Raw genomic sequence first — 72,089 nt, 5'->3', positions numbered from 1 at the left:
TTAAAATGAATCCTAGGGGAATGCATAAAGGTTGGCATTTCACCCTTAATAGGGACAGTATGAGTTTTGACAGTATGATTTGGAAAGGGTTAAGGTAACAACAACCTTTAAGAATCAGTGGAGAAATTTTTCAGAAGTATATAGACAATGGTTTTAGTATTAGTAAATGGTATTTTGATATGCCCTGTATCTAGAGAATACAGGAGGAACGATTGAAGGATAACCTTAGAGGTTTTACAAGGAGAAAGGTAATATTCAAAAATTCTCAAGAATAGAAATGTTGATAAAGGGAATATGACGTAATTATAATGATGCCAAGTGGGGCACGTGTTAAACCACGAGAAAGTATGGATCGAACCAGTAAAGGTCAAAACTGTTCAGGGCAATTAGAGCCTAAGATAAAAGATGTTCTAAGTATAATTGAGAGTCAGTCGTGACAGTGATTAACCTCTAAAGACTGAGGCAATAACTTATGGAAAAATGGTGATATTTTTTTTTACTCATCAGATTTTAAGGAAAACATCTTCACATAAGCTGTCTGAAATGAGGTATAAAATTTATTTGGAGGTGGTTAAAATGACATTGACTGTAAGGAAATTTTACTATCAGGAAAGGCCAAAGAGGTGGCCGACACTTTAAAGGTAAGAGGATAATTATAGGCGCTTGTGCCAAAGGAATACAGTGATGATGGTTAAAGCTATGAAGGTTGTATTATGGTTTGGAAGATTGACATTCCTTCTGATGACTGTGCAATACCCAACCGTAATAGTAGTTTGGTAAAGGTTTAATTTGTGTAATCGCCATGAGCGGGCTATCTATCTCAGAAGGTACTATCTTGAGAATAATCCAGGACCATGTTTCAAAAAGGACTAAATGAACCTTTGAGTTAAGTCTTCTATTGAAGGAATATGATTAAAAATGGTATTAACCTGCTATCGTTGCTTTGATTGAAACTCTTCTGCAATTTTATCTGCTTCATGTCATGAAAGTACGTCAGGATCTGGAGTGTTCTTCATGAATTATGAATGGGGGTTATGTTAACTCCTTAGAAGTATTCTATACGACATGTATGGACTCCGTATGGTTAGATATTAAGATTTCATGGAAAGTGAATGACGACAGTAGGTCAGTGGTGGACCATAGTAATGCAGCAATGATTCTGCGAGTAATGAGCTGGTTACAACCATGAGAGTTGTATTGGAATGGATGTTGAGATTAAGTACCACTAATCGAGTCATGGTGATGTATAAGTTATCATTGAATAGACTAATTAAGTAGATTATTTACCTATTGAATATTTGTTCCTCCTTATCAATAGAGGGTCGTATGACTATATGAGGAAGGTTGCGGTGAAAGCATAGAATTCTAGTAACGATGATGTCTAGAATGAGATCCCATGTTCGATTTACAATATCGAGGGAGTTTCAAAGGTGATTGTGTATAAGCTCGAGGAAGAGCATGGGTCCATAGAAGGATGGACGGAATAGCGAAAATATTTAGGCATGAGAAATACGATGCTATAATACTTGATGTTGATATAAATACATATATGTTTTGTTCTCCTATGACAGACCTCTATAGTTCAGAGGTAGATTCCAAGCCAGATATTTTATGGCAATAAAATTTTTTACGTATATACAATTCTCTTCAGTTCGTTCTTTTCTCTTCTTTTCATTTCATATAAACTGAGAAGAACAACCCTTCCAGAAGGGGAGATATTTCCGAATGACTATCTATCTGGGTGATAGAAGCCTAGTAAGATACCATCTATTGTTTAATTGCTTGTCAAGTACTAAAGGCTGGCCACCTTCTGTACTAACTATGCGATATAACAAGTGTTCATGATCATAGCGATCTCTCAACAAATTCCTTTACTTCTATATGATTGATCAAACTTTGGGAAATAGAAACAGCTGAAAAAGGAGTAGTAAAGTTATGGTGGTATTCGGAATGGAGACACATTCGTGATATTAAGGTTGACGCGTGTATTAAAAGGTTATAAAATGCTAAAGAGCAAAGGTGTAACCAGTATAATATTAGGAACGGAAGATAATAGCGATTACGAACTGGAAAAGAGTGGGTATTGAGAAGCAAAAGCTATAATTCTAGAAGCTACGATGAGGGTCTGTACAATAGACTTGAAAGAAATTGGAGCGATCACTTAACACGATTTGATTTTTCTTACGATAATAGATCATATGTCAGTATTGAGATATCGCCTTATGAGATCCTTGAGGGGAGACAATGTCGATCTCCCTTATGATAGGATGATGTTGCAGAGCGCAAGATGCTCAGACCAGTAGTGGTCCAAAAGACCAAGGATATAATAGATCTAATCAGAGGACGGCTGGTAGTAGCCAAAGATAGACATAAAAAGTATGTTGATTTGACACGAAAGGACGAAGAATAGGAAATAGGGGACCTAGTAATGTTAAAGGTACCCCTTGGAAAGGATTGATGAGGTTCAAAAAGAAAGGAAAGCTAAGCCGACGAATTATTGGACCCTTTGAGGTATTAAGACGTATTGGGAAGTTAGCATATGAGCTAGCCCTACCCCCGAACATGTAACAAGTTCATAACGTGTTTCACGTATCAATGTTAAGGAAGTGTAATTCGGATGCCAGATAAATAGGGGCATATGAGCGCATAGACATAAAACCAGACGTAACCTATATGGAGCAACCAGGAAGGGTTATAGAGTGAAAAGGAACAAGTGCTTAGGAGAAGGGTTATCAAACTAGGTGGAGTTTGGTGGTAGGACCACAATGTGGGAAAATTTACTTGAGAGTTAGAAAGTGTAATGCTAAGAGAGTATCCCTATTCATTTTCTATCTGATTCCGGGACGGAATCCTTTTAAGGAGGGGAGACTGTAATAACCCCAATATTTGGAAAATTTTTGAAACCCTTATGAATAGTGTTTTTGATGAATGGGAAAACTTTTCATGCCACACTATGTAGGGGTTCTGTTATTGATCTTCTGGGATATTATTAGTACTCTATGTGGTATATAAGTGTATGTAAAGATCGTCAGAATCCAATTCCGAACACTTTGATTTTTCCCGGAAATCCACTAGATACGGAAAGAATTAAGTATAAGGTAACAGGATAAAAAGGATTTAAATTAAAGGATTATAAGAGAGGATCATAAAAGGATTATAATGTATTGAGAAAGGTTAAGGAAACCCAAGTAATAAGATCCCGGGTATGATCCCTCAAACGATAAACGAAAACGAAAGTTAAGCGAACCGTATAATAGATCAGCGGTCATTAGGCAAACAATTAGGAAGTTAATCAAAGAGATTAGAGGGGATGATGTCATCCAACCAATGAGAAGAGGACAAAGAGGGGAGGATGACATCACATGATGACATAAGCATGACATAGGGAGGAAGGAGATGTGGTTGGTTTATAACCACACAAAGTCAAGGTTAGAAAGGTAATTACCCAAAAACAAATCAAAAACAACCAACCAAAGAATCAAATCAAAGCAAAAACACAAAAATCTCTCTTTCTTCCAAGCTTGCTCTCGGCTTTTCTTCTTTTTCAAAGAAGAAATTTCCAAAAATCAAGTTCCAAGCATTGTTAAATCACAAGGTAATTATCTAAGGTTCCTTGTACATAGATATGGATATCCTATAAGTTTAAGCTCCTAATTCCTTCACAATCTCTTCCAATAAATCAAGGAAGAAGATGGTGAATAGTAACCTTCAAGAAATAACTTTAGTTTTCTTGAATTTTTATGAAAGTTTAAGGTTATACAAGCAAGGATCAAGGTTCTTTAGGCATTCAAAGCTCTTGTGTTGTGTTAAGAAGCTTCAAGGAAGGTATAATCTCTTAACCAAGCTTTGTTATTGAATGTTAAGAGCATAATATGAGTATTCTAGTTCATGAGAGGCTTGATGGTTGTGTATGTAGAGATTAGTTGGTTTTGGGATGTTTTTGGAGTTGTAAATCTTGGTTGTTGATTAATGAACTTAAGTGTAGTTTAAATTCATGATAAAGAATAGTATAAATTGTTAATGTTGAGTTGTTGGGGCTGTTATGATAAAGTATGGATGGAGTTTTGATTGGGTTGTGATTGTGGGTTGATTGTGAGATGATTTGGAGTGGTTTAAAATTGGGTAATCGCGTAAACATAGCCGTCGTAATGCCCGATTTACCGTAGACTGTTTTTGTTCTTAAGATCAGAACCCTTGAACTCACTGCTAGATTTTGACCATTGCCATGTTTAGAAAGTTCATGTTACGAGCTTCGTTTTGATATGTAGTTCGTTTGATTCCGATGTACGGTTTAGGAGAAACGACCGTTTTAAGTAACGGCGTTTCGCAACCGAACCCTTACCCCTCGCCTTACTTTGAAACCTTGGTTAAAGACCTTAAAGGACTAATTGGAGTATGAAACAATTATGTTAAGTGGATTAGGCAGTTGGTAAGGCACTCGCGAAAGAATCGCTTTAAAACTCGTAATGGGTAATTTATTAAAAATGGTGGAGCCGAGGGTACTCGAGCGACTTAAGTAAATCGTTAAGCACGAAAGCGAACGTTAGGACTCTAAATGGTTAAAGTCTAGTTTCTTAAGCGACCGGGGTTTAATTCCGACTTATGTTGTTGTTCATAGGTTATCAGACCCACTCTAATCTTAAGTCTATCCGGGAGCACTCAGGCAAGTTTTCTACCCGTTATAACTGTTGTTGTGATGTATATGTGTATATGCATGATCTTGCGATAAATGCATATTTGTTATTAGCAAATTCTTGCGATATATTGTAGCATGTGATATGGTACATATGCATGCCTGTTTCGTATTCTTGCCATATATATCTGTTGGTTCAGTTGATAATACATATGCTAGAGAATAACGGTAATTTGCATATACCCTTAGTATAGGGACCCAAAGGTGAAAACATTTTCTAAAACCGGGAGTCGAGGATCCCGAGTAGATTTTATATATATATATATTTATATATATGGTTATAGTTTTCACAAATATTAATCGAATAAGGGTTATTCGATAACTTTATTTTATTTAATGAATATTATTTCGAATATTCATTCGAGGACTTATGACTCCTTTTATTTTATTATTTGAATATTATTTGAATATTCATTCGAGGGCTTATGACTCCTTTATATTATGTATTGAATATTATTTCGAATATTTATTCGAGGGCTTATGACTCCTTTTATTTTATTAATTAAATATTATTTGAATATTCATTTGAGGATGTATGACTCCTTTATTTTATTTAATGAATATTATTTATAATATTCATTCGAGGTATTATGACTCCGCTTGTTACTGAAATATATTCTTTATTTTATTAAAGAATAAGGTGTCAATAATCAAACTTATTTTCGATTATTGAAATAAAGATAGTACTTTCATATAAGTATATCTTTGGTTATTTAATATCCATTTCAAGTATAAGTTTTAAAACTTCTACTTCGATTATTTTTATAAGGATTATCTTTATGAGAATATTATTTAAATAATAATATTCAGATATTTTCTAATATATCGAGACTGATTTATTTTAATAAATCAGCAGTACTCCAAACATTCTTAAAAATGTTTTCGAGTCTTCAAAATGATTTTTAAAGTTAGAGTGGACCCCAAAACTCATTTTTTTATATTTAAGATCTTCCTTTCAAAGGGGATTTAAATACTCGCTCAAAACCTGGGGGATCCAGCTCTGTGGTGCATTTTACATTCGCAACGTGGTTGCTGTTTTGAGAAAACAAATGAATTGATTACTTACCCAACGTTCGGGAAGTAAGCCCATCTAATTGAGTCGGCATAAGCGACAGGCCGGGGTACGGTCTATCAAAGTGTAAGTGGTTGGGTGGCAGTCCATCAACGCGTAAGAGGCCGGGTGGCGGTCCAGCACAAGGTCCTTATGTGGCCAGGGTGATGACCGGTGGGGGATTCATCCATCTACTAGTAGAAAAGGTTACTTATTGGTATCTTTGCCTGATCAGCAAGATATCGGGTTTATGCCAAAATTCTTTTTCTTTCCAAATTTATTGGATATTGCAATTCTGTTCATACTTTATATGACAGAGGTTTTCAGAAAACGTATGTATATATATAGGTGTATATATATATCGGGACTTAATGAAGTATATCATAACTTCATTTCCTTCAAAATATTTCAAAGATTGAATCTATTCAAGTCTTATAGTCTCATCTGGGTGATGAACTTTGAAACTGATTATAACTTGAACGGTGGTAGTTCAAGTAGTATTCGGATATAAGTATATTGGAGTATATTGCAACTTCATCTTTTAAACTTATATCTAGTAAATGATTATCTTATGCATGACAAAGATTCTCAGAAAAACGTTGAGACAAGGTTAGATATATGAGATCACCTTGCAACGATATTTTTATACAGTTATAAACTGGAACTCTGTGTATATTATGCATGGAAGAGGACTTCCAAGATTTTGAAAAGTATATATACATATATACTGAATATTTTGCGACTTGGTCGCGTTAAGATATCAACTTGGTTCACTTCTTCTTGACCAAGACTTTCATGAGTACTATGAGAATGCTCATATATTGTAAATCACTATACATATTATTTTGGTGGGCTTGTTGCTCACCCTTGCTTTCTTCTTTCATCACACAACATCAGATAGACAAGATGAACAGGACCAAACTCCCAATTCGCGAGCGGATAGGAAACGTTCCGCAGTTTCCTATAGGCGTTGATGTCGCTGTAGCTGAGGTAGGAACTACCAATAGGCTAGGCTTTCAACTTTTGATGTACCAGATTATGTATATTTATGAATTGTAATAATGGCAAAGAAATGTAAATTTATTCAGAAACCTTTTTAAGGTGTATTGGCATATAATTGTGGAATAAAATGACTTGTGATTATTTTTGGATATTCATCTCTGAGACTATAACTTGTGGTGTGTGTGTTTATTGTGGGGTCACAGTGCAGAGTAGTTGATTGTTTATTAAGATTGGGTGTTATTAAGGAAAATGGAACTCGTGACAACCCAGATCCTCGACCCCGGATTTGGGGGTGTTACAATATATATATAAAAATCCTGACCGAATTCGATCAGAATTTAATCTAGATTTCTGGTCGAATCTGTATAGTCGAAAATCCCCACGACCAGGGCTAATGGGCTTTTAATTCGGTCAAGATTATGGTCAACAAAAAAAAGAAAAAAAGTAAAGAAAAAATCATGACCGAAATTCGGCCAGGAATTCTAGTCGAAATATTCTCCTCGAAATATGCTTCGACCAGGGCTAGGAGAGATCTTAATTCGGTCAAAAACAAAAATCCTGACTGAATTCGGTCAGGTTTCTCGTCGACAACTCCTGCTCGAATGCTGCTTCGACCAGAAAGAAATGGAGGATATTTTGACCAGGATCCTGGTCGAGAGGGATTCCTGGTCGAATTATATTTAAAAAAAAAAGAGAAAAAAAAGAGGTGGGGAAAATCATGAATAATTTCTGGAAAATTGAGAACAATTTCTGGAAAAATAGAAATTCCTTGGAAAAATCCAGAAATTATGAATAATTTCTAGGAAATCCTGTAAATTACTTGAAAATCCCTATAAATTTAAGGGAAAACCCCAGAATTAAGAGAAAATTCTTGAAAATTAAAGGAAAAATCAAGAAATTAAGGGAAAATTCCTGAAAATTAAGGAAGAAGTCCCAGAGTTAAGGAAAAATTCCTAAAATTATAGGTGTGTTCTGAAAATAAAAGAAAAATTCCTGTAAAATCCAAAAATTAAGGGGAAAATACCAGATAATTCCTAAATAATAGGAATAAAGGAAAAGAAAGGTGATAGGGAGATTCCAAAATATCCCTGAAGCTGTGTACAAGGAAAATTGTTGTAAATGTGTAGGTCGCTCCACACTTTACAGAAAAACGATACCCTGTAAGGGAATGAATAAACTTAACTTCTGCAGAATCTTTTACGATTCCCCAGAAGTTGGTGGGCAAATGATAAGGAATAAAATAAACCCTGATTGCGTAATTAATATCACATTAATTGTAATAGAACTGGGCTGGCTGTTAAGCCCATTAGAAAGGGCCCAAAACCCTGAATATTAATAATTTCGTAATTAATTAGATAAGGGAGAAATTAGCTGTTAAGATGAGTCCTAGTGAGGATATAAATCCTTGTAGATTAGCCTCCAAGGGACCTAATAGGATAAGTAATCAGTTTCCTACTTTTTAGGACTTCAAAGTCCATTCTAATTATTAGACTTGCCCACCAAGTCTCCTAGATCTAGTCTAATTCAAGGACATACAACATCTATGTTGAGAATATGTTGTGAACTTGATGATAAATGATACAAAACACCTTAGTAGATTTAACTTAGTGAATTTTGTAGCACTCGATGGATGATCAAATATAGTCCCGATGGATGAATCAATATAGTCCCAACGGATTAATCAATATAGTCCCGACGGATGATGATTTAACATCCATCGAGTGAGTAGCTAATATAATAATAAGTATTGTAGCACATTTCTGCAAACAACTTTGTGTAGATTCTGTAGGAGCTTATGAGTCATGTTGACTACTAGTAGATATGCAGAATAGGTTGATTAATTGTAAATATGAGATGTCTTATAATTCTGCATAAGTGAAATGGTGTTAAGTGTCAAATAGCTACCTGACGGATGATCAACAAAGCTACCCGACGGATGATAAATTCAAATATCTGTTGACGGTGACAACACAGTCACATGCGTTGGGTGTTTGCAAAAGGAATGTGGCAGCCTGTTTAGCAGGAAATTGAGAACAAAGAAGCATTACCACTTCCATGCAAATTATGAAGATTTTCAAAGATGCTGGAATAAAGTAATGAAGCCGCATGGAGTTAGACTTGATAGGTTTTATTTTATTATCCTGTCTTATTACCATGTAAACTTGGTGATATATAAACCAAGTATAGCTAGTAGAAAAAACTTAACTAAGAAAACACATTTTAGGAGAGAAATAGAAAATGCTGTATTTGTCAAAAATTTCTCTGTAGTTTGTTTGTTCAACTTGTAAAGCAGCTGTGAGCCAATTTGAGCTTCACAGAGTTCTCAAATCGATATATATATATATATATATATATATATATATATATATATATATATATATATATATGGTGGATACATTCAAATCCACCAGAAAGTTTTAAAGACTTGTGTTTTTATTACTTTGTGTTTGATTTATTTAATCCTTTCATTCCGTACTTTGTAAATCAAAACACACATATATCTGTCTAGTTAGAACTGTTTTAAATTCTTGAAAAAGAAGTCAGAATTACATTCAACCCCCCTTCTGTAATTCTTGTTGTATTGTTAGGGAATAAAAATTGGTATCAGAGTAAGCTCTTGAAGTACAAAGAGTGTAAAGATCACAACAAACAGCAAGATGAACAAGAAGGATGTTGGAGTTAAAATTCTTTTTCAGGATAAAGACAATTATCACCACTGGAAGGTGAAAATGCATCTACATCTTCTTTCTCAAGATGAGGCCTATGTGGATTGCATAGAGAGAGGTCCTCATGTACCAATGAGAGCTGCAACAGGCAATGAACCATGTGTTCCCAAGCCTAGGCATGAATGGTCAAATCCTGATATTGAGCAAGTCAGGAAAGACAAGAAGGTCATGAATATATTGTTTAATGGAGTTGATATTTGTGATGGTACTGAGCAAGTAAGGGAGAATAAGATGCAGCTGCTAATTCAGCAATATGAGCACTTCCATTGTGAAGATAGTGAATCTCTCACTAATATTTTTAGTAGGTTTCAAAAGCTACTAAATGCTCTGAAGTTGCATGGAAGAGTGTATCAGATAAAAGATTCTAACATCAAGTTCCTTAGATCTCTTCCAAAGGAGTGGAAACCAATGACAGTCTCATTGAGAAATTCTCAGGATTACAAGGAGTTCACCTTGGAGAGACTGTATGGCATCCTGAAAACTTATGAACTTAAAATAGAGGAAGATGAGAGGATGAAGAAAGGAAGGAAGAAAGGAGGGTCCATAGCACTGGTTGCTGAGTTAGAGAAAGAGAAAGAGTTGAAGGTAGAAGGTGTTGAGTCTACATCAAAGGTCTGTGAAAGCAAGGGCAAATGGCTGGCAGCTAAAAATGAAGATCATTTGGGCCAAGATAACATGGATGATATTGATGAGCATTTAGAATTTCTTTCCAGAAGATTTGCCAAGCTCAAGTTTAAAAAGAACTGTGGAGCAGCCAAGCCAAGTAAAAATATGGTGGATAAATCCAAATTCAAATGTTTTAAATGTGGCTTGGCAGGCATTTTGCCAGTGAGTGTAGAAAGTCAGATTCCAGCAAAAAGAAGTTTGAGCCTATTGATTACAAACAGAAATATTTTGAGTTACTCAAACAAAAGGAAAGGGCTTTCATTATACAGGAAAATGACTAGGAAGCTGATGGATTGGATGAAGATGAAGATGTAAACTATGTCAATCTAGCCCTGATGGCCAAGTCTGATGAAACAGAAACAAGTTTTTCAAGTAATCAGGGAAACAGAAAGAATCTTTGGTACCTGGATAGTGGTTGTTCAAGGCACATGACTGGAGATTCTACCCTGCTCATAGAGTTCAAGGAAAGAGCTGACCTAAGTATCACTTTTGGAGATGACAACAAAGGTTATACTGTGGGATATGGCTTGATTTCAAAAGACAATGTCATCATTGAAGAGGTTGCCCTAGTGGATGGTCTCAAGCACAATTTATTGAGTATCAACCAGCTTTGTGACAAGGGCAATTCAGTAACCTTCAATTCAGAAGCCTGTGTTGTGACAAACAAAAGAAGCAACAAAATGGTTCTCACTGGAGTGAGAAAAGGAAATGTGTATCTAGCTGACTTCAACTCTTCTAATGCAGAATCTGTCACTTATCTTCACAATAAAGCAAGTCAAGATGAAAGTTGGCTATGGCACAAGAAGTTGTCCCATCTAAACTTCAAGACCATGAATGAGCTTGTCAAGAAAGAACTGGTTAGAGGCATTCCTCAAGTGGAGTTTTCTAAGGATGGATTGTGTGATTCCTGCCAAAGAGAAAAGCAGATCAAAGCATCATTCAGAAAGAAGCTTGATTCAATAATTGAAGAACCTTTGCAATTGCTACACATAGATTTATTTGGACCAGTCAATTTATTGTCCATCTCAAGGAAAAGATTTTTCCTAGTAATTTTGGATGATTTCTCAAAGTTCTCTTGGACATATTTCCTAAAGTCTAAAGATGAGGCTAGTGAAATCATCATCAATCACATAAGGCAAGTCAACAATCATCCTGATTTTAAAGTTAGGAGAATCAGGAGTGACAATGGAACCGATTTCAAGAATTCTGTGATGAGATCATTTTGTGAAGAGAATGGGATAATGCATGTGTTTTCTGCAGCAAGAACTCCACAACAAAATGGAGTAGTGGAAAGAAAGAACAGATCTCTTATTGAAGCTGCAAGGACAATGCTTGAAGAATCAAAGTTACCAACATATTTTTGGGCTGAAGCTGTGAATACTGCCTGCTTCATTCAGAATATTTCTTTGATTAATCAAGCAAAGTGTATGACACCCTACCAATTGTTCAAGAACAAGAAACCAACTCTAAATTTTCTTCATGTCTTTGGCTGCAAATGTTTTATCTTGAGGAATCAAACTGATCAACATGGGAAGTTTGATGCTAAAGAAGATGAAGGAATTTTTGGAGGATATGCTGTGGGAAAGGCATATAGGGTCTACAATCTAAAAACCAACATTGTTATGGAATCAACACATGTTGTGTTTGATGAAAAAAAGATTGAAGGACTGCAAGATGGAGATTTCCATGAAAGCCTCAAGTTTGATAATGTGGAGGTGGTTAGTGATGACAGTGATAATGAAAGTGATCAAGACAACAATGAGGCCTCTTCATCTAGAGCTTATCTACCTCATCAAAGAAAATGGACTAAAGATCACCCTTTTGAGCTCATCATTGGTGATGCATCCTCTAGAGTTCAAACAAGGAGAGCAACTCAAGAAGAATGTCTATACAGTAGCTTCCTATCTAAGGAAAAAACCAAAGAAGGTAGAAGAAGCTTTGTTGGACCCTGATTGAATTTTAGCTATGCAGGAAGAGCTAAACCAGTTTGAAAGGAACAAGGTATGGAAGCCGGTACCCAAGCCTAAAGGAAAGAATCCAATTGACACCAAATGGGTATTCAGAAACAAGATGGATGAAATTGGCATAGTAGTCAGGAATAAATCTAGATTGGTTGCTAAGGGCTATTGTCAACAAGAAGGAATAGATTTTGATGAAACTTTTGCTCTTGTTGCAAGACTTGAAGCCATCATAATTTTCTTAGCCTATGCAGCTCATGCCAATTTCAAAGTCTATCAAATGGATGTTAAAAGTGCTTTCCTAAATGGAGATTTGGAGGAGGAAATCTATGTGAGTCAGCCTCCTGGTTTTGAAGATTCAAATTTCTCAAATCATGTCTACTATCTTTTGAAAGCACTTTATGGACTAAAGCAAGCACCTAGAGCCTGTTATGACACTTATCAAAGTTTCTTTTGGATAATCATTTCACAAGAGGTACTGTTGATAAACTTTATTCTCTAGAAATGTTAATGGCTCTAGTATACTTGTTCAAATTTATGTAGATGATATTATATTTGGCTCTACAGATGAAAAAATTTGCAAAAAGTTTGCCAAATTGATGCAAAGTAAGTATGAAATGAGCATGATGGGAGAACTAACTTACTTTCTTGGTTTGCAAGTTAAGCAAGTTAGTCATGGAATATTCATTAGTCAAACTAAATACATTCATGATCTTTTAAACAAGTTTGATCTAATGGATTGCACATCTGCAAAATCTCCCATGTCCACTGTAATTAAGCTTGAATTAAACACTACTGAAAAGTCTGTGGATATTTTAAGCTATAGGGGCATGGTTGGCTCACTTCTATACTTAACAGCTAGTAGGCCGGATATAATATTTGCTATTTGTCTTTGTGCTAGATTTTAGGCTGATCTTAGAGAATCTCACCTAGTAGCTATTAAGAGAATTTTCAGATATCTCAAGGGAACACCAAAACTTGGCAATTGGTACCCTAGAGATTCTGATTTTGATCTAACTGGTTATTCAGATGCAGATTATGCAGGTTATAAAATAGATAGAAAAAGTACAACATAACCTGTCAATTTCTAGGGAACAAGCTTGTGTCCTGGTTCCGTAAAAGGCAAAATTCAGTTTCTACTTATACAACCGAAGCTGAATATATTGTTGCTGGTAGTTGTCATGCACAGATTTTGTGGATGAAAAAACAATTGTTGGACTGTGGTCTATAAGGGATAGAATTGCCATTTTCTGTGATAACACAAGTGCCATTGCCATCACTGAAAATCCAATGCAGGATTCAAGAACAAAGCACATAGACATCAAGTACCACTTCATAAGGGAACATGTGATGAATGGTACTGTGGAACTGTATTTTGTTCCAAGCGAAAAACAACTTGCAGATATCTTTACCAAGCCACTTGATGAATCCATCTTTTTAAGGTTGGTAAGTGAGTTAGGTATGCTTAATTATTCCTGAATAATTTCAGATATTTTTGCAAGTTTTAATGCAGCCAGGAATTTAATTGATTTTTCTGTTTTAGATGAAATTTTGGCTAAGTCAAAAATTACATCCCGATGGATGCTCATTATCCATCGAGTTTGATCATCCGTTAGAATATTTACTGCTAATAAAAATCAATTATTTTTCTGGAGTTTTTATAATTCGACGGATAACTAATTTATCCTCATCCATCGAATTGTCTCAGTCCTAGCCTTTAAAACTCTGAACATCATCCATGGAGTATACTTACAGTTTGTAAGCATGACACGACGGATAAGTGACAGAATTTATACAGTTTATTTTTTTAAACGGTTATTTTAGGCAATTCTTATTGGTCACTTTATTTTACTCTATTATTTTTGACAGTTTATTTCTGAGATAGTATAAAAACTAAATTTATTTTTATTCTTCTCTTTTATCATTCTCAAGATTCAATTGCTCCAACTTCTTTCTTCTCAAAAGCAAATACTTTCTCTGCAAATTTCCCAATCTCTAACAATGGCACCAGTCATCAAAATCATGTCTCAAACTGGATATATCTGCGAAAAGAACAACTTCACAGCTCTAGTGAACAAGGAGATTCAACAGTCTGGAGACTACCACAAAATGATGGATTTTATGAAAGGCTGTAAACTCAACTATGCTATGCTGGAATCTCTCACTATCTACTTTGAAGTTGTAGAAGAGATATGGACAACTGCAGTGTACAACTCAACTGACAAGACCATTACATTCACTCTAAAAGGTAAGCAGTTTTGCATAAATAGTGACATTGTTAAAGCATGCTTTAGAATTCCTGATAATGCTGCTACTGCTCCACACACAAACACTAACATAGTTAACATGCTAAATTCCATGGGCTATGCACTTACTACCTCTAAGTTAAGTGAAATTAGGAGGTTAGGTCTTAGAAAGGAATGGAGCTTTATGAGTGATGTGGTAACTAAGGTATTCTCTGGTAAAATTAGTAACTTTGATTATGTTAACATTTATATGCTTAACATGCTTTACATGCTAGTTACTAATAATTACTTTAATTTCAGTGACTTGGTTTTATTTGAGTTAGGCTTTAAGTTAGGAAAACTCAATAAGAGAGGTAAAAGTGTCTATTATGCTAGATTCTTTATGATGCTTGCTAACCATCTCATTGAGAACATTGTGATTAAGAACCTAACCAACAAGCTGAATTGTTAAGTTCAAAAAAGATGGATTATTGCATATCTTACCAGGACAAACCACCACAAAGAGGTGCCTCTCTTTTATTTTCCAATCATGGAGGGACCTCAGGTAAGTGAGGTAATTTCTACTGTCTCCACTCTTCCAACCTCACACGCTTCTTTGCCTTCAAATGTAGCGATGGCATCTGTGTCAATGACCCAACAGATGCCTACCCAAGCTACTAAATCACAAATTTTAAAATCCAAGTCTAAGAAAGCCCCCTCTGGTTTCCTCTGGTTTCTTTCGAAAGAAACCAGTTGCAAAATCCACTAAAACCAAAAAGGGGAGTGTGAAGGAGGGTAAGCAAGGTGAGGGACAGGGTGAAAATTAAAGAAACCCTAAGGATAAGGCTGGTGAGAAGAGTGTACCCAAACCTAGCCACACCACAGTTTCCCAACAAACTGTGGTTGTTAATAAGGAAATAAGCTCATTTCTAGTTTCATCCTCCCAAAAGGTTGTTACTATTGAAACAAGCTCCCAACCAGGAGCACATGCCAAGAGGGGTAGGGACACTAGCTCACCACAAACTTATGCTAGAAAGAAAAGATCAAAAACCCTTTGGGATGCACATGGCACACACATTGCAAACTGGTGCTAAAGACCCAGTCACTGCACCATCTCAAAGTCAGATTGATATGGCTCCAATAAATATGGAGTCACAGCCAAAATCTCTAATAATTGAAGCACCTAATACACCAAATTCTCCCACACACTCAATGGATGTTGACATGATAAATACATCACTTCCAAATTCTCCATCTTTAACTCTTATGGAGAAGCCAAAATCCAAGCAAGTGAGCATCATCTTTTAGATGATTTGTTAGCTCATTTGCCATTTCATTCTGAGTCTGTTGAGACATCTGTGCCAAAATTTTCATCAATCTGCACAGAGTCTACAATAGTCTCTACTTCAAACTCATTTATTTCTTCTATCTCGATGGATATTCATCATCCGTCGAGTAGTGATTGTATCCCGATGGATAAGCCTAACAGCAGTCATCCGTCTGATAGCCAAACTATTATCCTGATGGATATTCCTCATCCGTAGGGTGTCTCTGCACAACTTAAAATTTCTTCAATTCTCACAAGTTCAGAAGACTTAGTAGTAGTACAATCACTCTTAGGGCTGAGGGAAGGGAGTGAATTGAGTGAGAGGCTGAATTGCTCCCAGGCAAAAGAGAGAGTGAATCCATGCAATCCATTTCTCCAGGACTGGAAAAGTGAGTGAGAGGAGTCCCACCTTAGATGGTGAAGGTGAGTGTGAGGGTGGTAAGCCAAGGGGAGCCCTTGATGCAAAAAGAGAGAGATCATGAGAGAAAAGCAGGTACAGGAGTGATAAGGATGGAATCCATTGCAAGTGAGTCAATGAGTGTCAATAATGCAGAAAGGAAAAGGCTATTTCAACAAGAATATCAAGTTGTCATAGATTAGATTTCCCTGGATGCTGATACATTTACTCATCCAGTTACAGCTTACCACACTCAAGTTGTGCAGGGCAATGAGGAGGCTGAAAGGATTCTAAATTTGGTGCACACTACACAATCTCTTCAAAGAGCAAAGGATACAATCACTGCTATGTCTTCCAACACTGGCAGTATTTTTGAACTGGCTGAAGATTCATTTGGGGATGTTGGTGGGGATGCTGAGGAAGACAGCATGAGCATAGGGGGGATGCAGATGTTCCTGCCTGGATGCTAACAAAAGAATGTTCCTACTCACATCTCCAATCAACACTATTCAAGCTGATCCATGACACACAAATAGCCATTCAAGCATCTACCAATGCCAGCACAAAGAAGCTACTCACAGCTCACCTTGAAGCACTCCAACTGCACAAAATTCAAGCTCTCCAACACAGTCAGAGTGTGGAAGAAATCAAGCAAGAAATTTCTGAAGTAAAACAGGATTATATAGCAACTAAAATTCCTAGAACCACCATGACTGAGATAGCTCACAAGCTAAGGAAGGGGGCTGATCTCAATAGAAAAGTTGAGGCCATGGACTCAAGATTATCTGATGTAGAGAAGTCAATGGCCAAGATACTCACTAATCAAAAAACTTAGACTACTCTACTCCAACAATTGGTGGCTGCTCAACTCCCTCCCACTCAACAACTTGATGCTAACAAAAAGGGGGAGAAAGGCTCAAGTGAGGGGGAGAAACATCTCAACATACAAGTCAGCAAAGTGATTGTGCCAGCAATTGCTTTTCCAAATCCACTAGTCATTGACAACATTGACATCATAAATCTGGTAGCAGCAAAACTAAACATAGATGACAAACTGCTAAAGATTGATGTAGCAGCAGCTGAGAAGGAGTTGAAAGAAAAATGGAGAAAGATAGATGTAGAAATTCAACAAAAGTTTGGGCCAATTCAGAAGCCAGAAAAAACATTCATTCATCACTCTCAAGTCAAGAACATTTATGTAAGTGAAATGAGTATGAATTATCTGGAAAAAGGCCAAACATCTTGCATCAAATGTCCAAAAGCAGATTTCATCATGAAGCCTAAAAGAAACTACTCAAAGTTTTCAGACAAGAATCCTATGGATATTGTGTAATAACCCCAATTTTTGGGAAATTTTTGAAACCCTTATGAATAGTGTTTTTGCTGAATGAGAAAACTTTTCATGCCACACTATGTAGGGGTTCTGATATGGATATTCTGAGATTTTATTAGTACTTTATATGGGATATAAGTGTATGTAAAGATCGTCAGAATCCAAATCCGAACACTTTGATTTTTCCCGGAAATACACTAGATACGGAAAGATTTGAGAAAAAGGTAACAGGATAAAAATGATTTAAATTAAAGGATTATAGGAGAGGATCATAAAAAGGAATATAATATATTGAGAAAGGTTAAGGGAACCTAAGTAATAAGATCCCGGGTATGATCCCTCAAACGATAAACGAAAACGAAAGTTAAGCGAACCGTATAACAGATCAGCGGTCATTAGGCAAACGATTAGGAAGTTAATCAAGGGGATTAGTGGGGATGATGTCATCCAGCCAATAGAAAGAGGACAAGGAGGGGAGGATGACATCATGAGGATGACACAAGCATGACAAAAAAGGAAGGAGATGTGGTGACTTTTTAACCACACAAAATCAAGGGCAACTAGGTAATTTACTAAAACAAACACAAAAATCAAACCAACCAAGCCAAGCAAATCATTTTTCATCAAAATCAAAAAGAAACCAAGGCATTGTTCTTCATGCTCTCGGCCAAAACAGAACCAGAACACTAAAACTGCTGTATCTCCTTCATTTCTCACTCAAATATTATGTTCTATAGCTCATTCGAAAGGTATTGAGATGGCCTACAACTCTTGTTCACAAGTCTCGTCCAAATAATCATGGTAAGACCCTCATTTTTACAGTTCTTTAAATCGGACTTTTAGAAACTTCAAAGCCTAACTTTGTGTTCTTGATTTCTTTGGAAAGATCAAGCTTGTAGGAGGCTCCCTAAGGCTTCCTAGCAACTTAACACCTCCCAAGGAAGGTATAAACTTCAAACCCTAGCCTTTACTTTATTTGTTAGTAAGTTTAATGGTTGGTGTTGTGAAATGAGAAGCATGGATTGTGATTATTAGTAGTTTGGTTTGATTTGGAAGTGTTTTGGTAATTGAAGCTTGATTATAGTTCATAGGTCTTGATTGTGGTTGTTTGAGTTGAAAACCTTGGAGATTATGGACTGATGTGGTATGGTTTAGGTGAAGTTTTGTTGTATTGATGGTTATGAGTTGGTTGGTGGTTAATTGGAGTAGTTTAAACATTGGTAATCGCGTAAACATAGCCGTCGTAACGTCCGATTTTCTTTAGACTGTTTTTGTGCATAACATTGGACCCGAGAACCCCCTGCTAGATTATGACCACTGCCATGTTTAGATAGCTCATGTTACGAGCTTCGTTTTTATATGTAGTTCGTTCGATTCCGATGCACGGTTTAGGAGAAACGACCGTTTCAAGTAACGGCGTTTCGCGAACGAAACTTTTCCCCTCGCCTTACTTTGAAACATAGGTTAAAGACCAAAAAGGGTTAATTAATGCATGAAACATTTATGGTAAGTGTGTTAGGCAGTTGGTAAGACACTCGCGAAGGAATCGCCTTAAAACTCGTAAAGGTTAAATTATTAAAAATGGTGGAGCCGAGGGTACTCGAGTGACTTAAGAGAATCAGTAAGCGCAAAACGAGCGTTAGAGTCTGAGTTGGTTAGAGTATAGATTTACAAGTGACTTTGGTTTAATTCCAACTTACTTGTTGTTTATAGGTTACCAGACTCGTCCCGAGCCATTCGTAACCCCCAGTCGCTCAGGCAAGTTTTCTACCCGATATACTGTTGTTGTGATGTAAATATATGTATATGCATTATCTTGTGATAGTGCATGATTGTTATTAGCAAATTTTGCGATATATTGGAGCATGCTGATATGGTATATATGCATGCCTGTTTCGCATTCTTTCCATATATATATCTGTTGATTCAGTTGATAATACCTATGCTAGAGGATAGCGGTAATTTGCATATACCCTTAGTACAGGGACCCAAAGGTGAAAATATTTCTAAAACCGGGAGTCGAGGATCCCGAGTAGATTTTGTATATATGGATATAAATATATATATATATATATATATTTATACTTATATATATATATGGTCATAGTTTTCAAAACTATTAATCGAATAAGGTTTATTCGATAACTTTAACTTTATTTTATTATTGAATATTATTTTGAATATTCATCCGAGGACTTATGACTCCTTTATTTTATTATTGAATATTATTTCGAATATTCATTCGAGGACTTATGACTCCTTTTATTTTATATTAAATGAATATTATTTTGAATATTCATTCGAGGGCTTATGACTCAGTTTATATTGTTTAATGAATATTTTTGAATATTCATTTGAGGATCTATGACTCCGATTATTTGCTGAGATTTGTTCTTTATTTTATTAAAGAATAAGGTGTAAATAATCAAACTTATTTTCGATTATTCAAATAAAGATATTACTTTCGTATAAGTATATCTTTGATTATTTGCTATTCATTTCAAGTATAAGTTTTAATACTTCTACTTCAATTATTTTATAAAGATTATTCTTTATGGGAATATTATTTAAATAATAATATTCAGACATTTTCTAAATATTCTGGGGACTGATTTACTTCATTAAATCAGCTTCACTCCAAACATTCTTAAAAATGTTTTGCGAGTCTTCAAAATGATTTTTTTAAAAAGTTAGAGCGGATCCCAAAACTCATTTTTTTAAGATCCTCCTTTCGAAGGGGATTTAAATACTCGCTCAAAACCTGAGGGATCCGGCTCTGTGGTGTGTTTTATATTCGCAACAAGGTTGCTGTTTTGATAAATGAATTGATTACTTACCCAACACTCGGGAAGTAAAATTCTTGGAACAAGTTAATCCATTAACAGGCATCGCCTGGGAAATATCGGTGAGTTCTCCTTTCCAAATAGATGCGACTTCTTGGTGGAGCCGTATCAACAAGTTTCTACTTGGGGAAAGTGGGGACAAGCTTTACGTTTCAGAGTCATGGATTTCATCTGAACTAGGAGTGGCGTAAGTGGCCGAGTAGCGCCGGCCCAGCCTTATTATATTGGCCCAAATGGCCTGAAAGTTCCGCTAAGGCGGTCCATTCCTTAGGAGTTCAGTGTTCGGTTGACAAGTAAATCCGACAGGTTCTCCTCTACATGTAGAAAATGGTGGGGTTGTACTACTACGACTGATCATCGTAAGTGGTCTTCCTGGCGCGGCAAACTCCCGTAATGAGTTCATCATCCAATTGGATAATTTCTGCAACACTACCCAGAGCACTTCGATAGAAAGGCTACGGTTGGGCGATTGTTGAGTGTTGGCAGGGTCAAGTTTTCAAAATGATGTTTACATCAAATGAAGTATCTCGTAACTTCATTTTATTTTGATAATATTTTAAAGATTTAATCTATTCAAATCTTGCCTTATAGTCTCATCTATGTGATGAACTTTTGAAGCTAATTATAACTTGAACGGTGGTAGTTCAAGTAGTATTTGGGAAAGATATAAGTATATTGGGGTATCTTGTAACTTCATCTTTTAAACTTATATCTAATTAATAATTGTCTTATGAATGACAAAGATTTTCAGAAAAACGTTGAGACAAGGTTAGATATATGAGATCACCTTGCAACGATATTTCTTTTTTATACAGTTATACACTGGGACTTTGTGTATATTGTGCATGGAAGAGGACTTCCAATATTTTGAAAAGTATATATGTATATATATATATACTGAATATTTTGCGACTTCATCGCATTAAGATATCAACTTGGTTCATTTCTTTTGACCAAGACTTTCATGAGTACTATGAGAAGGCTCATATATTGTTAATCATTATACATATTATTTTGGTGGGCTTGCTGCTCACCCTTGCTTTCTTCTTTCATCACACAACATCAGATAGACAAGATGAACCGGACCAAGCTCCCGATTCACAAGAGGTTAGGAGACGTTCCGCAGTTTTCTAGAAGCACTAATGCCGCCATAGCTGAGGTAGGAACTACCAATAGGCTAGGCTTTCAACTTTTGATGTATCAGATTATGTATATTTATGAATTGTAATAATGGCAAAGAAATGTAAATTTATTCAGAAACCTGTTTAAGGTGTATTGGCATATAATTGTGGAATAAAACGACTTGTGATTATTTTTGGATATTCATCTCTGAGACTATAACTTGTGGTGTGTGTGTTTATTGTGGGGTCACAGTACAGAGTAGTTGATTATTTATTAAGATTGGGTGTTGTTAAGGGAAATGGAACTCGTGACAACCCGGATCCCCGACCCCAGATTTGGGGGTGTTACAGAAATGGTATCAGAGCTAAGCGTTATAAACCTCAGAGATGATGGGACGTTAAGATAATAAGTTCACTAAGATAATAAGAACTCTTGCCAAGTTCATAGTCGGGCTACCTAACGTAGTACTGACAGTTAAAACCCTTATGGGAACCCTTATAAATATCGTGATAGGAGCGTAGTTCGTTATCGTATATGGTAGCGGGACTCCGAACCCTGAGGTTGAGGAGCAACATCGCGATGATATTTTATTACTAATTGGAGATCGGATTGTGGATCCGATAGAGTGTCCTAATGCAGGACCGGATGATGTTGATATTGAGGATTTAGCGGTTGAGGATGTTGTCCTAGAAGGGATAGTTGTTGAGGAGGATCCCATGGAGGATCCTGACAGGATTGGATAAAGGACCACTGATGAATTGATGACCATGGTTTGGTCGACTACCAGAGGTAGGATTGGCCGGTCAATACCGGAGGTTCGTTCAAGTTGTAAAGATAATAGCCCCTTTAACGCGGCTTACTCGTAAGACTGAGAAGTTCGAATGGACAGAGAAATGCGAGAACAGCTTTCAAGAACTGAAGCAGAGGTTGGTGATGGCCCTTATGCTGGCGTTGCCGGATGGAAAAAGAGATTTTGTGAAGTATAGTGACGCTTCGCACAAGGGTTTAGGGTGCGTGCTTATGCAGCATGGTAAGGTAATCGCGTACATGTCAAGACAATTAAGGTAATATGAAATTCGATATCCCCGCTCATGAGCTTAGGCTCGTGGCAATAGTTTTACCCTAAGGATTGGAGGCACTACTTGTATGGAGAGAAGTGCGAGAATTACCTAAGCCATAAGTGCTCTAGTACATTTTCACGTAGAAAGAGCTCAACATATGCCAGAGGAGGCAGTTAGAGCTAATCAAGAATAATGATTGGGAGATTCTTTATCATTCGGGGAAAGCCAATATGGTGGCTGATGCCCTTAGTAAAAAGGAGAGACTCAAGATGATAATGTCTTTTGGAGAGTTTATAAGAGATTTTGAGAAAATGGAAATAGAAGTGAAGGTAACCGGAGCCGGTACCGAAAAGCTGTTTGAGATTGCAATACAGCCCGAATTATTGGAAAAGATCATATTGTGCCAGAAAAAGTTATGAATGAAGGCAGGGAGCCAACAATTAGATAAAAGATTAATATCGAGAAAGATGATAAGGGAATAATGAGGTATTCCTATAGAATTTGGGTTCCGAAAGTTCAAGAGCGTAAGGTTGAGAACTTAGATGAGAGCCATAGTTTGAGGAATAAGATTTAGAGCAAACCCTGAACGTGATAGTCAGGGAGGTCGCCATCAAGATAGAAGGAACCCATGACATAATGGAGTGGAAAATGAGGATTTTAAATTAAAAGATGACCCCAATTATGGGGAGTAGGATGAAACATTTCATACTAAGGAAACAGAAAGTCGAGTAAGGAAAGGAGACCCGAGACGGTACTCCTATACGGCAATTCATGGACCTGTCTAAAAAGAACTTAGACTATTATCCCTAACCACCACCCTGAGGAGACAGTGCGGTGAGAAATTTTTTCAGGACCTTTAAATCGCTAAGCTCTCAGAGTTCCAAGGAACAAGCTGACCCAGTCGAGGCAAGAGCCTGGCTAAAGGAAATATAGGAATCATTTGAGATTCTAAATGATTGACGAATCACAAAAGACTGTTTTTATCACTTACCCTCCTAAGAGAGAGACCACCCGCCGGTAAAAGGCCAAGGAAGGCACGGAGCAAGAGATTATAATAAACTGATTTAAGTTCAGTCAATTGTTTTCGGGAAAGTAATTCCCAAAGATAAGGAGATAGTGTAAAAGCTTTAGAGCCAGAACAAAGGCAGACGAGTATGATAAATTATGAATCTAAGTTGTAAAAGTTATCAAGATTCGTTCTGAGGACACGAATCCAGAATGACGGGATGTTTGAAATCAATGCTTATGTTGTGTTGGTTCATGAAATAATGATAAGAGAATGGAAAATAAAAAGAAATTGAAGTGGAAAGGAATATAACGGCAATAGAGTTTGAGGTATGATAAGGGAGTTGGGTATGAGGAAACCCTAACGACTCGTAGCAATAGAAATAGAAAAGTATGCATTCGTCAGGATGAGGGTGATTCACCATAAGTTAAAATTGATGGTTGAGGGCATAAGAGATACATATAGTTTATCCCCTGTAAGTTGGGAGGATTCGAGGAAACCTTGAGATAATTCGAAGGATAAATAATGAGACGCGGATAGACTAAGGGGATAAGGAAGTAAGAAATTAGGAAAAATTGGATGAAAGAAGTGACCTTCAAGAAGGAAATGTAAGACCGGTGGCTTGATACCCAGAAAGGGAGACGCCAGGTATGAAAGATATCCCAACATTGAGGTGACGGTTGAGATAAACAACAGAAATAAATAAGGAATTATTAAGAAGAGGTTCACGTTGAACATGACCAATATCTTCCAGAACATCCATGTTATCATTACCAAATCAGGAAAGAAAAGCGGATGACCATTGTTATCTTTTGGAGGCCATATGGATTGACCTCAATTTGAATAAGGATGCTATTATGAAGTTAGGTATAGACTATCGAGGTGGGAATGATGAATAAGATAATCTATCAAGGATATATGACTTGATTTATCCATGGAAGGATGCATGTACCTTTTAAAGGTGGAATTAAGAATAGAACATCGGTAACTTAAAATGAATCCTAGGGGAATGCATAAAGGTTGGCATTTCACCCTTAATAGGGACAGTATGAGTTTTGACAGGGTGAATTGGAAAGGATTAAGGTAATAACAACCTTTAAGAATCAGTGGAGAATTTTTTTCAGAAGTATATAGACAATGGTTCTGGTAGTAGTAAATGGTATTTTGATATGCCCTGTATCTAAGGAATACAGGAGGAACGATTCAAGGATAACCCTAGAGGTTTTACAAGGAGAAAGGTAATATTCAAAATTTTCAAGAATAGAAATGTTGATAAAGGAAATATGACGTAATTATATTGATGCCAAGTGAGGCACGTGTTAAACCACGAGAAGGTATGGATCGAACCAGTAATGGTCGAAATTGTTCAGGGCAATTAGGACTTAAGATAGAAGATGCTCTAAGTATAATTGAGAGTCAGTCATGACAGTGATTAACCTCTAAAGACTGAGGCAATAACTTATGGAAAAATGGTGATTTTTTTTTACTCATCAGATTTTAAGGAAAACATCTTCACATAAGCTGTGATTGAAATGAGGTAGAAAATTATTTGGAGGTGGTTAAAATGACATTGACTATAAGGAAATTGTACTATCAGGAAAGGCCAAAGAGGTGGCCGACACTTTAAAGGTAAGTGGATAATTATAGGCGCGTGTGCCAAAAGAATACAGTGATGATGGTTAAAAATGTGAAGGTTGAATTATGGTTTGGAAGATTGACATTCCTTCTGATGACTGTGCAATACCCAACCGTAATAGTAGTTGGTAAAGGTTTAATTTGTGTAATCGCATTGAACGGGCTATCTATCTTAGAAGGTCCTATCTTGAGATAAGCCAGGACCATGTTTCAAAAAGGACCAAACAAACCTTTGAGTTAAGTCTTCTATTGAAGGCATATGATTAAGAATGGTATTAACCTGCTATCGGTGCTTTGATTGAAACTCTTCTGCAATTTTATATGCTTCATGTCATGTATGTATGTCAGGATCAGGAGTGTACTCCATGAATCATGAATGGTGATTATGTTACCTCCTTAGAAGGATTTGATACGACATGTATGGACTCCGTATGGTTAGCTATTAAGATTTCATGGAAAGTGAATGATGACAGTGGGTCAGTGGTGGACCATAGTAAGGCAGCAATGATTCTGCGAGTAACGAGCTGATTACAACCGTGAGAGTTGTATTGGAATGGATGTTGAGATTGAGTACCACTAAACGGGTCGTGGTAGTGTATAAGTTATCATTGATAGACTAATTAAGTAGAGTATCTACCTATTGAATATTTATTCCCTCTTATGAAAAGAGAGTCGTATTACTATATGAGGAAGGTTGCGGTGCAAGCATAGAACTCTAGTAACGGTGATGTCTAAAATGAGATCCCAGGTTCGATTTTCGAAATCGAGGGAGTTTCAAAGGTGATTGTGTATAAGCTCGAGGAAGAGCATGGGTCCATAGAATGATGGACGGAATAGAAATATTTAGGCATGGGAAATACGATGCTATAATACTTGATGCTGATATAAATACGTATATGTTTTGTTCTCCTATGACAAACCTCTATAGTTCAGAGGTAGGTTCCAAGCCAGATATTTTGTGGCAGTATATTTTTTTTATATATACAATTCTCTTCAGTTCGTTCTTTTCTCTTCTTTTCATTTCATGTAAATTGAGAAGAACAACCCTTCCAGAAGGGGAGGTATTGCTGAATGACTGTCTATCTGTGTGATAGAAGCCTAGTAGGATACCAACTATTGTTTAATTGCTTGTCAAGTACTAAAGGCTGGCCACCTTCTGTACTAACTATGCGAGATAACAAGTGTTCATGATCATAGTGATCTCTCAATAAATTCTTTTACTTCTATATGAAGGATTAAGCTTTCGAAAATAGAAACAGCTGAAAAAGGAGTAGTAAAGTTATGGTGGTATTCAGAATGGGAACACATTCGTAATACTAAGGTTGACATGGTTATTAAAAGGTTATAGAACGCTAACGAGCAAAAGTATAACCAGTATAATATTAGGAACGGAAGGTAGTAGCGATTACGAACTGGAAAAGAATGGGTATTGAGAAGCAAAAGCTCTAATGCTAAAAGCTATAATGAGAGTCTGTGCAATAGACTTGAAAGAAATTGGAATGATCACTTAACGCGGATTAAGTTATCTTACGATAATAGATCATATGCCAGTATTGAGGTATCGCCTTATGAGATCCTTGAGGGAAGACAATGTCGATCTCCCTTACGTTAGGATGAAGTTGTAGAGTGCAAGATGCTCGGACCCGCAGTAGTCCAAAGGACCAAGGATATAATAGATCTAATCAGAGGATGACTGGTAGTAGCCAGGAAGGACATAAGAAGTATGTCGATTTGACCCGAAAGGACAAAGAATAGGAAGGAGGCTTGTTAAAAGTATTCCCTTGAAAAGAATTAATGAGATTCGGAAAGAAAGGAAAGCTAAGTCCACCAATTGTTGGACCCTTGGATATATTAAGGAGTATTGGGAAGTTAGCATATGAGCTAGCCTTACCCCAGAACATGTAGCGAGTCATAACGCGTTTCACGTATCAATGTTAAGAAAGGGTAATTCGGATGCCAGATAAATAGGGGCATAGGAGCGCATAGACATGCAACCCGACGTAACCTATATGGAGCAACCGGGAAGGGTTATAGAGTGAAAAGGAACAAGTGCTTAGGGGAAGGATTATCAAACTAGGCAGAGTTTGGTGGTAGAACCACAATGTGGGAAAATTTACTCGAGAGTTAGAAAGTGCAATGCTAAGAGAGTATCCCTATTCACTTTCTATCTGATTCCGGGACGGAATCCTTTTAAGGAGGGGAGACTGTAATAACCCCAATTTTTGGGAAATTTTTGAAACCCTTATGAATAGTGTTTTTGCTGAATGAGAAAACTTTTCATGCCACACTATGTAGGGGTTCTGATATGGATATTCTGAGATTTTATTAGTACTTTATATGGGATATAAGTGTATGTAAAGATCGTCAGAATCCAAATCCGAACACTTTGATTTTTCCCGGAAATACACTAGATACGGAAAGATTTGAGAAAAAGGTAACAGGATAAAAATGATTTAAATTAAAGGATTATAGGAGAGGATCATAAAAAGGAATATAATATATTGAGAAAGGTTAAGGGAACCTAAGTAATAAGATCCCGGGTATGATCCCTCAAACGATAAACGAAAACGAAAGTTAAGCGAACCGTATAACAGATCAGCGGTCATTAGGCAAACGATTAGGAAGTTAATCAAGGGGATTAGTGGGGATGATGTCATCCAGCCAATAGAAAGAGGACAAGGAGGGGAGGATGACATCATGAGGATGACACAAGCATGACAAAAAAGGAAGGAGATGTGGTGACTTTTTAACCACACAAAATCAAGGGCAACTAGGTAATTTACTAAAACAAACACAAAAATCAAACCAACCAAGCCAAGCAAATCATTTTTCATCAAAATCAAAAAGAAACCAAGGCATTGTTCTTCATGCTCTCGGCCAAAACAGAACCAGAACACTAAAACTGCTGTATCTCCTTCATTTCTCACTCAAATATTATGTTCTATAGCTCATTCGAAAGGTATTGAGATGGCCTACAACTCTTGTTCACAAGTCTCGTCCAAATAATCATGGTAAGACCCTCATTTTTACAGTTCTTTAAATCGGACTTTTAGAAACTTCAAAGCCTAACTTTGTGTTCTTGATTTCTTTGGAAAGATCAAGCTTGTAGGAGGCTCCCTAAGGCTTCCTAGCAACTTAACACCTCCCAAGGAAGGTATAAACTTCAAACCCTAGCCTTTACTTTATTTGTTAGTAAGTTTAATGGTTGGTGTTGTGAAATGAGAAGCATGGATTGTGATTATTAGTAGTTTGGTTTGATTTGGAAGTGTTTTGGTAATTGAAGCTTGATTATAGTTCATAGGTCTTGATTGTGGTTGTTTGAGTTGAAAACCTTGGAGATTATGGACTGATGTGGTATGGTTTAGGTGAAGTTTTGTTGTATTGATGGTTATGAGTTGGTTGGTGGTTAATTGGAGTAGTTTAAACATTGGTAATCGCGTAAACATAGCCGTCGTAACGTCCGATTTTCTTTAGACTGTTTTTGTGCATAACATTGGACCCGAGAACCCCCTGCTAGATTATGACCACTGCCATGTTTAGATATCTCATGTTACGAGCTTCGTTTTTATATGTAGTTCGTTCGATTCCGATGCACGGTTTAGGAGAAACGACCGTTTCAAGTAACGGCGTTTCGCGAACGAAACTTTTCCCCTCGCCTTACTTTGAAACATAGGTTAAAGACCAAAAAGGGTTAATTAATGCATGAAACATTTATGGTAAGTGTGTTAGGCAGTTGGTAAGACACTCGCGAAGGAATCGCCTTAAAACTCGTAAAGGTTAAATTATTAAAAATGGTGGAGCCGAGGGTACTCGAGTGACTTAAGAGAATCAGTAAGCGCAAAACGAGCGTTAGAGTCTGAGTTGGTTAGAGTATAGATTTACAAGTGACTTTGGTTTAATTCCAACTTACTTGTTGTTTATAGGTTACCAGACTCGTCCCGAGCCATTCGTAACCCCCAGTCGCTCAGGCAAGTTTTCTACCCGATATACTGTTGTTGTGATGTAAATATATGTATATGCATTATCTTGTGATAGTGCATGATTGTTATTAGCAAATTTTGCGATATATTGGAGCATGCTGATATGGTATATATGCATGCCTGTTTCGCATTCTTTCCATATATATATCTGTTGATTCAGTTGATAATACCTATGCTAGAGGATAGCGGTAATTTGCATATACCCTTAGTACAGGGACCCAAAGGTGAAAATATTTCTAAAACCGGGAGTCGAGGATCCCGAGTAGATTTTGTATATATGGATATAAATATATATATATATATATATATATATTTATACTTATATATATATATGGTCATAGTTTTCAAAACTATTAATCGAATAAGGTTTATTCGATAACTTTAACTTTATTTTATTATTGAATATTATTTTGAATATTCATCCGAGGACTTATGACTCCTTTATTTTATTATTGAATATTATTTCGAATATTCATTCGAGGACTTATGACTCCTTTTATTTTATATTAAATGAATATTATTTTGAATATTCATTCGAGGGCTTATGACTCAGTTTATATTGTTTAATGAATATTTTTGAATATTCATTTGAGGATCTATGACTCCGATTATTTGCTGAGATTTGTTCTTTATTTTATTAAAGAATAAGGTGTAAATAATCAAACTTATTTTCGATTATTCAAATAAAGATATTACTTTCGTATAAGTATATCTTTGATTATTTGCTATTCATTTCAAGTATAAGTTTTAATACTTCTACTTCAATTATTTTATAAAGATTATTCTTTATGGGAATATTATTTAAATAATAATATTCAGACATTTTCTAAATATTCTGGGGACTGATTTACTTCATTAAATCAGCTTCACTCCAAACATTCTTAAAAATGTTTTGCGAGTCTTCAAAATGATTTTTTTAAAAAGTTAGAGCGGATCCCAAAACTCATTTTTTTAAGATCCTCCTTTCGAAGGGGATTTAAATACTCGCTCAAAACCTGAGGGATCCGGCTCTGTGGTGTGTTTTATATTCGCAACAAGGTTGCTGTTTTGATAAATGAATTGATTACTTACCCAACACTCGGGAAGTAAAATTCTTGGAACAAGTTAATCCATTAACAGGCATCGCCTGGGAAATATCGGTGAGTTCTCCTTTCCAAATAGATGCGACTTCTTGGTGGAGCCGTATCAACAAGTTTCTACTTGGGGAAAGTGGGGACAAGCTTTACGTTTCAGAGTCATGGATTTCATCTGAACTAGGAGTGGCGTAAGTGGCCGAGTAGCGCCGGCCCAGCCTTATTATATTGGCCCAAATGGCCTGAAAGTTCCGCTAAGGCGGTCCATTCCTTAGGAGTTCAGTGTTCGGTTGACAAGTAAATCCGACAGGTTCTCCTCTACATGTAGAAAATGGTGGGGTTGTACTACTACGACTGATCATCGTAAGTGGTCTTCCTGGCGCGGCAAACTCCCGTAATGAGTTCATCATCCAATTGGATAATTTCTGCAACACTACCCAGAGCACTTCGATAGAAAGGCTACGGTTGGGCGATTGTTGAGTGTTGGCAGGGTCAAGTTTTCAAAATGATGTTTACATCAAATGAAGTATCTCGTAACTTCATTTTATTTTGATAATATTTTAAAGATTTAATCTATTCAAATCTTGCCTTATAGTCTCATCTATGTGATGAACTTTTGAAGCTAATTATAACTTGAACGGTGGTAGTTCAAGTAGTATTTGGGAAAGATATAAGTATATTGGGGTATCTTGTAACTTCATCTTTTAAACTTATATCTAATTAATAATTGTCTTATGAATGACAAAGATTTTCAGAAAAACGTTGAGACAAGGTTAGATATATGAGATCACCTTGCAACGATATTTCTTTTTTATACAGTTATACACTGGGACTTTGTGTATATTGTGCATGGAAGAGGACTTCCAATATTTTGAAAAGTATATATGTATATATATATATACTGAATATTTTGCGACTTCATCGCATTAAGATATCAACTTGGTTCATTTCTTTTGACCAAGACTTTCATGAGTACTATGAGAAGGCTCATATATTGTTAATCATTATACATATTATTTTGGTGGGCTTGCTGCTCACCCTTGCTTTCTTCTTTCATCACACAACATCAGATAGACAAGATGAACCGGACCAAGCTCCCGATTCACAAGAGGTTAGGAGACGTTCCGCAGTTTTCTAGAAGCACTAATGCCGCCATAGCTGAGGTAGGAACTACCAATAGGCTAGGCTTTCAACTTTTGATGTATCAGATTATGTATATTTATGAATTGTAATAATGGCAAAGAAATGTAAATTTATTCAGAAACCTGTTTAAGGTGTATTGGCATATAATTGTGGAATAAAACGACTTGTGATTATTTTTGGATATTCATCTCTGAGACTATAACTTGTGGTGTGTGTGTTTATTGTGGGGTCACAGTACAGAGTAGTTGATTATTTATTAAGATTGGGTGTTGTTAAGGGAAATGGAACTCGTGACAACCCGGATCCCCGACCCCAGATTTGGGGGTGTTACATATTGTGTATGAGACACCTAGGCCAGATGAGAAGAAGTTGTTGGCTAGGTCAATTGCCTTTTACAAAGATCCAGGTGATTCAGCACTCAAAAGAAGATTAGCCAAGATTTACAGAAATGGTAAAGAAATTTGTGTGGTTGTTGGATACCCCATGTTTGTGGAAGCTAAAAAGGAAGAGAAAGAAAGAATCAGGCAAGAAAAGAAGCAAGTTGCTCTGGATGCTAAAAAGCTTAAATAAAAGAAGAAGCAAGCTGCTATCTTGGCCAAGTTTCAAGCTATAAAATCATAACAGAAATTCCTGCACAACCAACTGTAATTACTGAACCTAAGGATCAGAAAGTGCAAGAAGAACCACAGCAGAAAAGAAGATTCAGATACAAGCTCCATTCCAAGATAAAATTGGACTTTAGTGATGAGGAAAAGGAAGACCACATTCCCAAAAAGTCTACAACTTCAACTCGGACATCAAAACCCTCAGTGGTATTTGAAGAATTCAAGGTGGTGGATCCAACTAGGAACATTCATGGTGAATCCATTATTCCTAAAGATGAGCCAGTAGACTGGGATAGTTTGCCAATTCCTGAGCTAAACTTTCCTATCTTCAAGACAAGGAAGACAAAGACAAGAGCTGGCAAGAAAGTGAAACCAGTGACTCTCAAATCCAAGACCCTAGTCAAATCTCAATCCACAGTCAACAAAAGAGATATGTTGTATATTTGTGGCATCAAAGAGTTTTCTGACATTAACTTCTACTTAGATGAATTGGAAGAAGTTAGAGGAATTGATGCTCACAAACATCTTCCTGAAAGACTGGTATTCAAATATAAGGGAGGAAAAGAGATCATATGGCCACTTCACAGGATTCTTCTAGAAAGCCAATATGTGCTAATAAAGATCTACTCATCTTTCAAAGAGAACTTTGGGTACCATGTGACTGCTAGAAGATTAGTTCTAAAGAAGATTGAGTAGCTGAGGAGTAATAGAGCCAAAGATGCACTTCCAAAAACTCTATCAATTCCCTTCATAAGAAAGAGAGTGCATTTGAGGCCTTATTGGTTGATGGAATTCAGGGATAAAAAGGGAGTTGGAAGATTTTTCAGATTGGAGGACCAGTTGAGTATCTCTAGCAATGAGACTCTATTAGAAATGCAAGGAATGCTAGATTTCTCAGAAGCTAATGAACTTGGATTCCACGGACAACTCCAAAACCAGATAGAAGAGGACAACAGGAGGCTTGGGAAGAAACCTAGACAATCAAGGAAATAGACTTACCTGCTCAGACTAGAGGAGCACCTTGATAATAATTATGAGCAATTTCTTTGTATACTTTACATTGTTTAATTTTCTGTAAATTTTACAGCACTTATCAGTTTCATCTACTATTTTCAATCTATATTCTTAGAGTGTTTTTTATCATCAAGTTTCTCTTAATTTATGGCTACAATTCTAGTAGACATAAATTGGGGGAGATTGTTAGGAATATGTTGTGAATTTGATGATAAATGATACAAAACACCTTAGTAGATTTAACTTAGTGAATTTTGTAGCACTCGACGGATGATCAAATATAATCCCGACGGATGATTCAATATAGTGCCGACGGATGGTGATTTGACATCCATCGAGTGAGTAGCTAATGTAATAATAAGTATTGTAGCACATTTCTGTAAACAACTTTGTGTAGATTCTGTAGGAGCTTATGAGTCATGTTGACTACTAGTAGATATGTAAAATAGGTTGATTAATTGTAAATATGAGATGTCTTGTAATTCTGCATAAGTGAAATGGAGTTAAGTGTCAAATAGCTACCCGACGGATGATCAACAAAGCTACCTGACGGATGATAAATTCAAATATCTGTTGACAATGACAACACAGTCACATACGTTGGGTGTTTGTAAAAGGAATGTGGCAGCCTGTTTAGCAGGAAATTGAGAATAAAGAAGCATTACCACTTCCATGCAAGTTATGAAGATTTTCAAAGCAGCTTGAATAGAGTAATGAAGCAGCATGGAGTTAGACTTGATAGGTTTTGTTTTATTATCCTGTCTTATTACCATGTAAACTTGGTGATATATATACCAAGTGTAGCTAGTTGAAAAAACTTAACTAAGCAAACACATTTTATGAGGGAAATAGAAAAAGTTGTATTTGTCAAGAATTTCTCTGTAGTTTGTTTGTTCAACTTGTAAAGCGGCTGTGAGCCAATTTGAGCTTCATAGAATTCTCAAATCGATATATATATATATATATATGGTGGATACATTCAAATCCACCAGAAAGTTTTAAAAACTTGTGTTTTTATTACTTTGTATTTGATTTATTTAATCCTTTCATTCCGCACTTTGCAAATCAAAACACATATATATTTGTCGAGTTAGAATTGTTTTGAAATCTTGAAAAAGAAGCCAGAATTACATTTAACCCCCCTTCTGTAATTCTTGTTGTATTGTTACGGAATAACAATCTATATAAGGGATCTCACCCCATCAAACAGAACTACGTTTTTTGACTTGATCCTTGGCAATCAGCAAGGTACATAGGCATCTTGTTAAGGCAGATCGAGTCACGAGACACAAGAGCAGTCAAATCGAGTCTCGAAGCTGTGACACCCTCAATCTCGGGGTTAGGAAAATGAGGACCCACACACCTTTAATCTATTAATTAAATAAGAATAAACCTCGATTAGCTACTAACAGGATCAAACAGGATAAAGTATGAGACAAGATTACAAATACCAACCATAGAATATAACTTACAACCCAAAATAAAACCAAATATACATAGTCGATCTTGGCTTGGAACCGACAGATAACCCACTGTATCTTTACAATTCTCTGGCTAAGCGCTTGCTCACTCAAAAACTGTAGTACCTGCTCTGGAAACCGGAAGCCCTCAACACGATAGGGACCACAAGATACGCTCTTACGAGCAGTGCGCCTAAGCCTGGCCATCTTCTTGCTTAACTGCCATGGTTAGATTAGAACAAAACATATGAGTATAAAACTCAGCAAGTAACCAAAAAGCAATTCTATGATACAAAATCCACAATATACGTTATTGATCTCAGGGCATTCTACTTTATCAATTCTAGGTGGCAGATTTATGTCTTTTAGGCTATGAAAGGGGTTATGAAGTAAATTTTGGGCTTTCAAGGAACAAGGCTCAAGACAGGGTGAAAGCCGACATTCATCATATATCATTAACAGGATCACAAATGATCTTTCAAATGGAAAGCGGCAATCTTTTAATTATAAGGAATCAGTTATATGATCAACAGAGTCAAAATCAGGGTGCACAAGCTGTAAGCTTCATAATATCACAATCAACTCTTTTTCAAAGCAATATAAACCTTTTTCATTTTCAAAGAATCAATTACTAAGTATGAAATTTCAATTCTTTTTTAAATAATTATGGAACCCTTGATTGCACCACTTTATCTTTCATTTCATAATAATAATACGGATGATCAGCTCGTACCGACCTCCATCCGGTCTTTAAGGTACCAATGGCATAATTTCAGCCTTAAACTGGACTAGCCCCGCTAGCCTCTTACTATGATTGGACTAGTCCCACTAGCCTCTTACGTCCTAATCCAATCCATCAGGAATTCGTTTGGAAAACCTTGAGTTAGAAAAAGGTAGGTTTACTAAATTCATTTTATCATTACCAAGAATATGAAATCATTCAGACTCTTTCAAGTCGAAACTCATTCTTATGTTCAATTTCAAGAATTCAAAGTTAAGGAAATGAATCAAGGACAAGCAAAGTTCAATTCTAGGGATCTTGATCAATGATAACATAGTACTCGAGTTAGGGAAATCAAATCCATTTCAAGGATTAATAGAGTATAAGGTAAACAAGGAATGAAGCATCATTACAAGGGGTTCGTAAAGGTATTTACAGGGTTTATAACAGTTCATGGTATAAAGGTAATCAGAATAGGAAAAAGAGTTACCAAAGGGTTGGATCAATAAGCATATCAACAACAAGTTCACAAGATCAATGACAGGGTATCTCAAAATCAATAACAGGGGTACATTACTTTAACAGTTCAATACTCTACATGGCATGAACAATATCCTCTTTTTAACCATTTTCACAAGTAAGTAGATTTACTTGCCTGAATTCGCTTTCCTGAAGGTTGAACTACTGCCACCTAGTCTACCTTTCCCTTTCCTAGCCTGAATGCCCTCACGTTCCGAATCTACAATCCAAACCAAAACCTTATTTAGTTTCTCAACTCACGTTCCCTCATTACGATAACTCGATTATACTCTTGACTCGAACTATACGAGTATAGCTTATACACACATGCACATAGCACATAACACATTCTTTTTCTTATAGCCTTTATATCTTTATATACTCAATAATCAACTTATACTCGCTTTAATCTTGACTATTCTTCAAATCAAACTATTATAACTCATACGAGTACATGGTTCATTCACACTAAATCTTTACGACCATAATTATTACTTATAGCTCTTTAAAATCAAACAATTGAGTTCCATTTTCTTTTATCCCCTAATTCGAACCACATACCACAACCAAACAAACAAATCCATAGATATTCACATATACATACCCAATCATCCTTTTGATTATCAAAAACCAAGTTTTGACTTTTAATTCCTATGGCATATTCGGCCTTATCTAAGCACAAAATCAATCAAATACTCACTTTAGCTCATATAACACATAGCTCAATCAAAACCTTTAAAAGAATCACTTTCCTTTCTTTTAATCATCAAAATTCAAACCATAACCCTATTTATACAATCAAATTTCTCAAAAATTATACCATGCAACTTTAGTTCTAGCATAATCCAACATTTAAACTAACACCTTTTTCTTTATCAACAAAATTCGAACCAAATCATACATATATGCTTACATGCAATTCAAATTCATCTCTTAGTTAAATCAAACACTCATTTTAAATCATAATTTCGAATTACACATCAAAACATCACTCAGTGACTCAAACCCTAGTCGAATTTTCCAATTAAACATACATGCATTCACTTAGCATCAAACCAATCCCTTTTATACCCATTTTTCATTCAGCTATAACCACAATCACAATTCAAGAACCAAACAATGACATGCATCACTAATTCCTCTTTTAAAACAACATGCAATCTCATTTCTTACTAATTAAACTTAGTTTACACCAAGATTAAGTCACAAAATCCAATTCCCTTTTATTAGTACAAAAAAACCGAACCAAAACCTTAACATGCAACCAAAAATTTTGACTTCTCAAGCACCCAATCAACCACACAAGTCCAAATACTTTTAAAACAATCATCAAAATCCTTTTATCAATCAACACACTTAAATTTTCGAAAGAAATACAAAACCCTTTTGAACTTTTCAAGAAATCAAGACATGCAAAGGCTACATACAAGTTTTAAAGTGCATAGAACTCAAAAACCACATCATTTTAACTAGCACATCATTTTCCTAAAATCCCACCGGCTCTCCTTGGATCATGACCGGTGGTGGTCGAACTTAAGAGTGCCCATAACGGGTCTCCTCTTGAGTTTTAAACCACAGAATCACTTTAAATCTCTCTTATGATCATATATCAAGAAATCACATTTCCTTGAACACAACCATGGAGATGGAACTATGAAACTTACATAAACACTTACATGCAAGTGGTGTTTGAGTAGAATATCGAAAATGAAGACTATGGATGATAAAATCTTTGAATTTGGATGGGTTTTTGTTGTTGCATGTAAGAGAGATGGAGAGAGAGATGAGAGTGATCGAGAGAGAGAGAGAGAGAGAAGAGTGCCACGGGAAAGAAAAAGAAAGAAGGGGGAGAAAATGAGCTAATATATATAATAGAGGGTAGGGGTAGTTTAGTAAATTACTAATCCCCTTTTTGTTTGATTTCTTTTCTCTTTTTTACTCCAATAAAATAAAAATTGAATATTAAATATATCTCTCTCAGACAGTTGAAAAATATTGCGAATGACAATTTTAAGACGTAGATCTCGAAATTAGCTTTCCAACCATTACTCGTAATAAACCTTTGAACGTACGGTTGGTTTTATATGATTTTTACAGGTTTATGCTAAAAATAGAATTTTAATACATAAAATCATTTTAAAATGCAACGATCATGGAATAAATCCGTTTATCCTTTTTAGAAAGTCCCTAGGACTATTTCGAAGATAATAAAATAAATTTCACGCCATGACCTTACTCGAATATTTTTTATAAAAATGTGCAAAGGTTAAATAAACCTTATTTAAATCAAATAATTTCCTTAAATTCATAAAAATATTAACAGATCACGTATTCATGCATACAAACAAGCAAGCACATATATTCACATATCACAACTCATATCTGATCATAAAATTTCCCCTTTTTATCATTATTCCTCTTTACGCGTACCGGGTCACATTCTACCTGACAGCCCGACGCTCAGCGTTTCAATTACGCTTCACAATTACCTCTACCAACCGACACGTTACTAGATTGCAATACTTTACTTAAACATTTCATTTTACATAATAACACATATTCCACATTTTAGACACTTTAACCCCTTTTTAGGACGGGTTCCGTTCTACCTGACGGCCCGACAACACAGCTTAACTCCTAAGCTGACTCTTTAAATTGGAACGCATCTAACTACGCTCCCAGATACTAATATACAATAAAGACAATTAATCATCACTTAATCACATAATTTATAATCACGGCACATAAATCACACTTTATTCACTTAATTACGTCGTAAAATTCTCAGTCGTCACAGAAGCTCATGAACCCTAGTATTGAATACAATGATTAATATACCCTATTTTTCAATCCATAACACAACCGTTAATTCCTAGGCGAAAATTTTTAGTTCAATATTTTTTTAGATGAGTTAGTTCTGTGTTTTTGGATACATACGATGGAGTTGGTTTATTCTAAATTTTCTCTCGAAAACATCTATTTATCTACTCAAATATTTTGTTATTCATGTATATATGCGTATTTGTTACTTTTGTGTAACATATCATTGTTACACAATAATAACAAATAATTTTAAAGATGTCGCATCTAATTTTTTTTTAAATTAAAATAATAAATGTAGTTAGATGTTCTTTATTGATTTGTTCTTACAAACAGGAAACACTTCCAGAAATGCATAAATGGTCTTTTAAACATATATTATATGATGGTTAAAATTTGTTGTCTCATATTCAGCAAATCTGTGACAAATGAGTAATAATAATTTGTTTTAGTTGTATATTCTCTTTTGTGAATTTAGAACGCATGCGAGAGAACATGCAAACTTGAATCATATTCCTAAAGGTGATTTGCAATGATAAATATGAGCAACGGAGCTAGCTTTTTTCGAATAAATTGAACATATTATATCTTAAGCCATCTAATATCTTAAGAAATATTTGGGCTGAAATTGCCTAGTGATGTTGGAGACTGAGCAGTACACTACTGGACCTCAGGAGTTCTGGGCTTTTGACAATAATCTACAATACATCCAATATATATGCCGCTTAATGACAGATTTGAAACGATCACATTTAGAGCATGTCCTACCCATTTTACTATTTTGATATAATTTTCATTTTAAAATAAATGTCCTACCCATTTTACTATTTTGATATAATTTTTATTTTAAAATAATTTAAAAATTAGATTATTCTCATACTCAATTCTAACTCATCAATACCAAATTTTACATAATTTTTATAATATATAAATTATTTTATTATTAAAGTACAAAAATAAAGTTAAAACTAATAAAATATTGTGATACAAAAGGAACAAATTTATTTTATTAAGAGTACAAGTATAATATGGGAATATATATACAGTTTAAAAAGTAAATCTCATGTGAATAATATCATGGGTTAAGGTTTGTTTTGACGTTTTTCAATTTAAGTGATCAAATTTTTGTGTTTGTTTGAAGTTTGTATTGATTCTTGCATATATGTTAAATTATTAGTTTCACATTTTACATTTTTAGATACACACAAGTCGGAGATCTTTCGAGAAACAGGCTCTTCATTTTTAGGAATGAGGGGAAGGCTGCGTATATCATACCCTCCCCAAATCCTGTATTAAACGGGATATACCATATTTGATTTTGTTTGGTTTTATATACAATTTAAAAAAGTTAGTATAAATCAAATTGATGTAAGTTTTAAAGTGGGTTGAAAAACAATTTTACACCATAATAATTTAAAACATGAATATTTGGAGTTAAGGTCGAAGACGGTCCTAAAGCATATACACCAATGCAATAATAAAGTTACTTAGTTGTAGGGATCCACAAATATTGGTCCATAATGTAATTGAATTTCAACGTTTATAAACAGCTTTAGATTTAATTAAATTAACCTTCTTTGAATAATTAACATTAGTACAATTTCTATGTTTTGACATCTATATCAAATTTTGCACAGTTATAATACTATGAAAAGCAAGCGAACTGAATCGAAAATAATCTTTGCTAGTGGATAGTTCATTTGAGAGCTGATACTAATCAAGGGAGTTGGAGTCAGGGATGATCTTGATAAGAAGTCCAGGGAAAACATCATCAGGGTCATGAATATGTGGATTCCTCTCAACTATATAAGAATCCCTGCACTTGTTGCTTATTGTTTCAAGTGTTTCTCCTTCTTCCACCACATATATTTCGTCGCAAACACGTCGTTTATGGTGTTGTCGACAATCTTCTTGATCCCCGATCAATGCTTTAGAAGAGTCATCACCATTACTACTATAATCAAGTTGTCTAACGAAGGCCAACAAGAATAAGGCCACTAGAACAATAGCACAGTACAATGAAGCTTCATCTGCAACAGCTATTAACAATCTTTTCTTGGGCTTATAATTGAATAATGGGACTAATGTTCTCATTCTCTGTTAATTAACTCAACTAACAGAAGATAATGTTTACCATATGTGAGTGTGCCTATATATACACATAATAGTATATATATTAATATACCATGTGTGTACTTGTGCTTTTAGGTAAGCAGCTGGGAAGTTACTCAGACCCTAAAATACTGGATTTGAACTTGTCACTCCAAATGCATTTCGATCACCACATTTTTAGTGTGACTTAAGTTAACCATAATATTAGACCCGATTGATTTCAACATTGTACGTGTGAACTTTGAACCATAATTTTGATTCAAAGACGGCAAGTTTAATATGTGAGCTGAATACCTAATTAATGTTCCCTAGGGAATTGTCTGAGTAACCTATACAGTTACACCAACTTTTTTTTGATAAACACTGTTTAGGCGACTAATAAAAGTTACTAAAAAAGTTGCTCTGTTTAATAGTATTAACATAATAATACTCCCTCCGTCCCGATATACATTTTCTATATTGACTTCGGATATTATTCATGCTAAGCAATTGACTGTTAATTTACGTCTAATCTATAAGATCAAATATAATCACGAGTGATCTCGTTGGATTCGTATTTAAGAGTATTTTAATATAATGAAATTTTTATATTTAATACTATTACGAAATTAAAGATATTAACAATTAAAAATGTGTATTGGCAAACGTGTATAACACAAATATAAAATATTTTTAGGGAGGGAGGGAGTCCCTCGTAAGAGATTACAGTAACAGTTAATGACATCTGTTTTGTTCAAGCTTTGTTTGTCAAAGGTTTTATATTCCCAGTCCCCGCATGTGTTTCTTGAAAATATTCATAGACTCACCCTCCTGCTGAGAACATTCTCCAACCCAACACTAAATATATTTTTAGAGTTTTTATATATTCACATCCATGTTTCCGGTCCTTGTCCTCTTTTAATAAATTAAATTTATGAGATTTTCTAAGATGTGCCCAAGTGCACACAATAGGCACTAACTCTAGTGAGTATGATGCATTTTGATTTATGTTCTAATCAAAAATATTGATGGACCCCTGTATTTATAACAACTCCATCAATAAAAATGCACAAAACTCATGGAAATTAATGTTTATTATGTGCCTTGGGCACACATTAAAAAGACAGTAAATTTAAATTTATTTCATTTATATCCCACTACTTTATTAATTTTAATTTTAAATTAGGGTTTATCGATCTTCTCTAAAACACATAAAAAGAGACACGACTTCATATTTTCATATTCCATAATCAACCCAGATAAATCCAAATATTTTTCATTCAATTCCCAGTCCAAGAAAGCACTTAGAAGAAAATTGTGAGAATTCTAAATCCGAAACAGAGGTAAGATTGTTTTGTAGAATTAACGAGTAGAAGAGTGTTTGGATATCGAGTATTGAGAGTGACAATGTTAGTAGGAATTTATGTGAGAATGTCCATTAGGAGAATGGATAGGAGTGGGTTGGTTAAGTTTTCGTTAGTTGGGAGTGTCGTGGAAGAGGCGATGAATATTATATTGGGTGATGGAGAAGAGAGTGGAGTTAGGTGCAGTGGGGAGGCTTGTGGAGTTGGTGCTGTGTAGATAGAGTTGAGGAGTATAGTTCTGAAGTTTGCGGAGAGGAGGGATATGGCTTAGATTGCCGCTGCTTTGGGATTTTTGGAGGACAAGCCGACTGATATTAAAGCAGGTTGAAGCTGTGTAATTTAGCTAATCAGAGTGTTCAAATAACTTTACCCTTGGAATCATTTACGGTATTCCTATTCATTTGCCGGAAGTACACTAATTTTTTTATATTAAGCCATTAAAGTGCTGGATTTTAAACATTGGCCAACAAAACGCAAGGACCGCTATTTTTCAATTTACTCAAATTAATATACAAAATCATCCTCTGCGCCAATTTACAGTATCTAGTATCTACGTAATTACAATTTGTGTTATACTCCCTCGGTCTGTTACCGTTTTGGAATAGTACCTTACACACATTTTAAAATAAATAGAACGTATAGTTTTATAAAAAAAATTAATTTTTTTTCCTGAATAAAAATAAAATATTTAAATTTTTATTAAAAAAACATTATACTTTCTCTTTATCTTAAAATCCATGTCCAACACTCTACCAGTAACTAGAGGGAGGGAGTACTTGATTTGATGGGTGCAAATCTTAACCGACCTTTCATTTGTTTTGCAAATAACCGATCTATATTCTCCAGCCACATTGCATCTTTTGAATTTTAATTTCTTCTAATGTAAATTAGATATATTGATTATTCCTACAGATTTTAGATAGGGACAAGAGAAAATTTTAGTGATTATTATTTATTATTTTCATGATTACTTGTTCCAATAATGTTATTCATATTTTATATATATGGTAAATTGATCTTCTAGCATTTCTCATAAATTAATGACAAAAAAGAGTAGTTTAAATTAATTAAGAGGAGTCTTGGAAATTAAATATACAGTTTAGGAAATTATTCATTTAATTAGGAAAAATGCTAGAGGTACAAAATGAGTTACTAAAATAATTACAAATGTCACATGTCACATATTTGTTGGTTAAATATAAATGGATCCTCTGCAGTTACATTAATAACATCATTTGAATTATTTTATTATGCCACATCACCCAGGCCATGTTATTTTGTGACAATTTTTTGTAACATTTTTTTGCTTTTAGCATTATTCTTTAATTAATTTGATTGAATAAAAGGTGTATTTCGATGAATGGAAAACAAAAACAAGGAAGAAGTGATTTTTCACATAAATGTGTGTATTTTATCAAGTGCTCGAATATCCCTATATTTTTTAATTATTAAACATCATATTTGAATTACATTAAATATAGTAACACTTATGTATAAGTGATTCAAAGTAAGATAAAATGGGCATAGAATAAATTTTTTAGTATTTGTTTTATTAAAATATATAAATATCAAAAATGTTAGTCCACTAAAGAAGAACATTATTATTATTATTATTATTATTATTATTATTATTATTATTATTATTTATAAAATAAAAGGAAATGCTCATTAAAAAAACAAGACTGCTGTTCATAGGTACAAAGTGACCAAGAGAAACCCTACGTCCAATTCTAGTCTCCCCTGTCAGTCAACAGTTTTGAATTATCAAACCTTCAATTTTAGGTGGCGCAACAGTAATAAATTAATGTAATGACCGATGTAAACGGAACAAGTTTAACCAAGTAAATGTGGAAAATGAGTTTACTGCCGACTCCATTCCTTCATTACAAGCCCACGAATTATGAAAAAATGTGAATCTGAAAAGAGGAAAAATATTTAAATATTATGCTTTCACATCACAGGCATTCAGGCAAGTTAAGGCAAGTTTTGTATAAAAAAATAAGGGTTTGCCTAATGTATCCATATACACTGCTAAACACTAAAATACATAAATTTGAAATATTTTGATTGGTATAATTATCGTAAATGTCACACACAGAAAAACTGAAAAAGAAATTGTACGAGATACACACGTACGTGTGACGACCCATGAATAGCTGGAGGCTAGAGTTGCTAGATTTTCGAGGTTAATTAGTGAGTGTTGGTAGAAGTTTTATATATAACCGATATGTATCATAAAATTATCAGACGTAATCACCTTGAGTTCTAATAATAAGTAGTTTTATGGCAGTCCGTCTATCACTTTATCGTGAAAAAACAATTGACCCGTTCTGTCATAAGTACACTTTCTTCCTATTTTTTTATGAATAATATCCGACGATCAAGACAATTTTGTTAAACTCTTTGATTTTGTATTTTAGGGTTATTTGTTAAATCTGAATCATTTTTTCTGAATGATTAAAATTTTGAACGATTGATAATCTGAATGCTGGACTGTTAATCCTGTTTGGTAAATAAATATCAAAATTTTTGAACGATAATATTTGTTGATCATATCCTTACGTATATGTAAAAATTAATTTGTATTTTAATCTTAATAATCAAATAACAATTTACACGTATTTTGAAAATTTAATAATAAAATCATACATATATTTTAAATAAATATTATCCATTTAAAGAGTAAACAATATTTTCAGTCGTAAACATGAAAAATATATAATTGTAAGTTTAATTTTAAAATTATTAAACAAATTTTAGACAAATGTATTCATAATAAAATCCACATAATTATTTGAATATAAACATATTTAAAAACTAAAAATATAAGTATAAATGTTAAATAAAATTAATATATGGCATAGAATTTTAATTTTATACTTTTTTTAAGAAAATCACGTATGTATTATAAATAAATATATTATATTTTTGCATTATGGTCTAGTGGCTTGATATCACTTGATAAAACTTACTATATTCTGAGGTTATATGAACCATGAACCATCCAGCTATATTTCCAGCTGAATTCTTGGCTCATCCACCTAACAAAAAAATTTATCAAACAATCTGAACCGGTGATTCAAGCCTTATCCAATACTTTTGGTATGGTACAAGGGTTAACAAATGACCCCTTAATACACGTATTTAATTTATTCGAATCTATTAGAACGGGATCCACTTTTTGGGGAATATGAGAGAAGCCCGACAAACAAAAATAAAATGTGTACAAGCGAGATATCTAATAAAATGTGTACAAAAATAAAAGGATTGAATAGAGGAATTCCCCGACATTTAGTAAAAAAGGGTAAACGAGTTAAGAGGATCTCTAAGGAAGTAGCTATTTTTATTAGATAAAACAATGTAATATATATATATATATATATATATTATCTAAAATTTGTTGAATCTTTTAAAAAAATTGCTTTAATGTTATGAGCTATAATGGTTAGTCATATTTGAAAAATAATATTGATTGTTAATTTGTTATTTTTAAATTTTAATGATTTTATTCATATTTTATATCTATCTTTTGAAAAAAAGAGAGAATTTAAATGAATTATTAATAAATATATTTTTTAATTTTTTAATATAATACAAGTAAAAATAAAATATATAATTAATAAAAACTTTTTTTTGATACAATTATAACAATCTAAACATCTGAAAGCCTGGTTAACAAACATTACCTATATATTATAAAATATTTATTAATTTAATTATTATCGCTTATAAGTAATTTTTATTAATACATAATTTAAATTAAAATAGTTATAAAAGTAAATAATAAATTTAGTTAACAATGATTTTTTTTTAAAACAGACAATGAAATTTTTATAATTTTATAATAAAATAATTTTACACTTAATATTAAATAAAATTAAAATATAATATTTAAAAGTAATACATATATATAATAAATATTAGATTATGAATATGTATATGTGCACACATAACTAGGGATAGAGCAGTAGGAATAGAGCGGGAGCGGGAGAATATATTTATTTTGGAGATCTGATATAGATGACGGTTCTTATTCGATATATATAGCATGCTAGATTTTCGTTATTTAAAAATTTTGCTAACAAGTGTTTCTTTAAAGAGGTGTCTTTTTGACATATTAGATATATTTTCAAATTTTTGATTGCCAGCTAGATTTTATAGCATCGCGTTTGGAAATGCACTAAGTACACCAAAACTTTTAGTTCAATCACCAACCAAGAAAAAATTCTAATCACATCACAGCACATCAAATTTTAACAGTTATCCAAAAGGAAGACTAACACTCCTTAAACACATGCAAACATGCTCTTACTAGTAAGGCTGTATTTGGATGGGGTTGAGAGGGAGTGGGTGAGGCTGGATTGGGACGGATTCAAAATAATCATGTTTGGGAAAATTTGTCAAATAGGAATTGGGTTTTGTGAGGATTCATCAAGATTAAGGGTTGTAGAGGTTAATTTGCAATACAAAAATTAAATTTTTTCAATATCCCAATTTGAGGTGATGGTAGCTTACTTTTTTTTATTCATCCTCTCTCTCTCTTTTTCTTTCTCTCTATTAAAGTTTTTTCATTTTTTTCTTTTAGAATTTTTTTTTAATTTTTAAAAAATATTTTAAAATTTAGTTAAAATTTGTAGATAAATTTAAAAACATCCACTATTTTTTCAACATATAATTTATATATAATAAAAACCAACCTTATTTCAACCCGAAACCAAACATGTCAAGAATTCAACCCCTACCCCTGCTCAATCCGCACCTATATCCAAATGAAATAAGTGTTCAACCTAGCCTAACCTAGCCCAACCCCTCCCTCCTCAACCCCCAATCCAAACAAGGCCTAAAGGCTGACATGTGGCCAAGCTCTGTATGTTTAGTCCATGGCTCGTTTATCTGATTCTGAACTGACATCTCTTGCCCATTTCTTTGAAACAAAAATTAAATTTTAATTTTAAATGTTCCAGCGAGCTACATATCATTACCTTTATGTTGTCTACAAGATTGCTCTAAACCTAGAAACTGAAGACCAATATACGAAATCCAACCAACTCCATTTCAGTTTAATGCATGAAGTTGAAACGACAAGGACGGATTCAACACAGCCATGGTTCAGAAGAAACTAAAAACAAGATTGGTATATAACTCATTAGGGTCCATGTATAATAGAGAACTTACGACCGGGCTCTGTGGTAGTAAAGGCATAAACACACCTCTTCCTGGAATCAAATCATATGCAAAAGGAACACCTTTATATGATACACAATACAATGATGATAATGGGGGTCCCGTCTTGGAAGTCAAAACCTTCTTTCACTAATCTTACACTCTTAAGATACAATGATGATAATGGTGTCACAACTTAAAAAGTCAAAACCTGCATCCACTCATCTCACGGGTCATCCCAGAACTCGCACTTATAAATGAAAGGATACTTATTTAAAATATGACGATAAGAGATGCATTATGACGACTACATACAGTATCACCAATCAAGGAGCTGCTGCTGGTTCAGCCAACCACTTCCATACTCTCACTTCACCGGTTCCATCACCGGTAAAAAACAAACCGGATGGACCTATTTGCATGGATCGAACTTCCTCCTTTGAATATAATTTCCCCCTCTCCGAAAAACTGAACCATCAAGAGAAGTATTTAAATAAACATACTAAATAGAAAGTATATAAAGATGAATTCTGCTGTTGGAAATTCAAACTTACGACGGCAGATCGTAGACACGGATGGTATTGTCATTGCATGAGCATAACAAGACTGGCTCGGCTTCTGCATCGTGCATTCCACAGAGGGTAAGTACACCCTACAGCAAATACGTTAAAATTAAACCATGTCCTTCTATCAAGTTAAGTTGTGAGATACATACATGCAAAAACGAGGTACATTGCTGGTAAACGAATTAAACCCACAAAAAGAAAACAATAGACACTACTAAGGCAACTAGATGTAAAAATATGTAATATTGCTATTACTATTTCTTTATTTTTGCTTAGTTGTAATATTGCTATATCTACTACTATATAGTAGTATTATTGCTAAGTTGTAATATATGTGCATCAGTGTAGATGATAGCTTAAATGATTAATCATTCAAATTTCAAGCATCTCACAGGCAGGGATACTAAACTGCAAGCGTATGATAAACCAAATGGAAATCTTCCGAGCTAGCAGCCTTGCAGATATATGAGTTTCTCCTTTAAAATATTGATAGGTAATTTTGTATGCTTCCAAACTGGTGGTACGCAGGTTCATGGGTCGAGCCGTAAATTCTGGAACGCAACGCTCATCACGGATCATGGGACAACATCGATCAAATGTGCTCCGAAGCTTCATTTTTTATTTAATCAAGATGTGAGTCTCTTTCCAGCTCTGCAACAACCCCTTCATCTCATCTTACATTGGTCATCACTCATCTCTATCTTGTCCACCCTCTCTTATAATATCATCGAACTCTTAATATAAACCAAAAAGAACCAGTGTCTCCTGCTCTTGATATATTACACCCAAAATCCAAAATGTCAAGAATATTTTACCTTTTCGCACAAGCAAAATAAGCCAGAATCAATCCTCATAAACTATTTCACTGTAGAAGAGTTACGTTTACTTCACCAGATCAGATCCAATTCTTTTGCCACTTGGTTCAATATTGATCTGATATTGACGCACGTCATTAAAATACTGTGTTTTCAGCATTTTTGGCAGATCAAATTGGTAGCTTCACACTTGACTTCAGATTAATCAGTTGATCAATTGGCCAAGGACGCAACTTTTACAATACAGGTTGAAAACAAAAAATGAAGATATCTTAAAATAAGAAAATAGAAGTATCTCAAGAATTTGAACATTTTAAACCCTCCCCTGCAAGTTCCAGTTCAATTATGACATTAGACAATCTCGTTCTTTTACTAATTTCCAGTGATAATCTTCATATATATATATATATATATATAGAGAGAGAGAGAGAGAGACTATCTTGACTTCTCATAGCATACTATATTATAATAAGCAAACATGAACATAATTTGTAGCTTGGTCAACACATTAATTTTGTTTATCGCTTTTGGCCATAACTGTTAGATCTTTCAAACTAAATACATGAGAACCATTACATATAATACTAAAAGTTATTCTATACAGTGGTTTAAGGTTCAAATCCCATCAACAATTTAATTGTTTCAAAATATACATGTAAAATAAAAATATAAGTAACCGATTAATAGATTAATATGTAATAATATATTCACACATGATACTATATATAACTAAAAAATTATCAAAAGAATGAAAAAAATCTATAAAAATGAAATAATATATTAAAATTTAAATAATAAAATCTTTAAAAATAAACACGCCTTGTACAGGCTATAAGCTCTATTAAAAACTAAATCGTATTCATGGGTTATATTCAATATATAATTTATACCCGTACCCTATGTTACTCGAAATCTTCATTTTACCTTCAAGTACCCGTGTCAGACACTTGACACTTGGACATGGACACTCGGACTCGGACACTTATTTTAGGTCAAAAACATGTATACTTTTTAAAATGTTGCCGAGTCTATACTTGGACACGTGTCCACGTCGGACACTTCTAGCCGAATTTGAGTAACATACTGTACCACATCTAAAGATTTGTGTCCTATGTAACACCAAGTCCAAACACCAGTGACCAGTTATTGACGAGCTTCACATGTTTCTATAAGTAAACACAAACGGGAACTACACTTTATGAAATAGTGACTTCCCCTCCAACTAATCTCTAAAAATATGACCACGACGATACAAAAGTTCTTCGCATTTCACTTATTAATATGTCAAATGTATGTATCAATAACTATGTACAACAAAAGTTTCCAAACCTTACATACCTAAAAAAGCAAATACTATATAATTACTCTGCTAGACTTTCCGAGTATCACCCCCGCAATTCAAATTGGTAAATGAAATATCAACTACATGGAACAATCCATACATGCATCTCACAGGTGCACGGAAGCACGATCAAGTATAATCACGTAATGTGAAGGCATTAACTAATATTGGAACTCATTCTTTAGATAAAAAAGGTATAAACAAGCTTCTATACAAATAAAACTCTATTTATATAAAGAAACAGGGCTTTTTCAAAATAGAAAAAATTCTAGATCTATGACACCTTAATTAGCTATTGCCTGTTTGCATTCTTGAAAATAATTAAAAACACAAACATCTTTAGCGACTTTTGGTTCAAAAAGTTTGAAGTGTGGCTACCCAAGTGGTCATGTAAACTTCCCTTGCGAATTAATTATGGTTGGATGATGTGTAAGATCTGCTAAATAATTAAAATTAAGATTAGATGGAGGAAATTAAAGAACAGAGATATTTCCAGAGGAAACGAACAGAATTTAGAGGGGGTGAATAATAGAGAGATATTGTGGGAGTGAATAATAGAGAGATATTGTGAAAATAATCCCCATTTTTGTTATATGCAACACAACTAAAATATACAAGGGCAACATATATTTATAATACCGAGTAGCTTCCTTGGAGCATCTCCAAGAGAATCCTTATTGTCACTCTTAAGTTAAATTTTAGGAGTGGGTGGTGATATAGTTGTAAAAGAGACTTCAGTGCTTCCTCAAATCCCTAAGAGCCTCTTTTCCTTCTTTTTGCTTTCTACCACTCATATTAGTTTATAATAAGGTAATATAGACATCATCTTTCTCTCTCCACTTTACCTTGAGCTCTCTTTAAATATAAAATTTTAAAGTAAGGAGTGGTTATAAAGAGTATTGTTGGCCAGTTTTTTTATCTTTTAAACAAAGAGTGAATCTAGGAAGCACGGAGAAGGCGACACGGGATACGGGTACGGGGATACGGGGATTCACCAATTAATAAAAAGTCCTGGATAGGGGAAACGGCAAAAAATAAAACTAGAAAAAGCATAGGATTTTTTTATATGTCAAACAATGAACAACTTCATTCCTAGTAAATTAGTAGTAACAAAAGTTTCTCACTGTAAGCGATGAACTAAAATAAAATTTATTCTACGTATTTATCAACAGAAGATTTTCCATCTCGAACAGCTTAAGTTTTTTAGTTCATGAAGAAAGAGATATGCAATCTATAGAACACCTTCCACTTGTGAAAAGAGTCTTTGGGAGATGCTAATCTTTGCATGCCTCATATTATTTTTTATGACAAATCTTTTAAGAAGTAAACCCTGACAAGGACCATGCTACTAGACCCCACACCACGTAGACGGATTGCTGCGAACTGGTAGGTGGTCCCCAAGAAATGTTTGCCTGAGACACTTCTTGGGCATATCTCATTAGCAACTAACACTAACAGAAATCTGATAGGTTTCCTTCTAAGCACGAAGATGCAATCCAAGTTGCTTAAAAATATAATTTCACATGCAATGCCATTGTGGATTCTAGAGGAGAGCAGGCTCTGGTACTGAGAAGGGTTCCTGATAATGTAGCAAAATTTAAGTAATTGCTAAAAAAAGGTCATTGCACAAGCAACAACATGGTTAGATATTGTCAAGCTTTGCCAGAAAATTATATACGTCATTAGCATATAATCACACACCCAGGGTTCGCAAATTAATTCCCAAGCTTGCCTACGTTTCCTTTTGCTTCAGCTTCGATTGTCATATAATAACACCTTTCCTTGCTACTTAGTACTTACTAATTGTCATCTTAATTTTCTGCTCCAGAAGCTAGCCTAGCAGCCTGGGCCAATTCAGAAGTTGGCTCTTAATCCTCTGTAAATACAATTACAGTCTACAACAAGATGGTTTGGATAATTTAATCATTTGATGAAAGCTAAATTGCTTCAGCTAATAATGGAATACTGCCGCTAGGTATGCTCATTAAATCATATTGCAGATCCACAATACTACATTTCATCAATCAAAAAGGAACTTTCTGCTATATGCACTTTAAATTTATGGAATACTGCCGCTAGGTATGCTCATTAAATCATATTGAAGATCCACAATACTACATTTCATCAATTAAAAAGGAACTTTCTGCTATATGCACTTTAAATTTAGGAGTATGTTCCTCTACTTCAATTCCTGTACCATCTGGAAGTTGTGTATATCAGATAATATGAAAGCTCTACCTAAATGTCTTCCGTCTCATACAATCTCTGTCCAAGCAAAACAATTGGTATTCTGACCTTACTAGTTAGGTGGTGCCTGCAGAGGCAAAAATGTTTGAATCCCGGAAGTTTGTTAGCCAACCCAACACCGCATCATTTCCTTCGTTACAATCTTAGTAAGCTTCAAATGCTTTAATCCTTCCCTTTGCATGTTGATTCTTGAATATTATAAAAACTGGTGGATTAGTTTTTTCAAAGGCGAGGTGAATGATGCAGAGCACGAAATTAAGATATTAGTGTTTAATTATTTTATCTTATTGTTGAGGAAAAATTGATTTTAATTTATTAAATATTAATTATATCAGATAAATAAAATATATTGGGCATATTCCAGATTTTAGTAGTAGAAAATAATAAATATTTGTTTCTCCTTTATTATTAGTATATTACTTGTCGGCCAAGTTTAGGGTTTTCTCCATTTAATGAGATATAATAATTTAATTATTGAAAGATTCTAATTAATTACAATTGAGATTGTTCTCTATTGATATGGCATGCAATCCATGTATATTCTGTTTTCTTCCGCGGTTGAGAAATACTAGTGGTTCTTATGGGTTAGATCACCTTAGCGCTTGTTGGTTTTCTATAATTAATACACATTTTTATTTATACATACAAATATACCATGTATATGGTTGTTTATAAATAAATAAATAATATGTATACATATAGTGTATATTCTTAGAGTTATACATACAAATATACCATGTATTTGGTTGTTCTTTTGTGTTTCCAGTTACATACTAATATAAATGTATAAATTTACACCGTAAATGAGCAATGACTACCGAAAAAAGTAATAGTAAGAAAACTGATCCAACATGGAAGTTCCTTCGAGTTTCATATTCTTGTTTGTGGTGTTTTTGCAAAATTTTATAATAAATAATTCAATTTCTAAATAAATTCGTTTGATTTCGATGAGGCGCCTCATCGCCTAGGCTCCAAGGAACCCTAGCGCCTCGGTGCGCATCTCTCCTTTAATAACACTGCTGCACTCTCTATTTTGTCCTCGTACACGTGTCCTCCATCAGACGGATGGACGGCGTCGGTATGAAATCTGAGTAAGATCTTTATTCTTATTAGAAGAGGACACTTCACCTTGCAACATTCCAGTTCAAAATGAAATAGGTCTCCACAAAAGAGAACAAGGTCCATGGATGACTTGTTTTTATGTTATTATTTTGACTTGTGATGTTTTCAACATACAGAATTAAGTGTATATTACTTATGTGTAGTAGACATACACAATTAAAAGCACGTCCAAGAGATGCCTTATATGGTGTCCAAAATCCAAATTTAAGGCAATGGACAAAAAAAAATGCTTTAACAATGTCCTAAGTCCTAAATGTGCCTTAAAATGCTAAGACACATCTCAAATGCCCTATTTTTAAGGCTATTCTAGTGAAGCCCTATTTCACATTTAATAATAAAAAAAAATTGTTACATCATTTTCCACCCTTCATCTCTCTTCCCACCATTATTACATTTCAAATATATTATTATTATCATTATAATAATAGGGCATAAAAATAAGGAACCTTGTTGAAGCTCATACATACAAACAATGTCCTAAACAACTAGGACATTATATTTGATTATATTTGAAAGCCAATTATAAGGACAGTCTTGGACTTGTTTTAAGTCTATAAACAATTTTACTTTTGTTAAGCTTACATGCCGGGCACCCGTGTCCAAGTCTGGATCCATATCGAAAATACCTATATCCACACCCATGTCCAACACCCATACCCAAGTCCACGTAACATTGCAGGCCAAATATTGACAACGGATATTAATAATAATTATCCGTAGCAGCAGCTATGCTTGATGTAAATAGTTAACTTTCCCTCAAACATAATTTAGAAAATAATGGCAAAAATAATAAGTGCTGGCGCTGCCTGATTAAGATAATAATGATTAACTGAGATGAATTCACAACCGGCTAAAGTTTTTATGAATATATATGACGTGGTGCAATAAAAACATAGATTTTAATTTTATATCAGTTATCAGATACAAAGCAAAAAAAATTATGTAAAATAGAGAAAAAGACATACATGTTCCTCAGTGTGTGTGTATGTTACTTCCAAGTTTCCACTGTCCGTAGCAGCCCATACCTGCATAATAACTACACCTAAATAAAAAAATTCCAGCTGGCATAAGTATCTCATTGTTAACAAAAGGGAACCTTTATTGTTTTGTCGAGAGAACATGACAAAAGAAACTGATCCCAGCAAAGAACAGACATCACGACTGATGTATGGTCTGTGAGAGTCTGTAAACACTGCAAAGTTTCGAGGCTCCACACCTGAAAGCAATTTACCAAGCGATACAATTTAAGAAATTAATCATATAAAAAAATTAAAATTGAAAAATAAAGCCACTGTAATATGCTGAATTTCCTTTAGGCATAGTCGAGTATCATACTACCATATAAAAATTAAAAAATTAAAAAAAAAAAGTAAAGAAAAAATATTATACAGCAACAACTATTAATCGACGTACTCTAATAGAATTATCCATAGATCCAGAGTAAAGTTTATTTGCACCAACAACGAGGGTGACAACAGCAAGATTGTGGCCCTTGAGTTGTGCAGCTGGTTCAAAATTGTTTGTAACAGCATTATATTTCCACGCCAAGATGGATCCATCCTGCAGCAGATTGCAGATTCCTTACTAAACACAAAATAGAGATGTATAAAAAATAAAAACACCCCTGGTGTGTGTTTACCAAATTGTGTGTAAATCGAATAGTTCCAGTTGTATACAAAGGCACTACTATGATCCTATAATATATTTTAGGATGAAAATGATTAAGTATTTGAATATACAATTCTCTTACAAGATGGGATCATTCACGTGTTTGTTACAATACAAGGAGAACTCTAACAAGATAAATTGACTTAAACAAGAGTACATCTCAATTTAGGAGACCTAATCCTAAGTGTTTACCTAGTTGTAACAGTATACCTGTGTACCAGCAAAAAGTAAATCATTTCCCACAACAAGGGCATATACTTGGCCAACAGGTCCATCAAGATTAAGATCAGTGGTGGTTTGAGCATTCCATGCCTGCCAAATCAGTACACTCCAGTGGTGAAATAAATGATTAGATTGAGTACATGAAAATAAGGCATGCGTTGAATACCGATAGTATGAACTGAAATAAGCAAATACAGATATAAACAGATAGCAACTAGAATACTCGATATATTCACTTCAACTTTACCTTCACAGTATTTGGTAGACCTACAAAAATCCATGGTCCTTCATTTAGCATACACCCAACTTCACCCGATAAATTAATCACTGCTCCGCACTACAGAAAAAATAGAAAACCACATTTCCAGTGCTTAGCTTATTTAATTTGATGGAAAGTTTTATTGTAAATACTTTGTTTTATACCTTAAACATAAAAACCCAGAAAGAAACTTAAGCCTTCTTTCTGTTGCTTTCTTTATTTTAATTAATCATTAACTGATTTATAACCTGGTGTTCCTAGAGTACAAATCACAATTTTGAGGCACTATAAACAAATCTCAAACAAAGCGCATCATCATTCATTGCATTACATAGACTGTACTAAATACCCTTCAAAATAAATAAGAAACATAACTAGAAAGTAATCCCTTCTCTTGAAGAAACACACACACACACACACATGGACACTCAAATAGTTCTAGAATAAAGAAAGTCCGTTTAGAGGGGACTGAAAAAAATTGTTTCAATAAATGATTATTATTAAAAAGGATAGGAAAAGCTATATCAACCTGTCCAGACTGGCAGTCCCACACTCTAACAGTCTCGTCTTTACTCCCGCTATAAAGCTTGTCGGACCCAGAAGGCAGAGCAATTCCACTAACAACCTGTTTACATAACCTTCACTTAGTACAAGTATCAAGCATCTAACAGAACCCAAACGAAAGATACAAAGACACCTATAAGACAAAGACATTTGAAAACAAAGTGAGTAATATAAAAACAAAATAAAGATACAGGCGAGATTGTACCCAGAAATACAAACAATTTAAAAATGCTGTAGGATTAAAAAAATGTCGAATTTTAAATAAAAGCGGATAAAGATATAAGGTCTTGATTCTTGAACAGTTGGTCATTAATGTTTTTCTTTAGGTCATAAATGCCTCAAATTACAAGTCTTTAAATTTTATAGGCATGTGCTTAAGCAAAAACAAAGGAAGCATACTATTAAAAAAATTAAATTCCAAGCATCTCATGTCCCCAGTTTGATTTATTAGGCTTTATGGCAGACTATAGATGTACAAGCAGTTACCCCTTACGCGAACTGATCATAAGCAAGACCACATTACTATCTTGTCTTTGTAATTTACGCCATATGTTTTTTTTGCCATAACGATAAAAGTTTTAAGTATGGGCATAACTCTACGTGGTTTACTATAGTTTGCAGTTGGATTACACTGTCTATTACATGTCAATTAGTGTTTGTCTGCTTTTATCAATTATTGTGCAGATGGGAAATACTTTAAGTCATATCCTCCTGTTCCTAACTCGGCAATTAGAATACTTCAAACTTAACTTCAAGCCAAGCAATATTTAAATTTTCTTCAAGGATTCTTAAATACTCTATTGACTACCTCAATACCCCTTTCTATAGATATCTAATGCATTGCAAAATATGTAAAATGCCCAAATTAAATAGTACACAATTTCTTCAATAACTAAAAGAAACTACCTTCTGATGACCTTGAAGCTGCGTTAACAATGTAAAGGCATTAGTACACCAACAATGCAAAAATTTGCATCTGTCTCCGTAACTACAATTCCCTTGCATCCAGAAATTACAAATCTTCTCCATCTTTCTCACAACACCGCCTTGAGATCTCCCCCAAGTATTATTAAAATTTGAATTCCTGCGCGGCATATTGACCTGATCATCTGCAAATCCATACGGTCTCTTAGAAGAGAGCCCCGCACCTCCTCCGTTCCCCATACGAGACTGCTGATGTTGCTGCTGATGAGGCGGCATTGGCAATTCCCGGTGCAGATAAGGACAGGGATATCTATTACATTTTCCAGCTCTCCAATGAAAACAAACTTGCTGACTCTTGTTCTTATTGAAATTTGAATTATTTGAATTCGTATTCGTGCTCGAACTCGAATGAGCACCTAATCTTTGAAACACACGCTTACTCCCATCAACATCCATTATAAAAATTTGATCTCTCTCACCCCCCTCTCTCTTCTCTCTCTGTATCTTCTCTCTCTCTCTCTCTGTGTGTTTTTAACAGGTGAATTGAAAAGAGGTAAGAATGGATTTTGGAGTGTTGGAATGAGATGAATTGCGTAAATTGGATGTGATCATACAAAATTAGGATAAATTGATGAAAATGAACGTGTGTGTGTACATAAGTAATGGATTGGATCGATGGATTGGTATGTGAAATTAGGGTTTGAGAGATTAGGAATAAGGAACCCTAATTTTGAATATTCGCAGGGTAAGTTCAGGGCAGGGTGTGGGAAATTTAGTCGGTTAAGGCAAGGGTGATGATAGACCAGCTTAATTCTAACGTCAGGGCAGGCTTGTAAATGGAGCGGGATCTTACCGATCGATCCGATCCCATTCGGGTTTTGTTCGCTAAAAATCAAATTCGATAAGGATGTGATAAGCGGCGGATATAATCCGGGTTATATTATATGGATACTGACACGTGGATTGACACATATTTTTTTTAATATTATATAATTTTTTTTAAAAAAGTGAATTTAATTCTCAATTCTGTTCATTTAAAAGTTTAAGTGATATGACTTGATGATAATTATATTAGTAGAACATTTATAGAACATTATAAATATTGGGACTCGTAAGGGGGAAAATATTATTGTAACTGTTACGACCAAATTTCTGATGATGGTAGAACGTCCTTCGATCGTGTGGAGCGTTCTTTGGTCGGACCTGCAAGGAGAAGAATGCGAAGGTTTATTTCCCGATTCACCTCCGGTGTGAGAATCAGTAATCGGCCTTTTATGAGTAAGATGAAACGTACAAGAGCTGTGTTTGTACCAAAATTGTATATGTCATCGTTGTTAAAATTGTGTATATCATTGTGTGTATAGATTAGTGTATTTATCCAAACCTCGGACATAAATGCTTCGACCGTTACATTTAGGAGGAACATCAATGTTGAAGGGGGTTACTTTTCTTTGATTTACTAGTGCAACGGTTGGCCCATGGTTGCCTTATGGGCCTTCGACTTTTGAGCCTCATAAATCGGGCCACTAACTAACAGTAACGAAATTAAAGTGATAGCACTCGTAAGGGGGAAAATATTATTGTAATGAAATTATTATTTTATTGAGGATAAAAATATAATGTCTCCATTATATTGGGACTTTAAAAAATATTATTTTAGCATGGTGATTATTTAATCAATTAACTATAACTCTATAAAAGATATTTGAAAAAGACAATATCACTGATTGAACCACATAGTTTTTATTGATAATTTTATGTGTATTTTTTAAAAACTAATATTTATGTTTTAATTAAAATTTTATTTTTTAGTTCATATCAATAGGATACGAATTATACTTAGTCTAATATAAATTTGATTTATCTCGGATCAGTGGTTTACATTATTTTATTTTAGCCCAATGCCCAATATACCGACCAAATCAAACTAAATATTTTTAGTTTAATTTTAATTTTTTTAAAGTCTGGATCAATAAGTTAATTTTGTTTTAGACTGAATAATTAGTATATATGATTGTGTTTTTGTTGGTTGAATTGTATTTTTGTTTTAGATTTTTGTATTAGTCCGAATCAATTGTATAATGTATTTTTTTATCGTGGATAAATAAAATATATTATTTTGTTTATTAAGTTAATTAGTATAATTTTTTTATGAGGATTGATAGTATTATTATTTTATCTTATCCACAGTCACATTATATATCAACTAAATTTCAATATTTATATTTAGTTTGCTTAAATTTAATTTAGCCCGAAGTAACGAATTAGAATAATATAGAACACGATATGAATTAAAATTTAAATTGCTAGTAGAAGTTAAATTTAATATAAATTATAATGATATATAGTTCGATATAAAATAGATAGAAATTGGTAAAACAATAGAGGAATTTCACTTCAATATCAATTAAAATTAGAACTGATTGACCCAATAATTAGGATTAGAATAATTAAGTAAGGGTAATTAAGTAATTTCAGCAAGTACCGACCGACCGACTACCAAACTTGTTGGATATATTTGAGATGTCATGTATAATATGTTTCATGTTTAGTTTTCTATCTTAACAAACAAGAAATATCAGTTCTTACTGGAATCAGTACTTACTGGAAGTCAGGACTTAATGTCATATCAGGACTTAAGGTCATATCAGAACTTAAGTGCGGGAGGACTTACGGTTAAGGAAGTGTTAGGTCCCAATGTGTTTGTAGAAGGGGGGGGTTGAATACAAACAGTACCAAATAATCGAATAAATGCGGAATAAAAAATGTGAAACAAAATTCAAGTTAAATAAAAATATTATTAAACTTGAAAGGTGTTACAACAACTGTATCGATTACAAGGTATTAATCTCAAATCAATTATCACAAATCTAGAATAAATTCGACATGAACTTTTTCTATTTTTGCAATAATTAGAATCAAATGCTAAACGCGATTTGAGATTAAGTTCTAGGGATTTTGATCCGCTAGATTGTTACACAAGAACAAGATAAATAATTCTAGTGGTTTGGATTTAACATTAACAAACTAGAATTTTGATCTTGATGTAAGCAGAGAAGAAAATAAAATGTTTCAAGGCGGCTGCTTTCTTTTCTTTGTTCTTGAATGTGTTCTGTATGATTGAGATCATTGAGTTGAATGACTTCTGCTTCTATTTATCAACAGCCGAATTAATTGAATTGGAATGACAATCCTTTAAGCTTGTATGACAATCGGTGAGACTATCCTTTTGAGCTAGCAAGACAATCGTTTGAACCAGCATGACTATCGGTAGGACAATCTTTTGAACTGGCATGACAATCGGTATGACAATCCAGATTGTCATGCTAGTTCATTTTCAATTGTCTTGCTGATTTAAGATTGAATTTAATCCAATTAAACTTCTGAAAATTCCTAAAATTAATTCTGAATTAATTAATCAATTAATTTAATTAATCAATAAATTAATCTTTGCAGATATAATTTATTTTCTTAATTAAATTATATGACTTAATTAATTAATAGAGAATTAATACTAACCCTGAGCAGCATCCATTCTTCTGAATATCTTCTGAAATCACTGAGAATTATGAATCAATTCCACCACTTCAACGTTGACACTCGATGTACTGTCTGGTTCATGAGTGACTAACTTCCGTGACGTTTCTTCATGTCTTGACTTTGACACTTTGATTTTCTTCAGATTAAATCCTTGTAATTAATTGATACCCTGGCGAGATCTCTGTCACTTGATTAAATCCACGATCTTGATTTATATCACTGAGGCTTGATCAACTTCTTGAACTTCTTCCAGTGAATTAACTCCTCAAGTCTGTAGATGAACCTTGTTTCTGAATCCTTTGACAGATATTACTTTGCGAGATCTCTCTGACGGTAGATCCACTATTTACTTATTACATTCTTATTTGAGTTGAGTTGAATCCTCGAATATACAAATAGGCTATGACATATGACTTACAATCTCCCCCTATTTGTTTGTTAGACAATAACACACAAATACCTAGAGGATAACTCAACTAACAAATAAGAAAAAGATATAAACATACATGCAAAGTAAATAGTAGAAAAGTTCTAGACTAGATTTAATATTTTCCAGATTCCAAGTAGATGTTCCTCTAGACTGAACATATCTTCAAGTAGTTCCATCTTCATTTGTACAACCACATTTCCTGTTGAGAAGCCTATATCTCTTGCTTCTCCCCCTATGAGAATCAACTGATTAAAGAAGATCACCTTCATTTACCACCTCTCCCGTACAATAGGATCCGCAGATAAAAACCAATGGTACTCCCCTAACAGCTTCTTCCCTTACTAGGAAATCACCTTGTGTTTACCACCTCTCCCGTACAATAGGATCCGTAGTTAGAAACAACAATGGTGTGGTGTAGTGTACATTTTTAGGATCTTTTTCTTCCTCCCCCCTGCTATTTCTCCCCCTTAGTTGAGGAATCCTCCAAACTATTACTTAAGCTTTTATCTCCCCCTTAAAGAAGGAATGTATGTCGTCGTCTGAAGGAGTTCTCATATTTCACTTGGTTGGAAAAGAAATAACAAGTAGTTTCTCTTTCTTCCTCACTGTGAGTGTGTGATTGTGTTTTAGTGTACCTCACATGTATTTCACTCTTCTCTCCTCTCGTGTTTACACTCATTCTCACCAGTGTATCACTCTTCTCTCATAGCTCCATAATCCAGTTGTACCTGCAAGGAAAATCACCTTAGCCATCCTTAAGGAGGTCACAGGTGGTGCAATGGGAGTTCACAAATCCCCATCCTTGTTAAACTCGTCAGATGAATCTGAGTCATAATTTACAAGTTGCTAGTTTCCCTTTTAGGGTTCCAGATTTAAATTCTGGGAAGGTAAACAATGATCCAAAGAATTTAGCATAAAGATCAAGGTTCCCTTCTAATGTCTGTGAAGACATTTCCTTGTGACTCATCAGGTAATATCTGAATCATTGTCAACAAGTTGCCGATCTGCGCCTATGTCAGATCCACTATCCGCAGATGCATCCAGGGGATTTAAGCCTGGGGAGGTAGAAACTGACCACTGACATATGGCTTTTGGATCAGTATCCTCTCCTAACACCTGTAAAGGCAATTGGTCCATTAACGAACCTTGAACAATCGAATCTGACCTTAAAATGGTCGAAACTCTTGTTTCCGTCAACTCATCCTTTGTGTGTGTAACCTCTCCTTGTGTATCAAGAATTGATTATGTTTGAAGTGGTGACACTACATCGGATACCTTGGCCGACAGGCAAAATTCAATAGACGCACCCTGTTGAGAGAATGAATCTAGTAACTGTTTTTGTGCCTTTTCAGCCATTACATCTTTTTGAGAAGATGTATGGGGGCTAGCAGTTGTCTCGGTTTAAATACTACTCATCTATGTAGGAGACAGAGCTACTGGGTTGACTACAGAACCTTCCTTATGTGGTGCACTAAGGCACTATCTCCCTCACGCTCATTCATACTACATTTATTGGTAAGAGAGTGTTGGTTGGTTCTGTTTCTATGTTTGTCTTTACAGTCTGGGATAGATGTTGTGGGTTTTCAACCTCATGACTATCAATGAAAGAAAGTCATTGGAGACTGAACCTGTATCACAGAATATATGGTAATAGAGAGAAAATGATTTACAATAGTGATTTCAAAAGATTTTACATGAAATAAGAAATCACTAATGTAGAAAGAAGTTTGATTTTGTTTTTCAATATGAATGAGTTTTTGATAAAATATTGATCACTTAGGGTAAAGTCTAAGTAATTCTCATTCATATCAAAAGCTTACAAATATCTGCAACATAATGTTAACAAGATATCATTGACCGATACTTGTCAAGTACTTTTAGATACTAATTGTTATGTTGCATAAACAATATACCACTGCACATATAAAACAATATGATTGTGCTTAGTGATAAGATAGTTACTAATATGACGACTCTACTTATTCATATAAAATTATAACTTCTGTTAGAGTGCCATACCATTTCCTTGACGATTGCTTGAGCAGTATACTCGTTCATACCAACCTGAAGTGAGATTGTGAAGAAGAGATTGCATAGTCCAATAGATCTGCAACTGCAAAGTCCATGAACTGTGGTGCACTGACTTCCTCTTTTGACTCACCAATCAGGAGTACACTTGTACACATCTTACTAGAGTACAATTCCAAGTGTAATGTGCAGCAGGTGTCTGATATGTCGTAATATTCTCAAGTCTCGTCACTGGTGCTATATGTTAAATACTGCTTCCTGATAATAACCTAGCACAATATACAAAATTACAATGATAACATTCCCAGCTTGCAAACATCCATATCCCTCAGATAAACCTTTGCTGTTATCTCCAAAGGTAATCAGGGGGCCAGCTTTCTCAATCCATATTTGATAGCAGGGCTCTATCTCCGGTCATATGTCTTGATGATCCATTGTCAAGAATCCACACTTCTAGTTTCACCTGTTTTAATGCCCTGCAACACAAAATGGATTAACCCTTCTTCGGAACCCAAACTTGGTTGAGCCCGACATACTTGTAGAACTGTCCTTTGTCAGGCAAAACAACATTTTTAATCTTAATGGTCTCAACTTTCTCAATGACTGAACATTTGACCTTGTAAACAGCCTTAACAAATTTTTGTTTAAGCTTAGGCACAGATGTCTCCTTTCTAGCCTTAGAAGGACTAGCAGTCTTAGACCTATCATGTTTCTTGTTATTCACATGCTGACGAGGAGTAGTCTTATCATTAGACACATGCTTACCATTAAAATAAGCATACATCATATTAAAAGCACAAGACATACAATTAGCAACACCACATGCTTTATGAGAGTGATTAATAGCAGGTAATTTATGCATGGTAGACATGGCATTATTGTTATCCAACTCATGTGTGTCTGAGTTAGTCTCAGTTGCTTTCACAACTTTGACTGGAACTTTCGACTCACTTGACTTGGAAACAATCTTCTCATAAGCATGATCCTCAGCACATATTTCTTCTTGAATAACAGAAGAGGTCGCATCAAATGGTTCAGCAATTGATGCTTTATAGAGGGGTTCATCAACACCCTTAAGCACATGTGGTACTTCCCTCCCTTTAGCACAGACATGAGCAGGGGAGTTTATGCCTAATTCTCCAATAGCAACATTGTAATCATAACCTATTCTAGATGTTTGATTAACAGATTGCTTACTGTAGAACTCTTTAGCCTTCGAACAAGAATTGAAGTAGGCTCTAACCTTAGTCTCAAGACCGGTGATCTTGTCTTTGAGAATAGTTTCGAGTTTTCTATAACAGTCAACTCTATTTTCTAGAAAAGATACTTGTTCTTTTAATTTGTCTTGATTAATGTGCACAAGTCTTAATTCATTGATCTCTTTCTCAAGGTCTGTGATCTGTAAACTTAACAGTTCATTATCATGACGTGCACAATCTAAGTTACCTCTTAGATGATAAACCATTTCAGCATCAGAAAGTTTTACCTCTATTCTTGACGATGAAGCTTTTCCATCAATAGCCATAAGAGCAAGATTTCCTTCTTCTTCATCTTCACTATCAGTATCATCCCAGCTTCTTCCCTTTGCCAGATAAGCCCTTTCAGAGTTCTTTCTTACTTGCTTTGGCTTCCTACATTCTGTGGCAAAGTGTCCCAACTCATTGCAGTTATAGCATCTAATGGTGCTCCGATCAACCATCCCTGTTTTGTACCCACCACTGCTGGTGTTAGAGGATGAAGATCCACCTTTCTGGAATTTGTTGTAGTCGGACTTGTACTTAAGCTTGGGATTCCTCCTGAATCTGACATGGGAGAATCTCTTGACAATTTGGGCCATTGATTCATCTTCCAATTGCTCCAGCTCTTCCAAGGAATAAAAATCATCACTTGATTGATTTGTAGTAGGAGGATCATATTCTGCTACTAACTCATTTTCCTCACCCTTGGAAAACTGTACCATTCTTTCTAACTGTTGAGATTGTTGTTGTTGTTGACCTTCAGCTACAAGTGCATTAGATGTGCTGACCATTCTATCCTTCCCGTAGACTTCCTTATGTTGAATCTGCTCCAACTCATAAGTTTTTAACACTCCATAGAGCCTGTCCAAAGAAATCTCACTCAGATCTCTAGCTTCTCTAATGGCAGTGATTCTATGTTCAAGATGAGCTGGCAGTGTTAAAAGGAACTTTTTGTTGACCTCCCTGATTGAATAATACTTTCCATTGATGTTCAGGTTGTTGATCAACGCATTGTACCTCTCAAACACTTCAGTAATTCCTTCTCCTGGATTTGATTTGAAATGTTCATATTCAGAGGTTAGGATTTCCAACTTGTTCTCCCTAACTTCCTCTGTGCCTTCATTAATTACCTCAATAGTTTCCCACATGTGTTTAGAATTTTTACAGTTCATCACATGTCTGTTCATCAAGGGATCAAGGGAATCAATTAATATTAATTGAAGGCTGGCATCCAAGGAGGCTTCTTCCTTCTCAGCAGGAGTAAAATCTTCGGGCTCTTTTGGATAGGTTCTAGCTTTAGTAGTCACCACACCATCTATTATTACCTCCGGTTCAATAACCATCGGAGTTTTTATACCCTTCTTTAACAAGTTTGAATATTTGGGATTTGCAACTTGTAAAAATAATAGCATCTTCTTCTTCCACATGATATAATTCTCTTTATCAAATTATGGAATTTTAACGGTTCCAACTTTATGTGAAGTCATTATGAATTTTTGAATAAATAAAAATTCAAGGAGTTGAAAAATCACAAAAGTCTAGGATCTTGATTTGTTCGTTAATCAGAAGGCTCTGATACCAATTGTTAGGTCCCAATGTGTTTGTAGAAGGGGGGGTTGAATACAAACAGTACCAAATAATCGAATAAATGCGGAATAAAAAATGTGAAACAAAATTCAAGTTAAATAAAAATATTATTAAACTTGAAAGGTGTTACAACAACTGTATCGATTACAAGGTATTAATCTCAAATCAATTATCACAAATCTAGAATAAATTCGACATGAACTTTTTCTATTTTTGCAATAATTAGAATCAAATGCTAAACGCGATTTGAGATTAAGTTCTAGGGATTTTGATCCGCTAGATTGTTACACAAGAACAAGATAAATAATTCTAGTGGTTTGGATTTAACATTAACAAACTAGAATTTTGATCTTGATGTAAGCAGAGAAGAAAATAAAATGTTTCAAGGCGGCTGCTTTCTTTTCTTTGTTCTTGAATGTGTTCTGTATGATTGAGATCATTGAGTTGAATGACTTCTGCTTCTATTTATCAACAGCCGAATTAATTGAATTGGAATGACAATCCTTTAAGCTTGTATGACAATCGGTGAGACTATCCTTTTGAGCTAGCAAGACAATCGTTTGAACCAGCATGACTATCGGTAGGACAATCTTTTGAACTGGCATGACAATCGGTATGACAATCCAGATTGTCATGCTAGTTCATTTTCAATTGTCTTGCTGATTTAAGATTGAATTTAATCCAATTAAACTTCTGAAAATTCCTAAAATTAATTCTGAATTAATTAATCAATTAATTTAATTAATCAATAAATTAATCTTTGCAGATATAATTTATTTTCTTAATTAAATTATATGACTTAATTAATTAATAGAGAATTAATACTAACCCTGAGCAGCATCCATTCTTCTGAATATCTTCTGAAAATCACTAGAATTATGAATCAATTCCACCACTTCAACGTTGACACTCGATGTACTGTCTGGTTCATGAGTGACTAACTTCCGTGACGTTTCTTCATGTCTTGACTTTGACACTTTGATTTTCTTCAGATTAAATCCTTGTAATTAATTGATACCCTGGCGAGATCTCTGTCACTTGATTAAATCCACGATCTTGATTTATATCACTGAGGCATGATCAACTTCTTGAACTTCTTCCAGTGAATTAACTTCTCAAGTCTGTAGATGAACCTTGTTTCTGAATCCTTTGACAGATATTACTTTGCGAGATCTCTCTGACGGTAGATCCACTATTTACTTATTACATTCTTATTTGAGTTGAGTTGAATCCTCGAATATACAAATAGGCTATGACATATGACTTACAGGAAGGAAGCTGATTTACAGGAAAGAAGATCGAGACTAATACAGATGAAGATATGCAAGGAAAGAGTTAGAGGACTAGAAGAATTATATAAGATATCTGATTGATATATTTTAGGAGACATAATTATATTCCATATCAATTAGAAGTTATCTTGTAACTGTGTACTATATAAACATAGACATAGGTTTACACTGTATGTGTTATCATTATCGAGAAGATCTTATATTGTAACCTAGCAGCTCTCGTGATATTTGTTCATCACTGAGAGAGAACAGTTCCATTGTAACATAGTTTATTATATCGAATACATTTGTTTTCTGTTACTTGGGTTCTAAATCGATTTGATTGTATTAAACACTGTATTCAACCCCCTTCTACAGTGTTGTGTGACCTAACAAGTGGTATCAGAGTCTATCTGTTAACATACATACAGTAAAAGATCCAAAACAATCATGTCTGAAGAAGCAGAAAATCCAACCAAGCCCGCCAAAACTGTAGAAACTCCAAAGACTCAAACCCACAGTCGATATGAGACTATTAGGGTTCCCATGCTGAGACCTTCTGAGTAACCCATATGGAAAGTGAAGATGGTTATGTTTCTGGAAGCTACAGATCCAGAATACCTTGACAGAATTAATGAAGGACCACATAAGTCAACCAAGCTCTCTGTTGTAGTTGCAGATCAGCCAGCAAAGACCGTACCAAAGGAGAAAAGTGAGTATACAGCTGAAGATATCTCATCTATTGCCAAGGATGCAAAGGTAAGGCATTTGCTGCATAGTGCCATTGATAATGTCATGTCAAACAGGGTAATTCACTGCAAGACTGCAAAGGAGATATGGGATGCCTTGGAGACAAGATTCCAGGGAACTGATGAAATCAAGAAGAACATGAGGACTATACTCACTCAAGAGTATGAGCACTTTGACTCAAAACCTGATGAGTCATTAACTGGTTTATATGACAGATTTGTCAAACTCTTGAATGATCTGTCACTGGTGGATAAGGAATATGATCTTGAAGATTCAATTCTTAAATTCCTTTTAGCTCTTCCTGAAAGTTAGGATTTGAAGTCAACTACTATAAGAGATAACTATGCTCTTGATGAAACTACTCTTGATGAAATTTATGGTATGCTCAAGACTCATGAACTTGAGATGGATCAAAGAAGCAAGAGACACGGGAAAAAGTCAAGGACAGTTGCTCTTAAGGCTGAGGAGGAATCCCCCAAAGTGGTTGTCTCAAAGAAAGGCAAAGGAAATGCTCTCATCATAAAGTCTGATTCAGAACCATCAAGTACTGATGATGATGATTCAGAAATTGAAAGTCTACCTGAAGTAGATGCTGATGAAGAGATGATGAAATTGTGTGCTCTTATGGTGAAGGGCATCACAAAGATAGCATACAGTAAATTTAGAAGGGGAAAGAAGTTTTCCAGGAAAAGTGGAAGTTCTAATAAGAAGGGATTCAGAAAATCTGAAGGCAAAGTAGGAAAGTATGACAAAGGAGATTACTCGAATGTCAAATGCTACAATTGTGATGAGAAAGACCACATATCTCCTGATTGTAAGAAAGGAAAGACTGACAAAGGCAAGGCTCTTGTCACAAAGAAGAAAAGCTGGACATACACTTTAGATTCTGAAGATGAGGAGAACTATGCCTTGATAGAAATGTTGATAGCAGTTCTGATGCTGCTGAGTTAAATGTACCTCAAACAACTTATGCTTTTCATACTGATAATATTACTGTGTTGAGATCATATCTTAAAACCATGTTTATTAGTTACAGAGATCAAACTTTAACATGCGAAAGATTAACTTCTAAAAATCTTGCTTTTAAAAAGAGGAATGATTATTTAGAAAAAGAGTTAGTCATGTTCCATCAAACTCAGAAAGAAAAAGATGATGCCTTTTATGTTAGAGATGAAGTGCTAAAAATGAATAAATCTCTAAAAACTGAGACAGCAAAGGAAAGAGAAATTATCAGGACTTGGACTAACTCTAGCAGAACAACTCAGAATTTGCTAAGTAGTGGAAACTGGAAAGAGGGCTTAGGTTATGGAGATGACAAAAGTGAAAAAGGAACTGAACAAATTTAGCCAATTGTTGTTAAACAAACTGTTAAGCCAAAGGTAAATCCTGTTAAGTTTGTAGCTAAAACTGTAAAGTCTGATTCTGAAAAGATGAAAGAATCTGTGACAGAAGTTAAGGAGAAGTCAACTTCTGACAAATTAGAATAGGATAAACCCGCTGAAGTCAACATAGGCTTAATGACAAAGAAGTAGCTTAAACATAAGCTGAAAGAGATTAGCAGTGTGAACAAGGTAAAAGTAGCTAGGAAAAATAGGAATGGAAAGGAAGGTGTGAATAAAATTAATAATTATATGCATGTTCCTAATGCTCCTAGAAAGAAATGTTATAATTGTGGAAACTCTAACCATCTTGCTTCTTTTTGCAGGAAGAATAAGAATATAAACTCTTTACCTCCTAAATCAGGAGTTAAAAGTCAGTATGTTAGATTTAAGCCATAAAATCCTTATTTTCATTGTGGTAGTCTATGGCATTCCATTTATACTTGTAAGGAATATCATAGTTTGTACTATGATTATTATCAGATAAAACCTTCTTTAAGGAAAGTTACTTTAATTCCTTCTAGTGTAAAGTATGGTGCAAAGTCTGATACTGTAAAATCTGATAAGAAAAATGCTAGCATAAACTTTGATGTTAAATCCGCTGTAAAAGCTAACAAACTTAAAAAGGCCAAAGGATCCAAGCAAGTCTGGGTCCTTAAAACTAACCATTAGTGATCTTTGTGATTGTAGGGCAACAGGAAAAATATCCTAATTCTGGACAGTGGATGTTCAGGACATATGACTGGAAATAAAGCCCTGCTATCAGACTTTGTGGAGAAAGCTGGCCCAGGAGTATCTTATGGAGATGGCAACAAGGGAAAAACTCTGGGATATGGCAAGATCAATCTTGGGAATGTCATCATTGAAACAGTAGCTCTTGTCTCAGGACTTAAACATAATCTGTTGAGTATAAGTCAAATCTGTGACAGAGATTATTATGTGGATTTCTTTGAAGAACACTGTGAAGTTATAAGCAATTCTATAGGCAAAGTGGTTCTGAAAGGTAACATGCATGGTAACATTTATGAAGCCAGACTTTCAACAAGTAGTGATGGTTCTGCAATCTGTCTGTTGAGTAGAGCATCAATTGAAGAAAGCTGGAATTGGCACAAGAAACTCTCTCATTTAAATTTCAACAATATAAATGAGATTGTAAAGAAAGATCTTGTGAGAGGACTGCCAAAGTCAGTTTTTGCTCCTGATGGCCTTTGTGATTCATGTCAAAAGGCAAAACAAAGAAAATCTTCTTTCAAGAGCAAAACTGAGTCATCAATTCTTGAGTCATATCACCTGCTGCATGTTGATCTATTTGGTCCAGTCAATGTCATGTCTATTGCAAAGAAGAAATATGCTATGGTTATAGTGGATGTGTTCACAAGGTACACTTGGGTGTACTTCTTGCACAAGAAGAATGAAACTGCATTTACTCTAACTGATCATGTCAGACAGCTGGATAAATTGATCAAAGATTCTATTAAAATAATAAGGAGTGATAATGGCACTGAGTTCAAGAATTCAATCATGGAAGAGTTCTGCAAAGAGCATGGAATCAAACAGGAATTTTCTGCACCCGGAACTCCACAGCAAAATGGAGTTGTAGAAAGAAAGAACAGGACTCTCATTGAAGCTGCACGAACAATGCTTGATGAAGCAAAGCTGCCAACCTATTTTTGGGTTGAATCTGTGCATACTGCTTGTTTTACACAGAATGCTACACTCATAAACAAGCATGGAAAAATACCATATGAGATGGTGAAGAAAAAGAAGCCAAATCTGAAATACTTTCATGTATTTGGTTGCAAGTGCTTTGTTCTTAAGACTCATCCTGAGCAGCTGTCAAAATTTGATCTAAAAGCTGATAAAGGAATTTTTGTTGGATATGCACTTTCCATAAAAGCCTTCAGAGTCTACAATTTAAGAACAAGGATTGTCATGGAATCTATCAATGTCTCTGTTGATGATAAGAAGATTACTGGACTTGAAGATTTCAATGATCATGATCAGCTGAGATTTGAGAATGAAGATTTAAATTCTAATTCTGATGACTAAAATCCTGATCCTGTAAGTTCTGACGGTTTAAGTTCTGATGTCATTGAAACTGTGGTGACAACTCCAAAGAAAAATGCGCCTGTCCAGGGGGAGCAAGCTGAACGTCCTACCACATCTCAAGACTCTCGAGAAGCATCAGAACCTGTCACTGGCTCTTCAAGTTCTGATTCATCTAGTTCTGATGAGCCAAGTACTGATAATTTTGGAAGCTCTGATTCTTCAACTCCTGAAAAATCAAACTCAAATTCTGAAGTCTCAGAGAGCATAACTACAGGGGGAGCATCAGAAAATGCTGATGGAGACAACATGGATCATGGGGAAGGATCCAGTTCTAGAGCTCAACTTCCATCTGCAAGGACGTGGACTAAAGCACACACACCTGATTTGATCATTAGAGATCTTGAAGCAGGTGTCAGAAACTAGAACTTCAACTTCAAATGAATGTCTCTATCATTCCTTTCTATCTCAGATTGAACCAAAGAAAGTGGAAGAAGCTCTTCAAGATGCTGATTGGGTGCAAGCAATGCGGGAAGAGTTAAATGAATTTGAAAGAAATAAAGTCTGGACCCCAGTGCCAAGACCAAAGAACAGATCTGTTGTGGGCACAAAATGGGTGTTCAGAAACAAAACTGACAGTGATGGCATAATTACAAGGAATAAAGCAAGGCTGGTTGCTAAAGGCTACGCTCAACATGAGGGTTTTGATTATGATGAAACATTTGCACCAGTTGCTAAATTAGAAGCCATAAGGATCTTTTTGGCTTATGCTGCTCACAAAAAGTTCAAAGTCTTTCAAATGGATGTGAAAAGTGCTTTTTTCAATGGAGTATTGGAAGAGGAGGTATATGTTGAACAACCTCCAGGCTTTGTAGATACTAAATGTCCCAATTATGTCTACAGGATAGACAAAGCACTTTATGGCCTTAAGCAAGCTCTAAGAGCATGGTATGAGACTTTAGCTCAATTCCTTCTGGAAAGTGGATTTCACAAAGGCACAATTGACACGACTTTATTCTACCTCAACTATGGAAAGGACTTACTTTTGGTACAGATATATGTTGATGATATCATATTTGGTTCTACAAATGCC

The 72,089-nt window shown here is 34.7% G+C and overlaps 2 protein-coding genes across 2 annotated transcripts; both read right to left on the bottom strand.

The window, feature by feature from the left end:
• Nucleotides 1-40,093: 40,093 nt before the first annotated feature.
• On the bottom strand, nt 40,094-40,474 carry LOC141719465 (uncharacterized). The gene has a single exon (XM_074521846.1). The coding sequence runs from the start codon at nt 40,472-40,474 to the stop codon at nt 40,094-40,096; it is 381 nt and encodes a 126-aa protein (XP_074377947.1).
• A 6,591-nt stretch (nt 40,475-47,065) lies between these two features.
• On the bottom strand, nt 47,066-57,591 carry LOC141720760 (zinc finger CCCH domain-containing protein 48-like). The gene is made up of 9 exons (XM_074523370.1): nt 56,710-57,591; nt 55,769-55,864; nt 55,228-55,317; nt 54,969-55,070; nt 54,504-54,650; nt 54,187-54,306; nt 54,056-54,115; nt 47,553-47,650; nt 47,066-47,466 (listed from the first exon to the last, which is right to left on the bottom strand). Exons 1-9 carry the CDS (start codon nt 57,181-57,183, stop codon nt 47,325-47,327), a joined length of 1,329 nt encoding a protein of 442 aa, XP_074379471.1. The 5' UTR covers nt 57,184-57,591; the 3' UTR covers nt 47,066-47,324.
• Between the last annotated feature and the right edge of the window lie 14,498 nt (nt 57,592-72,089).

Source organism: Apium graveolens, chromosome 4, assembly GCF_009905375.1.
Source record: "Apium graveolens cultivar Ventura chromosome 4, ASM990537v1, whole genome shotgun sequence".
Lineage (NCBI taxonomy): Eukaryota > Viridiplantae > Streptophyta > Magnoliopsida > Apiales > Apiaceae > Apium > Apium graveolens.
The sequence above is the reverse complement of the archived record's forward strand: the minus strand, read 5'-3'. Positions and strand labels throughout refer to the sequence as shown.

Excerpts from the sequence above, each read along its gene's own strand:
- LOC141720760 (XM_074523370.1), bottom strand. The coding sequence starts at position 57,183 with ATGGATGTTGATGGGAGTAAGCGTGTGTTTCAAAGATTAGGTGCTCAT. Across the intron at positions 55,318-55,768 it reads GGGACTGCCAGTCTGGACAG|TGCGGAGCAGTGATTAATTT; the intron begins GTTGATATAGCT and ends TTTTTTCTGTAG. Across the intron at positions 54,307-54,503 it reads CTATGGATAATTCTATTAGA|GTGTGGAGCCTCGAAACTTT; the intron begins GTACGTCGATTA and ends AATTGCTTTCAG.
- LOC141719465 (XM_074521846.1), bottom strand. The coding sequence starts at position 40,474 with ATGAGAACATTAGTCCCATTATTCAATTATAAGCCCAAGAAAAGATTG.